This window comes from Drosophila obscura, unplaced genomic scaffold, assembly GCF_018151105.1.
Source record: "Drosophila obscura isolate BZ-5 IFL unplaced genomic scaffold, ASM1815110v1 contig_85, whole genome shotgun sequence".
In the NCBI taxonomy this organism is placed as follows: domain Eukaryota; kingdom Metazoa; phylum Arthropoda; class Insecta; order Diptera; family Drosophilidae; genus Drosophila; species Drosophila obscura.
Window position 1 is genome coordinate 543 of NW_024542878.1, and position 71,640 is coordinate 72,182.

Below are 71,640 nucleotides of genomic sequence, written 5' to 3' on the forward strand. Positions count from 1 at the left end.
CAGGAAAGGGTGACTTTCTGGCAAAGATAAGCATATTTAATGCATTCGAAGAGGTCATCAAAATGCGCACTGTGGTGAAGCACTTTGGCGATATATTCATGAGTTTGCTGGAACGGGCATCTTTCCCCGCCCACCTATGTGCGCGAGCTGAAAATCAACGAGTACAGCCGTAAGTAATGCCTCCAAAGTGGTCCCAATATTGTCATTTCTACCACCTGTTGATTGTTACAGTCATCCTCTCGTATGTTTGAGCTGAATGTGGACGAAGACCAGTTTCTGGTCAGAATATTGAAATGATTCACCAAGACGGTCAGTTTGGCCAGCGGGTTCAGCTGCACGTCGACCTGGTGGCTTTGCCAGAACTGAGCAGCTTTGCCCAAACGGCACAAAATGGAAGTCTTGTTCGGGCTGATTGACAAGAAGGAAACGACATTCAATGACGTCTGGTTTGCCATATACGCAGAGCTACTACAGCTGAGCAGTGTAATCCTGAATGTGGCCAACTACCAGCAGGCATTGAGCACTGCTCTGGGTGTCCTGCAAATGTATGGCAATGCCAGGAACCTGCAAAATGTGCGCTTATGCATTAGATGCCTGCTCGCCAAGGAGCGGCAGCTCTTGGAGTCGAAATCGATTCAGGAGAACTTTCTGGCTAATTTGTGGAGTCAAATGGGCAACCATTTGATAGCCGTGACCACCACAATCAGTGAGATCAAGGAGAAGCAACTAATGCTGAAGATGCTAATCAGACATGACAAACTGAATCAGAAAATGGCCTCCAGCCTGCTGCACAACATCACTCGAATGAGCTGCTGAAGCGCAATGAATGCATTGCCACTATACGCGAGATTTACATACGTGCAGTACAATGCGACCAGGATAAGGCTTCCGCCATGCTAGAGCCCATCATAAACTGGGCCTATGGCAGCGGTGAGAGGAGCAGCGTCACCCAGGTGATACACAATATAGCCAGCATTGATGCCAATCTCCTGGCAGACACGTTTACTATCAGCATCATCAACTTTCTGGACGAGCAGCAGCTGCAGCAGTTGTGCAATCCAGAACCAGGCCATGGCACACTCCCTGCCAATCTGAATCTCTTAGCCTATAGATACAACAAGCAACTGGTTTGCCTGGACAAGGAATATCTGGCGCCTGTTAAGACTGCCAACCAGTATATTTCTGCACAGCGAAACCAAGTCGCCTGCCAAGAATTGCCTTTACCAAAGCAATTACGAGTTCCTGATGCGCAGCCTCAATTTTCAGAATGCCAGCGATAGCCAAGCGTCTGCCATACTGAAGAATCTGAACAGACTGCAGAGGCTGGTCTGCACCGTGGAAAGACTGTTGTACTACAAGGTCTTTGATGCGATAATTTCACTGGCTGTCCGCTGATCAAAGAGAATTGGCTTTCTTAGCCACATAGAGGTGGGTATTAATAGACTTTTTTAGCTTCAAAAATAAACTGATTGATGTTCCTCTGCTGCCTTTTCAGTTCCAGTACAAAGCTAACTGCTCGGAGTTGATGGATGAGAGTGACCTGAGTGAGATTCTGCGGCAACAGATCGGTGTGCTTGAGGTTTTTCGATCTTTTGAATGAAATATAATATGAAATATCATATTTTTAGGCATGCGCAGGGAACGCTCTGATAATGCAGCTCATGCCACAACTACCTCTCATTGTTTGCACCTTTTGGGCGCTCTATGTGCACTCAGTTCGCATCGTGATGAATCCTTCGAACACATCTCAAAAATCACTATGCGTTGGAAGCCTCAAGATGTGCTCCTTGTGACCAAGGTGGGTCACAGTCCCACAACGAAATCTTAAGCAGAACTATATCTTTTCCGCCTCTTTAGATGCTGTGCAGCTGCGACAGCATGTCGGAGGGAGCCATCATATGGCTGGTGGAAAAACTGAACTGAAGCCATTGATGAAGTAGTGGAGCATATACCCAGTAAGTAGGATAACGACATACCTTAGACCAATCTAAGCTATTGTTTTCCCCCTGCCTTGCAGCGATTTTTCACTTTGTGCACCATCCGGAGCAGCAGCTGGGTGACATGTGGATGGCTTTAAGTTCGCTGCTAAAGATTGCCCTGAAGAAATCCTATACCTCACGCCTGACACCCAAAATTGTGCGATGCGTTGGCTCGATTGTCCTGCATTGTCCGGACAACTATCTGATGGAGAACTTTTTGGTGCTGTGCAAATCTACGGCCAAATTTATTACCATGCCCACGCTAGATGTGCGCTTGGCGACGGTCTCTTCCCTGGGCATTATACTCAACACAAACTGTGTGGCCAGCGATCCAATCAGTCAGGCGCTGCTTCACTGGGAATTCAGCAGGGAGCTCTATGAGAGCATTGAATTCAAAAAGCTGACGGTAAGTTAAACGTAACTAAAAGCGCGTGTATGGTGATCGAATGACAGTTCCTTACAGCTCGACGATGAAGATACCACACGGAATAGCAACTCGATGATAGTGCAAATGCTTCTGGCAATCTTTGTCCACAGCTCGTTTCATCAGGAGATTGCTCTCAAGCAGCTGCTTTATCACTGTGCCCTACGCAGGCTGGGAGAAGGTATGTCCTCGCAACACGCATCAAAGCCTCTTTCTAACTTATCTCCCATCTTTGTAGCTGAGTTTGTGGCACAGCAGAGTCAAGTTCCTGGCGCTAATCAAGCCATGCGAGAATGCATTCGACCCTATGCAGATATACTGCTGCACATGTGGAGCTCTCAACACTGGCCCATTTCCAAGTAAATAGAAATTCTGTATTCCTAAAACGCCCTACTTCAGGTTCCCCTATTTTCTGTGCTATGAATCAAACCAGGCTTTCCGAAAAGCCCATAGCAGTAGAATCATGGCCTATACATTCCTCTATAGCCAGCCCGAGGACATAGAACGCCAGAGAAAGTCCATCAGCATAGAGGTATGTCCACACAATTAATGTTTTATTCTGTATAAACACGTACATATGTTTCTTCAGGATGTCCTGCCCATGGTGGCTGTATTTTTGCTGCCACAGAGCAGCCTTTGTGCCGAAAGCGAAAGCAAGGACTTTCGGGAGCATCACCTGCTGCTGACAAAGAACGTGCAGCACTACAAACTGCAACCCAAGGAAGTGTCTCTCAATGTGGAGACGCTGTACATTGTGATTAGTTGGCACGATCCGCAGGAAATGGAGAGATTATTTGGTCCCTCAGTGCCCTGCAGCCAAATACGTTGCTGGTATAATCTGACAGGAGAATCGCTCTTCAAATGCCTTAACTGGTTTATTGTGATTATTCCCCAGAGAGTCCCTCTGCATCGTCTTTAATTGATTTGTTGCCCTTTCAGTGTTTATCCACGAAGGATGATCGCCTCCAAGCCATGTCCATGCTGCAGATCAAGCATCCACGCATCTTAATTGAACTTTTTGGACGCCTAAAGACCACTGCTGCACAGTGAGTGTCAGGCCAGAGCCAAGGCCAAGCCAAGCTAAGAAATCTATTAATCTCTAATACTTTTCCAGGCAAGTGCAGTCAGGTGCATCTGTGTGCTCTCTCCTTTCTGCAACTACTGCTGAAGAAGCCCGGCTTTGGCTTGCCCGACTTCTCGACTCACATGAGTGAGATAGCAAAGATATTGATCGGATTTCAGATGCATTGCAATGTGAAAGCCTTCAACGAGAAGGTCGTGAAGGTTGTAAATCATATTCTAAGTGCACACAGCGCGCAGATCAATATACAATCCTTGCTGGAGGAGACGACAGAGTGTCAGTTTCTTCAGAAACCCAATGCTGCAGTCCAAAAAATCGACAGGACTGATGTGGCTAGCTTTATGGGCTCATTTCTAAGGAATCCTACCGCAGAGCGCTTGCATGACCTCCGGGTTCTTGTGAGTGTGTAGAAAGCGTTTGCTTATCCTATCTAATGCACACTCCCCATGCCACATTAGAATGCCGAGCACAAGGACCAGCTGCAGTCGCAAGAAACTCTGCTCTTTGAGTTGATCAATCGTCTCATTTAAATGTCTCGCTGTGCGCAAAGCAAAGAGAGCAGCAATCTGAATGCCCTGAAGTGCCTGGCCCAAATAGGACCATTAAAGCTAAACAACATTTCATACTATTTTCAAACCGACTTTGATTCCTTTGAAGAGGAAAAAGCAAAGCTCTGTTTCGTCCATTTACTTACTTCTTCTTTTGCAGTCGGAACTAGAGCCCATGGATAAGTTCCTGGTCGTTATATGTGAACTGCTGGAGAAGTATCTCTTCCAGTTTGACCCCAAGACGCATGAACCGCTTGTGGCCGTTGCCATTCAGGTTATGCACAGCAAGCCCGCCGCTACGATCTTGCGTAAGTAAAAGATCCTTACTTTTGATGGGCTTTAATATTTGATTTGTTCTTAAATCTATTTCATAGATCGCTTCAAAAACTTGCAAATCTTTTTCGAAAACTCAAACGCATCGAGTTGCCTGAATGCATATCAACACATACCCCCCCTAGCCTGGCTGAATGCTCTCAAGTCCAGCCAGGGCTCGGACAATGAGCAATGGATGTGCGCCTTTGTTTCGCAGGTTTTTAGAGCTTGCGGCTGGAAGGCATTCGATGCTTTGGCTGCCACTTCCTTTCCGTTTGCCGAGACCTGCCTGCAGCCGTTTATAAAACTGTTGCTGGCCACCGAACAGCAGCCGCACTTGGAGAGTCTCTGCCAAATGTTGGATCACTTTTTTGAGGGATTCGCCAGCTATAAGGCAGCGCCCAACAACCCCGACATCTTCCACAACAAGCGGGCCATCAAGAAGTGTTTGCACATCTGCGAGTGCATACGGATTGTCAACAATTGGTAGGTGGTAGGCAGCTCTATTCTATAACAATAATCTTTAATTAATCCATGCAGGAGCATTCCCATCAAGCTGGGCAATGTGGTCAGGGCCAGTAATCACTGTCAGGCGTATTTTCTGAGCATTATGTATCTGGAGCTCTGGGCTTGCGGGACCGGCTAAGCACAAATGCCTGCACGATGAGTCCTTTCAGACCTCGGCCAAAAAGGTGCGCATAATTCTGCACAATGTTCGATATGCTAAACGTCTAATTTCATAGGCCTACGAATCCATTGGTTGTCTGGATGCCATTCCAGGCTTTGTCAATCCCATGCGGTCTCGGGTCGACTTCCTCGGACGCAACAACAACTTGTCTGCCATTCTGCTGGAATCGGATAAACTGGACAGCGCCAGTAGCCAGATGGCTGTGGATCTCATGAAGAGCAACGGCCTGTGGTCATTTGCCAAACTGCAGCAGCAGGAACTGGAGCCGGACTATGAAATATTCTGGCGACTCGGCCAGTGGGATACGCCAACCGATCAGTAGACACAACAATTGAAACCTAGCGCTGGGGCTACCATTAATCTGGAGCAAAAGTTCAAGTGGCATCATTTTGTGGCGCTCAAGAGCATTGGACAGCGCAAGGAGGAGAACACCCTGTCGGCCATTGAGAGTGGCTATCAGTGTGTGCGCAGGATACTACAGGACAACTGCATGGAGTGCCTGCAGAGTGTGTACAAGTACCTCACATGGCTGTGCACCCTGCAGCAGGCCGAGGACTTTTGTCAGGTCTCTTGCATGCAGTCTTCTAACCTATCTTTGAGCAATCATCAACGGAGTTTTTCCGCCCCGTAGCAGATCCAGTTTGGGGCACAGCTGGACCCGGGGCAGATGGCTCAAGTCTTTGGCAAATGGCAGACGGAATTGGAGCTCAATTACGGCAACTTTTCAGGCAAGGAGTACGTAATTGCGCATCAGATAGCACTCTTCAAAATGTCCGGTACACGAGCCAGCCGTCGCATGCAGGACTTTTACAATGACAACCCCTTGGACACGTATCTGCTGAAGGGGATTAGCGAGTGCAAGGCGGCGGGCAAGCTGAACATGGCCTCGAAATACATTGGCATGCTGCGAGAGCTGCCAAATATCTAGGCATCCACGATGGCAAAAGACGGGGGAAAGGGTTCGCGTTCATTGCTAATTGGATTTGCCATTACAGATCAGCGTTCTGCTGGAAGATGATGATGTGAATGTGAAAATGGGTAATCATCAGATAGCCAATAGCATCTTGGAGTATGTGGTCCCGAACGAGGAGTTCGTCTATTGCCTGCAGCGTGTGCCTGCCCTGCGCATGCAGGGAGAGTTCCTCATGGAGTGCAATGCCGACAGCCTCAGTTCAGTGCTGAAGAACAAGTTCGCCCACTCGATTCAGCTGATCGATGACTTTGTGCTGCACAAGGATAAACTGAGCGCAGCGAATCCGCAGTTCTTCAAGTGGCAGGAGCTTGAAGCGTTTGCCAGGCAGAATCGCACAGCGGGCTATGAGGCCATGGCCAAGTATGCCGATCGGGATTACCAACAGCTGCACGAGTATCGCCACTCGCAGGACTATCAGACGCTAAAGGACATCATTGAGCAGAATCGTCTGGTGGCGCAAACGGTAGCGAATCGCGAGAGCCAAGACAAGCGCATCATCTCCAATCAAATGAAGCGATACGCCCTACTGGACGAGATGGAGCTGCAGCGCATCGACAGAATCTAACGAAGCATTTGTCCACCGGACAGTGGCTTCTCTAGCGCAGCCATCTATCGCATCATCTCGGTGTGGTTCACCACTGCCCAGAACGTGCAGCTGCAGATGTGCATCAAGAAGGAGATCCTCACGGTGCCCCGCTACAAGTTCATTTGTGCCACCAACCAACTGTGTGAGCTGTTGGTACGCTGCGGCCGGGATCATCCACATCACACCTTTTACAAGCTGTATCCAATGGTATTTGCACGCCTGGACGGCGATGGCAGCAACACGGAACGAGCGGCCATTTCACGTAAAATTATAACCAAAATCTGTGAGAAGAATCCCAACGCAGACAAGTGCAGCAAGCAGCTGGAGGCAGTGCTGCCAGGTAGAAGGATTGATGGCCCATCTGTTGTGGTGTGTGTTTAGCTTTGCTCTCTTCTAGCTATCGTTACGTTTGCGAACGAGGGAAAATCGGAGAACAACCATCAGCCGGTGAACATTGGCTTGCGGCTGACACAGTTCGAGAAGGTGCGGCGTCATAGGAACCTCGATGCCGTGCAATGTCCCACCCTGGAACTGCCCATCCGGCCCGACAAGGAATATAACATTACTAGTAGGTTAATGTTCTTAACCAGGCGAACAATCAACAACCTGATCACCACTTTTTATGCATCTGCAAGTGGACGAATGAAGTTGCCAATTGCGGTGGCATTAATGCGCTCATCAGGGTGAAGTGTGTCTGCTCCGATGGCCAGACGCGTACACAGCTAATCAAGGGCAAGGATGATCTGCGTAAGGATGCCGTAAGGATGCAGCAGGTCTTTGGCATTGTCAATCAGCTGCTCAAACAGGACTCAGAGTTCATCGATCGCAAGCTTCAGCTGCGCACCTACACCATCACGCCTCTGTCTATGCGCAGCGGCATCTTGGAATGGTGCCCCAACTCCATGCCAGTAGCCATGTACCTGGTCGGACGGGACAGCAAGAGCGGCGCCCAGAACAATAAATATCGCACCTTGTTAGGGGTAAGAGCGGGCAAATGATTGGTTTTGCTTTTGTAAAACCTCAAAACGATTGTACATGTTGCAGAGCCATGCGAAGGCGTCCAAGGAGAAGCGATTAGAAGTCTTTCAGGATATATGCGGACACGTCACGCCCGTGTTTCACTTCTTTCTGCTGGAGAAGTTCCCCATACCGGGCGAGTGGTTTGAGCGGCGTTTGGCCTACACAAACAGCGTGGCCACCACCTTAATGAGGGGCTACGTTCTGGGACTGGGCGATTGGCATGTGCAGAATATACTGATTGACCAGCAGACAGCCGAAGTGATACACATTGATTTTGGTATGTTTTGGACTATAACCAACAAATGGATAAATTTATAGTATTATCCCATTGCGGGCATCGCTTTCGGTCAGGGAAAGATAAGTGCTACATCAGAGACGGTACTCTTTCGGCTTACACGTGACTTTGTTGCCCCCATGGGCATCTGTGGCACGAAGGGCGTGTTTACCAAGTCCTGCGAAGCCACCATACATATACTGAGGCGTTACAGGTCCGTCTTCACCACCATACTCGAGGTTCTGCTCTATGATCCACTCTTTATTTGGGGTGTACTCAAAAACAAGCAATCCAGCTCCCAGGAGTCCAGTAAATGTATGCCCATCAATCGGTCTATCTATAAGATAACTATCCGTATTGTTGAGAAATTAGTCGCTTAGTTTTAGGTCAATATTCATTCATATAATAGTTGCCCTAATCATATGCTCGCTATGGTTTTGCCCGCTGTTCTTATTGCTTATGTCCAAAAACTTAACTGTAAAGTTCTCACACGTATAGCCAAAACGCGCAGCTGCACACGAAGACATCGATGTGCACCGTCTTTGTATTGGAGTGTCGCATCGCGTGATCTTCTAATTCCCTTTTGGGCTCGACTTCATTTGTGGAGTTGAGTCAGTACAAAATGATATTTGAGAGTAACCGCACGCGTATTCAGTACCGCCCCGTTATTGTCGCCCCCGCTTTGTCTATAACCCGCTGTACAAATAACATTTAAACCACTAATATTACATATGAATAAAATCAAAACACATAAAGATAAATACAGTATACTCATTCGCAACCATAACAAATTTTGGTCCTTCGAGCCGGATCTCCGCGCCTAATTTTATTTGAAATATATTGAGTGATATTGCTGTTCGTCATTAAGACTCACGTACATCGCATAATTCAGCAGCGTGGTGCTTGCAAATCCCAACTAACTCGCGCATCTACAGAGGCTCAGGAGTTTGTACAGTCGTGTACGTCTGTGCAAACATTAGAACACAAGTTGGACCGATTGGCTGCAACTTTCAACCGCTTTATGGAGCTCTCTGAGGACCTAGTTCAATATAATGAGGAAGACGGATTTGTGGATCCGAATTTGGATATCGCCGAATATGAGGAAAAGTTTTATAGTGCCCATGCCGTTCTCACTGGAGCCATAAGTGTGCGGAGCAGTCACGATAGTGGACACGACTCTTCAAATCTACTGCTATCTAGTACTGTGGAACGCCTATTTGAGGGACAAACACAACTTTTGGAGAAGATTCGGGACTCAGCGCGATCCGCTGAGCTTCAGTTTGAGAAAATACGCCTTCCTACATTTTCTGGAAGATACGAAGATTGGTGTCAGTTTAGGGATCTGTTCTTAGGCTCAGTCGACAAGAAGAGTAGTCTTTCCAAATGTCAAAAGTTCCATTATTTAAAGTCGTATCTAGACGGTGAAGCTTTGTCTCTGATTAAACATATTCCCATTACTGACGATAGCTACCAGGACGCATGGGAGAGGCTAAAAAATCACTGATTGCGCGGTCGTTCATTCAAAACTTTCTTTCGCTGCCAACTGCAAAAAGTTCAAACATAATCGAGTTCCGTAACATAGTCGACACCGCGGACGAGAGTATACGTGGTCTACACGCGCTGAAATGCGACAGCCGCGATGTATGGCTTATCCATTGCTTATCCCAATCTTGCTCTCAAAACTAGACCCTGAATGCAAGGAAGCTTGGGCTACGTCCAGTGAATCGTGCAAGGAAAATGTGACCATAAATGACCTGTTCGCCTTTTTTTCGCCCGGTTTGATGCGCTTGAGTCCTGTCAAGATCTAACAGTAGTTCATGATTCTCCCAAACGTCGTGCAGTTTCTCATCATGTGGACGTGCCAACTACGTCTGTTCGTGGTTGCTTATATTGTCACGGGCCACACAGTCTTTATGTGTGCACTCAATTTAAAGCTATGAACGTTGTGGATCGTCGCACGTTTGCAATGGAGGGTAATTTGTGCTTCAACTGCCTAAGTCGATCTCATCAAGTAAAGGATTGCAATTCCACAAATACGTGCCATCTGTGCAAGTCGAGGCGCCACACTCTTGGTTATCCAGAAGAGATCCGCACCACCCCGAGTGTTGCTGTCAATACATCCACTGACCCAGCGCATGGGCGCTCGCCCATGCATGCTGTTGAGGCTGATCCTGCCGTGGTCAGCCATCATACATTGGAGAGAGGAGTATTGGCCACTAGTCAAGCTATATTGCCAACAATTTTAGCCACTTTAGTCGACTCCTGGGGCAACGAGACAACCTGCAGGATATTGATGGATACTGGTTCGACGATAACGATGGTCTCCGGGTCGTTTATTCAACGGACAGGGTTGTCGCGCAAGCATGCTCGTATACCAGTCGTTGGTCTAGGTGCAAGCCCGGCTGGGGGTCGAGGTCGCGCCACGTTCACGCTGCTCTCGCGCACAAGCACAGCATCAGTGGTGGTAACAGGTCTGATTATGAATACTTTAACATCCTCGATTCCAGCACAGAGGATTGAGTCGAACACCCCGATGTGGAAAAAGATTTGTGATCTACCCTTAGAAGACCCTACATTTGGGACACCAGGCGAAATCGACCTGACCTGATCAATTTAGGAGCATATACACTGGAGAACGCAAAGAGTTTGGTTTCGCATATCCTATTGCACTTCATACTAATTTAGGTTGGGTCATTACAGGCAGCTACGCACTAGCTTATCACGCTCACGGGGATCTGGATACCTTAGTCTGATCGTTCATGAACATGGACCAAGTGACTCTAGTGATCCCGCTGAACAACACTTCGTTCAAACGCATTCCCGCAGAGACGATGGAGTGTACGTCGTCCAATATCCCTTCAAGGATTCCGCTCCGCTGATGGGGTCCACATTGCCGCACGCCTTACGGCGCTTTTCTTCTCTCGAACGAAAATTTCGAAAGTTTCCGGCACTCAAACAACAATATGTCGACTTTATGGAGGATTACTTACAACGAGCACACATGGAGTCGATTCCTTCTACTACCATAGCCGAGGATCTCGCCAGTCACAATTATTTAGCACACCACGCAGTATATAAACCACATAGCACCCCTACAAGTCGAGTTGTGTTCCGAGTTGTGTTCGATGGCTCTGGGGAGGACTGCAAGGGACATTCACTCAATTCAAGACTACACATTGGACCACCTATTCAAAGGGATTTACCTGGAGTCTGTTTACGGTTCCGTCAGCATCGTTATGTGTTCTGTACGGACATTGAGAAAATGTTTAGAGGCATCCTAGTTTCAGAAGAACACACGCAGTACCAACGTATCGTCTGGCGAAAGGAGGAGACTGCTACACTTGATCACTTATGGTTTAGCTTCTTCACCGTTTTTGGCTGTTAGAGTTCTCAAGCAAATCGCTCAAGATTATGCCGAGTTGTATCCGAATGCTGCTGCGGTGCTGGTAAGGGACGCGTACGTGGATGATATTCCTACGGGCTGCGATAATATCAACGAACTCATTGCACTCAGGGATGAGTGCGAGCTCAATTTAAACTTCGAAAATGGAGCTCAAACTGTTGGCCACTACTACAATCGCTGCCAAAGGACATTTGTGAGTATCCCCTTGAAGCTCTAGAAGAAGAGAGCCCAGCTCAATATGTGAAGGTTCTTGGAATACGCTGGGACCCGGTTGCTGACAATCTTTCCTTCAAGCTGACCATTCCCGACGCCACAGCTGCTCTGACAAAACGGATTTTGCTGTCGGGGCTTGCCAAGATCTACGATCCCCTGGGTTTGCTTGCCCCCACCACTGTATTTCTAAAGGTTCTCTTTCAAGATAGTTGGCTGAGCTCGGTCGAATGGAACGAGCCACTACCGCCTCAGATATGCTTATGTTGTCGCATATCTCGCTACATATCCTCACCACTTCAAGCAAGGGAGCTGAATGGATTTGCCGATGCGTCGTCTCATGCATACGCCGCTGTTATTTACAGTCGCGTGAAACTCAATAAGGACTATGTTGTCAGAATGATCGCCGGAAAAACCCGTGTTGCGCCCATCAAACCTGTATTCATTCCGCGGCTCGAATTGAATGCAGCCCATATTCTTTCAAAATTGTTGTCTCTGGTTAAGCAAGCACTAACTGCATTGTACTGCATTGGTTCTCATCACTCCCTCGGACTTGGAACACTTTTGTTTGCAATCGGACTGCTGAGATTCTAGATGCTTGTCCACGTAGTTGCTGGCAACACATTCGCACTGGGGACAATCCCGCGACTGTGCATCACGCGGACTTTTACCGAGGGATCTTGTAGACCATCAACTATGGTGGAATGGACCACCGCGGTTTTCACAATCACGGCTCACTTGGCCACCTGCTAAGGCAAAGTTTGCCCTGTCGACTGAGGAGGCTGCGCACATGGAAGTTAAGGTCAAGCCTCAAGTTAATCTACACATTTCCGATGAAGGAAATGATCTTCAATGTATGATTAACAAGGCTTCCTCCTGGTCACATCTCTTGCGGACAATAAGCTACTGCTTTCGCTTTGTACACCGTCTTCGCTGCAAGGAACGCCTGTCTTCGTTTTTATCGTCATGGGAGCTTCAATATGCACGCTCTAGGATAATCAAACACGTTCAGATGGAGTTCTTCCAAGTGGAGTACAAGCAGCTAAGCACTGGTCGACCACTTTCTCAAAAATCCAAACTGATTCGCTACACTCCATTTATTGACGACCAAGGAATAATGCGCGTAGGTGGACGCATTGACAATTCAATGGCAACTTACGATGGAAAACATCCCATACTTCTTCCAAAGGAATCACCAGTCGCTGTTTTATTAGCTAGACACCAGCACGTCACATCGTTATACGCTGGAGTTGAATTTATGTTCCACACTTTGAGAGAGAATTCTCGGTGCCCGCAACATAGTCCGGAAAATCGCATTCAACTGCAAGATTTGTTTCCTCCAGCGCAAAAGTACGAGCACACAACTCATGGCTGATCTTCCCGCTTTTCGGGTTCAGCCCACCCGCTGTTTTCTCCATTCTGGATTGGATTAAGCTGGACCAGTTACTATCAAGACATCGGTAGGTCGGACACCGAAGTTTGGCAATGCTTGGTTTGCTATCTTTGTTTGTCTGTCCACCAAAGCAATTCATATCGAATTCGTCAGTGATTTGACGACTCCCGCGTTTATCGCAGCTTTCAAACGATTCTGGTCTCGACGTGGCCCTGTATCCGATTTATACTCAGACAATGGCACAACACTCCACGGAGCCAGACGGGAACTAACGGAAATGCAACGGATGGCTGTATCTCAAAGTCAAGACGAGGACATTGCAAGTTTTCTGACGAGTCAGGAAATCAACTGGCACTTCATTCCGCAGTCTGCCCCGCATTTTGGAGGTATTTGGGAGATTGGCGTACGATCAATTAAGCTTCACCTTCGCAGAGTAATTGGTAGCAGTGCATTAACTTTCGAAGAATATTCAACCGTTTTAACCTAGATTGAAGGTCTACTCAACTCTCGCAACATTGTGCGCTCCCAGCGATCACAGCTTAGATCCCCTTACCCCCGCTCATTTTCTTACAGGTCAACCTCATATGTCGGTGCCAGAGCCGTCGTTCTTGGACGTGAACATTAACAGACTGCAGCGTTGGAGACAACTGCAAGCCAAGGTTCAAGGGGTCTGGAAACGTTGGAATCTTGAATACCTTTCTTCCTTGCAGTCGCGCACCAAATGGCAGCAGGAGACTGAAGGAGCCGAATCAACCTCCTAGCAAGTGGCTGCTTGGCCGAATCACCGAAGTTCATCCTGGTCAAGACGAGAGAGTTCGAGTGGTCACCGTAAAAACTGCCCGAGGAGTGTACAAGAGACCTATCACCAAAATTGCTGTGCGCAATACGGGAAAAGAAAAGAAAAAGAAGTGGACAGAGGTGGCGTTTTCCATACTTAAAAATAAATCGCTCATTATTTTGATAATTTCTTTAAATTTCAATAAAAATGTTTTTGCTCTCTTCTTCTTGCTCACCGAGTTTGTTTATATTAGTAGTAGCAGTAACCATACATACTACTGTATGGTTAGTGGTAGTAGGCCGAACAGCTGACAGATGCTTCGGAAAAGATGCGGCTTTGGGGTAGAAGCCTAGGATCATTTTTCCGCACCTTCGACAATGAAATGATTATGTTTGATTGGGGGGGTCTTGGACAATGATTACGTTATCATTTTAAAGAGTTTTTTTATTGAAAGTATTTATTCAAAAATTTATTTCGCGCCGATTATTCCGCCAATAAATACCAAATGCAGCCCTATAATTAAGTCGATATACATATTCTACCATTTGTATATCGAAAATCAGCTGTTCGTTGTGAAAGTATGTGATTCACCGGAATCTATTTTAAAATTTCGGCTGTGACATGTGTGCTCTGGTGTTTCACAATGGAATCTGAAGTAAATGCACTCTTTCAAACGTTTTTCAAATCTTACAAACTGCGCTATCCAGACAAAGGACCGTCAGTTTGTCAAAAAGAAGCAACTGTAATATGGAAAACAGCAAAACAAAAACAAAAAGAGTTTCACAAATATATAAGTGATTTAATAAAAAGCTATGAAAAGCAGGTGCTACAAAAAAAAATCAAAACTATGTCCTTTTTTATGAATGCTTCAAAGGTATGTACGATATATTTAATCTATTCAATTTGTTTCGCCATGCATAGTGTTTGTGATATATTGTGACTCCAAACATATGCTTTGCATTCTGGTGGACATATTACTATACATTTTTTAACTATTTACAGAATATATATACTCCTTAAAACGATATCAACAATGTCTAGTGAAATCCAAAAGGAGCTTGCCAAAACTAGGCAAGAAATTGAAAATGAAACAAGAATCCTCAAGCGCCAGCAACAAATTGCAGAAGCTCAACATAAATATAGGCAGAATAAACAAAAAAAATTGAGCAGCCTTTTTGAAAAAATTACAGATGCTCGAAGTCTCTGGAACCAACGATCTACAGCCGGCAGACCCCCGATTGAAGACGATCAACCGTTTCTCCATAAAACTAATTTGGAGATAGCCATGTTTGGAAGTGGATGATGAAAGGAGGCGCACTAACCTCATCAGAAGTGTAAAAACCTTGTCTGATCTCCATGAAGAGCTTAATAAAGAAGGGTTTAATTTGTCCAGAAGCTCAACCTATATTAAACTATTGCCCAGAATCTCTTCCTCGATTAAAGTAAGACGCCATGTAAGAATGGTACCGGTAAAGCTTTGTCGAGCCCAGGCAGATTATCACAAGCAGCATGTAAATGGATATTTTGCTACAGCATCCATAAAATATCTTGAAAGCATAGCCTCTGTTATCGGCCCTGCTCAAGTTTTTTTTTTGTCACAAGACGACAAGGCTAGGGTGCCAATCGGTTTGACTGCTGCAAATAAGCAAGCACCTCTGCTCATGCATCTTGAATACAAGATCAAGCTGCCAGATCACGATTGGGTGGTTGCCCCAAGGCATAAGCTAATCCCATCAGTTTATGCTGGGGTAATTATAAGTCCTGAAAAAATGGGAGACACGAAAGCTGTCGGTTATTCTGGCCCCACATTTATCAGCATAAGGAGTGGGAAGCACTCGTCATCTACCGCAGAAACTCATGCCAAAGATTTCGACAGTATTATTAAGCTAGAGTCCTTTCAATCAATAGCAAAGACCGATAAAGGACGAGTCAAGCCTGTGGTTATAATAACATCCGATGGTGGCCCTGATGAAAATCCCATATATGGGAAGGTTATTTCCCATGCAGTACAACATTTTAAGGCATACAATTTGGATGCAATTTTTGTTACCACAAATGCTCCAGGTAACATGTTTATCTGTGTCTAAACTAAATTTTTTATAAATTCCATTTTTATTTCAGGAAGAAGTGCTTTTAACCGAGTAGAAAGGAGAATGGCCCCATTAAGCCGGGAGTTGTCTGGGTTGATTTTGCCGCATGATAAGTATGGAAGCCATTTGGATAACCAAGGCAAAACAACAGACTTCGACTTGGAGGAAAAAAATTTTGAATTCGTGTAGCGCTTGTAGGAGGAACGGAAGGAACGTGCGAGTCGCTTCTGGGGACACGACTCTACTTATACCCGTACTCTGTCAGCACATACATTTTTGAGCATATGATTTTTTAGAATTTTAGAATTACAAAAAACATTTTTTTTGCTACATCTGTTATCTACATCTACATATATTATGTATATTCTACATCTAACATGTAGATTAAACATGTACCATTTAGTTTCTACATCTCCTCCGCTAGGGCACTAACCATACAGTATATAGATGTGCCAGTTCATACAACGAAAGGGGCGCGGCTGAGTTTGCAGCGTACGTTCCCAGATCTTCGGCTTTGGGAATGGCCGCGTTGGGCTCATGACGTCACACGAGCCGACTGGCAGCAAGCATGCATGTGTTGTGTACGTGTACACTCCAAAATATATGATTGTATGCATAGAATAATTTTTAGCTGCCGAAACCGACTTTGTTCGAGATTTCAGTTCACGTAAACGTGTGTGTGCCATGTATTCACACATACTGTGCTTGTGTGTGGGCTCTACAATTGTTGGCCGCTTGAATTGGTTTTTCGTTTTGTTTTGAGGGCTGATGTGATGTAGCGACCTATTCAGGGCCGGATCTGTTTTCTGTTGACGAAGCCGAAAACAGAGGCAAAGGCTAGCCTAAAAGAGAACCGCGCGCCCGTCGCAACATCAGCTTTTCAAAACAAAACGAAAAAATATTTTATGAACCGCTTCGTCAATGCCTCAACCCGCGTCCAGTCGAGTATGGTTAGTGGCCCGATACTATTACGATAGTATCAATTTTTTTTCAAAACATTCTAAACAATCGAAAAAAATACCGTTTCAATATATACCGTAAATACCCACATTAACCCAGTGGAAACAAGGTAGGGTTGCCGAATATATAAAAAATATCATATCTAATTTGAAAAAATATCAAAATAATATAAAATATATCAACGAAAAAAAAATATCAATAAATTTTGCTGGCTTGGTGGAACACATAGTTTTGGCTCAAGTAGTGCCTCAGTTGTCCGACTAAAGGCCAGTAGACGTGTCTCTTTCTTCTCAGGAAAGTTAGCAAAGCAAAAATATCGAAAAATATCAATGTATTGATATTTTGGCAAAAAAAAAATATCACGATATAAATATATATTTTTTATTTTGGGAATTTATCGATATATTGATATTTTGATACAACCCTAGGCTGAAATAAATTAACGTTTCGTATAAAATCAATCAGCAGCAAAAGCCAAAGAAAACAAGAATATAGCCATATAATATAAAGCTAGGCATATAGAAGTGCATTTAGAGCAAGAGCATTAATCGCTTGTTACCTGCGTGCTGTGGGTGTGCGTGCGTGTGTGTGTGTTTTTTTGTAGGTGCGTGCGTTGTGAGCTGCGCCTGTGTTTGTGTGTGCTTTGTTCTATAAGAGCCGCTGGTGTGTGGAAATGGCGAAGAAAACCTACGATTTGCTTTTTAAACTGTTGCTAATTGGCGATTCGGGTGTTGGCAAGACCTGCATATTATTTCGCTTCTCCGATGATGCCTTCACCTCGACCTTCATATCGACCATAGGTGAGTGGCCATGGCCTGTCCAAAATCGGGCAATCGGGATATTTGTACAAACACTTGCCTACAAAAATGTACTTGCAAATGTACGTACATGTGTATGCACATGTGTAGAAGCCGAAGTTGTGTCAGCTGTGCCAGTGGGTAGGCGGCAACGACGACGGTGTCAAGGATATGCGTGTGTGTAATTGGGCGTGGCATTGTCTTATCTGTGGGATCACAAACGGGAATGTTTTATTGCAAAGGCATTTCCTGGACTTATGTACATACACACACATGTACATATGTATATGTTACTTGGTATGAATGCATTTTACTGTTTCTTGTTATGCATATGTATGTTAATAAATATGTGTGCATGTAGAGATCGTTGCAGCCTTTGGACTTGGCCTGTGGCGAACTTTGCATAGCTCTGTGCTGGTGCTGGTGATGAGGGGGTAACGGTAACCCTGCCCCTAGTTAGGCAATAAAACTAGATTAATACACGTAACCGATACACGATACGTGCAAACATTTATTTATCTATCTGTCTCACTTCCATGTCCGTGTCCGTCCCTTGGGCTGTGTGCGTGTGTGTGCTCTGGTGATTCATAATTTATGAGAGAGGACAACTTTTTGTTGTTTTTGATTTTGGATAGTCTGAATTCTAATTGTGTATTGTGACGTCACAGCTTATGATTCAATTCAATTTTATTATTTGTAGGAATTGATTTCAAAATCAAAACCGTGGAACTGAGGGGCAAAAAGATCAAACTGCAAATATGGGACACGGCCGGCCAGGAGAGATTCCACACAATAACCACATCGTATTATCGCGGTGCGATGGGCATCATGCTCGTCTATGACATAACGAACGAAAAGAGTTTCGAGAATATCGTCAAATGGCTACGGAACATAGATGAGGTGAGTGCAAGAGTCCCCGCCACCCGCCTTTCCGTTGATTGATTCATCATCATCATTCACTCTCACTCTTTCTTTCTCTCTCTCTCTCTCTCTCTTGTGCGGCGCTCTCTCTCTGCAGCATGCAAACGAGGATGTCGAGAAGATGATACTGGGCAACAAATGCGATATGACGGACAAGCGTGTGGTGAACAAAGAGCGCGGCGAGGCGGTAAGCAAAACTCAACCATTGTGGCTACAGCAGCGGTCAACAGACTAGTGCTGTAGGCTGTAGTTGCACAGCATCTGCCCACTCGCAGATTTAAACTTACTGATTCCTCTCTCCCGTTTAGATTGCCCGTGAGCATGGCATACGCTTCATGGAAACATCCGCCAAGTCGAACATCAACATTGAGCGTGCTTTTTGCGAGCTTGCCGAGGCCATATTGGATAAGACTGCTGGAAAGGAGGCGGCCGAGAATCCAGAGCGTGTCGTCATCGATCGCCGGAATAATGACAAGGCGCCGGGCTACAGCAAATGCTGTGCGTAAAACGGGGCAAAGCAGTGGCCCTGAGGCCCGTTGGTCAGGGCTCTCTCTGCCGTGGCCGTGGCGTGTGTTTAGCTGTGCGATGCGAGATGAGTTATGGTGGGGATCGGTTTTAGAAACTGCTCCACACACACACACACGCAAAATGAAGCAATAAAACACAGAGCGGGGCCAGATGGAGAGAGAGGAGAGAAATTACTTACTACAACAAAATATGCAGGAGGAACAACACAACAAGCGAACAAGCAACAGCAAACCGCAAACGGCAAACAGTAACAGAAACAGAAACAACCTACCTAAAGTTTAAACACAATTTGTAACAACGAACATTTGGAAGAAACTTTACAAAACCTTTATAAGGAAGATTCAGATACCGATACCCATACCGATACGTTAGTTAACGCACAACAAAACACACATTTTGAACCAAGAACCAACAACAAAAAGTATAAAAAAAACAAAAGAAAGCGATAGAAGCAGAGGAAGAATGAAAAAAAAACAGAACTGCATTTCATGTCTGTCTCAGGGGCACCCTCCAGGCAGGCGTCCATGTTTTCCCCCACTGAAATCGGACAACTCGAGCAATTTCTAGTTAGCTAACGTGGGACAGATGTTTTTTACAATACGTGAAATAGGAAGTTAAACATAGAAGAAAAAGCAAAAAAGAAAACACCATTTTCCATAGAAACGCAAAAAGAAAACAAACAAAAAAACGAAGCAATTTTTTTTATAATGGAAAACTTTTTGATATGCTATATACCATGATTCCTAGTACTACCTACTACTACTACAACTACAACTACACCAGCGCACCTTTACTGCTCCGCCATCAATTTAATTCATTCAATTGCATCTTCCAATTTTCACACAGCTCCACACACACCTCTGGCAATGTTTTTTCTACGTACTATTCGTGTTTTTTGCAGCCTAGATATATGTATGTATAATATATATACTCGTGTATATGCTATCCTAGTACTTATATAGCTTGATCTTTCTTGCTTACGTTTCGTTTTCGTTATTGTTTTGTTTGTAAGTTGTCGCAGAGTGGCGGGGAGTCGTGCGGTGCGGTGGGGTGGGGTGGCGTTCGGGTTTCGGAACTACTCATCATGCCAGAGGTTTTGCTGTGCCTGTTTCCACAATTGTTTTCTGATCAATGCATATATATACATATATATATATAGTATATAAATATAGTATAGGGGGCTGTAATGAGGAGGGGATATCGTTTTTATCGCGCCCAGCCTATAACCTAAATATTGATGATGATGATAATGATGATGTACGTTTTTCCTTGTAATTTTATTGTAAACCATCTTCTTTTTTTTTCCTTTGTGTAATACTTATTATTTGTAATTGTATATGGATTTAGTGTAGTTGTCCACACCAAATGATTTACCGATTAAAAAATATATAATGAACAATCCAAACAAAGAAAGCCCGATGGAGACTTATGAGTGGTTTTGGCATGCAAGCAGGGGGCGGGGCTAGGGGACATTTGGATCTGGAATTAAAGCGAATGGAAGCTAAAGCATAAATGCTGCAAAATGATGCAAGTTTTGTCTACCAGCACTTAATTAGAAATTGATCCTACAGCTCTAATTTTAGTCTCGAATTTTCCTCATTAGAACATAATTTAAAGACCTAAAATATTCAATCTAAAGTGTGCTTTATCGTCCCATGGCAGCGTCTCCATAGCTCCAATAAATGTCTGAATACAAAACTCTAACTAGCAGAATTTCTCACACAAATCAAATCGTTTCCAGTGCTGTTCCATTTCCGCATTGTTTTGAGCAATTTCATATGATAAAGCGGCAGCCCTATGACGGCATCAATTCTTTTGTTAGCGCGAACTTGCAGTTGGAATTACTCTGCATAATTACTATTAACAATTAACAATTGAAAAACATTTAATATAATGCTGATTTGAGGTGCCCTGTTTCTTCTTTTATCCTGTGAAAATAGCCGAGAAAGTTTCAACCTGCAAGGATTTGCGAGGGCATAAATCACAGCTTAAACGCTTCCATTGGAATGTAGAGATTTCACAGTTTAATCAGAGAATCATGCGTGCATTATAAATACATCCCAGTACCGTGTTGCCATATCCGTACATATATTTATGTACTACTTGACGCACTGATGCACACGGGCGCCCGCTATCCAGGTGGAGAGTACATGCAGCTCGTCATCCAGCAGAATGAAATCGGCATCCGAGTCAAAGTCCAGGGTGCCCTTCTGGTGTTCGATTTTGATGCAACGCGCCGGATGCAAGGTGGCCGCCTCAATGGCATACACAATGGAGCAATCTGTGGGAGCAGTGCAGACAGACGATTAGCGTGGATGCTCAGAGGTAGGGCGGCAATGATGCTCCGCTACTTACTTGTGGCCTTGTGGAAGATGCGCACGCACTCGTCCATGGGCGCAATGCTGCCGCAGAGAGTCTCGGTGCCGGCGATAAAGGCTTTGCCCTTTCGAACCTCCAGCGGCAGCTGACCAATGTGATGGATGCCATCTTCCAGGCCCAAGGCCGAAATGGCATCGGTCACCAGCACGAGTCCCTCGGGATGGGTGCGATAGGCGATCCTTAGCGCAGCGGGATGTGTGTGCACACCATCCGAAATGATGCCAAAGTAGACGGTCCGTCCCTGGGGCACGGCATCCGAGGAGAGCAGTCCCACCAGGCCGGGATCGCGATGGTGGAACGGCAGCATGGCATTGAACAGATGCGTGATCATGGTGGCGCCCTGCTGAACGGCACGCTCCCCGTCGCTCAGTGTAGCCACGGAATGGCCCAGGGACACGGTTATGCCCCTGGCCACCAGCTGTCCAATGACCTCCGGATCGCTGACCTTCTCCGGCGCCAATGTAATGATCTTGAGGCGCTCCAGCGAGCCATAAACGGTCTCCAGTGTCTCCAGTCCCTGGCGAGGAATTAAAGAGGAACTCCAAGTGGCAGAGACCTAACCGCTTACCTTGTCGATTGTCTGAATGCAGTCCTCCGGATGGGCGCCCTTCTTCTGGGGATTTATGAACGGCCCCTCGGCATGGATGCCCAGGATGCCGGCTCCGTTTGGCACAGTTTTGGGTATGCGCGGCAGTATCGCATGGTAGCTGGCGTTCGGTGAGGTCACCAGCGTCGGGCAGAAGGAGGTAACGCCACACCGCACCAGTCCCTGGGCTACCTTGGTGATGCCCGCCTCAATGGTGTCCTTGTCGTGCGAGAAATCCACACCATAGCCACCTGATCAGGGAGTACAGTGGGGCGATTCAGCAAGGAGAAGGCATTAATAGGGTCATTAAGCGACCCCAAAAACAATGGCAAAGCTTATCACACACACACAGAGCTGCGGCGACAGCGGTGCACCACTTGTGGCAACGGACCCGCCAAAAGCGGGGCGATAAGATTAACGAGCTGATTACGTGGACGGACGGCCATCCATCTGTCCAATCAGCAACCCCTCAATGTAAATGGAGTGGAGAAATGAACAGACCCAACCGACCGACCTTGACGCACCGATTGAATCAGCGCAGCGAAAGTGATATTTACAATGGGAATATTAGGGTCAGTAGGGTGGACGCGGACGGGTGGTGTTGGTTTACCATTAATCTGCAGGTCAATGTAGCCGGGCGCAATAATGGCACCCTGGCAATCGATGCGCTTGTGGGCTCTGGTCTGCTCGTCAAAGAACACGGGCTCCGGATTGACGATCCTGCCATCGCGCACCCACAAGTCGTCGCGGACCAACTGGTGGCCGCGCACCAGGCGGCAGTTGGTGAACTGCAGCAATCGCTGCTGGGGGCTATCACAGTCGCAGAGCCGCGGTGTGGCCATGGCGGTGGGCAGTCGTTAACTAACTTAAGCTTATTTTAAACAGAAAACAAAGTAAAAACCATTACAAAAACGTAAACAACGTAAACGAAAACGAAATTAACGATAAATAAATACAATCAACAATCAGTGTTGCATAGTGGCAGCCCGCCAGTGTTGGCTGGTGTGGATTATGGAAATACCCTAAATAACGTCAAAGATGGACAGTCCCAGGAGTATGCCATCAGTCAGCTTCAGGACGTGCACAGTTCTATCGATACTTATCGTTTGAGGCGGGAGATTTGAATCATGTAAATGCATTTTTACATGCATTTCTATTGTTGAACTAAATTTTTGATTGCAATTCTCAACTCCTGGGTTAAGTATGTGTACATACTCTCTGTGGGCACATATCCAATTTGTTTTTATGGCACCGAAAATGCTTTGGGGGAATTAGCCATTTGGCCACTTTGACACTCACATGGCAGTGCCAGTGCCAATACCCAGTGCCTCTGCTGATGTTATCGCTGGGCCATAGACGTCGTCGCACGCTGTGGACGCAGCATAAAATGCCAATATTTGCCAAACAACAGTGGCAAAGAAGGGCACAGGGCGCTCTGCTGTGCTGTGCTGGCTGAGCCACTGCCTGCCTGCCTGCCTGCCGAAAATGCAAATGCAAATGATAATGATGACACGGCAGCGCCAACAACAGCCCCAAAACAGAAACAAACAACAAAGCAGCGGCCAGCCGAAGCTTTTAATACCCTAGCAGATCTCCATAGAGATCTAAATATAAATAAATAAAATAAATAAAAATAGTCCGCGGAATTCCCCACCTATTTTTAGATTTGTTTATCTTTGGCATTTGTGGCAATAATTTTGCAGTAAGGCAGAAGTCAGCTTGCAGTTGTCTTACCTCTTTTTGTGAAGGGTATATAAACTATACCGTTAGCTCCAGGTGGAGCTGTCCACATACTCGTAGGCCTGCGACGGACGGTCGGACACAATGGTCGACATTTTACACAAATTGCAGCGCTCTTTGCCTCTCCCTCTCCCTCACACTCCTGCACTCCCCTCAAATGACTTGAAAGTGCTGGGCCAGAGGGGTAGGAGGGTGCACTCGAGGTGGGGATACATAGGTTCGCTCTTTTTTTCTCTATTGGCAACTGATTAGCATTTAAATTAAAATGTCGCAAAGTGGCCTTAACAAAATGTTCCACTCTTTGTGTGCACCTCGCCACGCCCCGCTCCCCCCTCTGGCAGGTCTGCACCATTGCAACGACTTGCGACACCCCACCCCCCCCACGATATATGCCATTGCAGTTTATTGTCTCTCCCTCTCTCTCGCTCTCTCTCCCTCTCTTGGTGTCACCTGTTTATGCCGAGATTGGCTCGCTCCTTTGTGCCGTGCACATTAGGCGGTGCCAGAGAGAGAGAGAGAGAGAGAGAGAGAGAGAGAGAAAGAGAGAGAGAGAGTGGGAGAGCGTAGGGGCGGAGGTGCAGTGGCGACATAATAGGAAAATATCGTTTAAGCGACTCTGGACTTTGGGGAAGGTGCTTTTGGGGGAAAATCATGTAGCTGGAACAGCCAGAGAGCAGTAAGAAGGCTTGAAGGCGGAACCAATGCTTCCCTTTATCATTTTCATTATGAGTAACCATTGAGGGGACTGTAGTCAATATTCCATATACGAGTGATAATGGTAAAGATGTGACGATCATTATGTTTATTTGCATTATTAAATGCAGGATCTGAAACGATCCTTTCAGATCCTGCATTTAATACTAAATTTAATACTCAAATTTTACCAAATTAATTGACATACTTAACATAATTTCAATATTGATTTATTATATTATTTATTATATTATAATATATTATATTATTATTTTTATCCATGAGGATATTCTGATGATTTTTCTTTCTCTTGCTATTCAAAGAAATAAAAATAAATAAAAAAAATGTGCTTATGTGCCGTAAGCGTTGCTGTTGATAATCATTTTCTTCATCTTTTCATCAGTATTGTGGTTGGGCATTCATCATTTAGTTGGCACTTCAAAGAGCGCATTGCATAAGACTTAATTATGGGAATTAATTGTCTTTGAATGAATAATGTTAATTGATTTGTTCGCGTTTATTTACACACATAAGTGTGCATACACACATATAGATAACTGTATGCATTTATATACATACACAAGAGTGCACATTGTTACAAACACACACACACACACACATCAAATTAAAGTAATCAATGCTCCTTGTGGGAGTCCTTCAGTTGTGCGTGTCTCTGACTGCCATTTACCAATTAATTAATCCAATGCCAATTCATTGTTGTTCATAATATCAAAAATGCCACAAACGCAATGGAAGAAGTGATAATGCAGCTGCGGCTGGCTCTAACAAGCCTGGGGATACCCTACAATTCGGGTAAATCTTTTGTTAGGCGCTAAAATTTGCAATTGATATTCGAATATTTAAATTGAAAAAGTTAAGTCACTGCTTCAACTATTTAGTGTATAAATAAAACTAGAAAAATCCACTAAATAAAGTTAAAGTTTCTAAAATAAGAGTTGTGCAGATTTAGCTGCGATCCTTACTGCACAAATATTGCAGAATATAATTATCTTGGTGCTGTGCTGTGGCTGGGCACACAGCTAAAAAAAAGGCATATACTCGTAGCTTCTTGGTTATTGCAGAAGAAATAATTTAACATGTCACGTACTTCATTTCGACAAGCAAGTTGTATTTTTCTGCAAAGTGCACATGGAGATGGTAGTAATGGAGATGATAATGGGATCCACCTATTGGTAGACTAATTGCAAACGCCTTGCCAGTGTCTCGCTATCATTTTCTTGGTTATGCATTGGAAGCTACATTTTTCATTTAAAAAATAAACATTCGCATACTCACACAACGCACTGAATATTTACAAAGATTTCCGCATAAATTCTTACAGTCAAAATTTGCAGAAATTTGTTCAGATATTATCATAAGAATTCTCAGTTAAATTCAATTAATTTTATTTTTTGATGAACTTGAAGAAGGTTATTTCATTTACCCATTTTTTGTTTGATTTAAAGACTACCTGTTTATGCATTAATTAATATTTTCGCGAGGTTACATGCCTGGTACACAATGCCCCTGCGCTGCAGAGTCCGTGCCCATGCAGAGTAATAATGATAAGTGTAATGTAATGAGTAATTTAATAATTATCCAAGGTGACACATTTTTGGTATGTTATGTGCAAGTATGTGAGCTTGACCGCACGATTATTTGTTAATTTAATTAATTAAAACGTTTTGTTGTGTCACAGAAATATGCGCATCATATCATCATGCTGCTGACACACAAATTCGGTTTAGCATTTATTTCGAATGGAAATACTTTAAGATTGAATAGGGTCTGATTTACGTCTGTTGCTGTTTTCAAAGATGTGTACTTCAAGCGTTTTTATTATTAAATATTTCACTGAGGGACAGTGTAATTGAACTTTGAAGCAAAGCAATATAAAATAAGCCTGATTGAGTAGTTACGCCAAAGCTTTTTTTTTAAATTCAAAAATTGCATTGCGCACATCTTTATAATTTTTCATTTGGCATCAAAAGCGCTGATATTCAAAACTGATGCTTTGAATTTTAAAATAAAAAAGCATGGAGCATTTGTTTAATTCATTATACCATTTATAGTATCATGCCAGAGTTCTCTAAAGCTTTTAATCTTTCTTTATGAATTTTCATTTAAAGCATATACATTTTTTTTATTGCAAATTCCATTTTTAAGACATTAAAAATTTACTAGCTTTAATTTGGAAATAAAAACCAGCTACTAAACATAAAAATTGTCCAATGAATGGAAAATTTCATATTACAAGATTTGTCCAAATTTTTGTTAATTTAAAGGCTCTTGGGGAAATTTTTGATGGAGTTTTTTGTTCTTGTTTTTTTCCACCCCCTGATGTCCTTTTTTTCATGGTCAGTAATTGTGTTTTGGGCCAAGCCTGCTGCCGTATGTTGCCCTTGCCCACAGGATTGCCGCTTTTGGCACCACCCCGTCCCGTCCCAGTGTACAGACCCTATGCATATATATGCGCTACTTATGACCGTGTCTGTGCGAGTGTGTGTGTGTGTGTGTGTGTGTGTGTGTCATCTATGCTCACGTATCAATAAGTGCTTGAGACGTGGACTGAATTTTTTATTACAGTTTGTATATGCACAATAGTGGATGCCCGTGCCTGCCCAGGAGCAGCAGGATGGCAGCAGGACTAAGACGGAGACCAGAACGGAGGCGAAGACGGGAGTCAAGAACCAAGATAAACAACGACAACGACGAGAACGAAGAAAGGAGTGTGTGAGGATGGGAAATTGCCTGTGAAATATTTTCTATATATACATTTAGACACATCACAACCGATTTGGATATATATATATATATATATATATATATATTTGGATATATACATATACATATATATGTACTCCATGGAGCGTTGGAGAATGAGAGGGAGTGGCAGTGGGAGTGGCAGTGGGAGTGGCAGTGGGTGTGGGTGTGGTTTGGTCCTTTTTTGTTGCCGCTCTCTTTGTGGCAGAACGTTTAGCTGCAGGCGTGGACAATTGGCCGAGATGAAATCAAATCAGTTGCAAACTTAACCAGCCATGGATAAGGATATGACCCATAAGTAGTGGGATGGCCAACCCCCAAGCCGCCTACCCCCAACTCACAGACAATTGCCTCTAATCTGGGGAGCAGCAATTCAAAACTAATCCAGCCAGGCAGCCAGCCAGCCAGTCAGCGAAGGAAGGCCCGGAAAGGGATTAGCTTTGAACTCCATTGCGTGGTAGGGGTTGAGCGGGGGTGGGGTAGCTGGGGGTGGGTGGGAGGTAAGTGTCTTCCCTTGCGGGAACCATAATGCGACACTTAAGTGCGGTAAAGTTTTCATTCAACGTCGCTACAGTATGCCCCGATATGACCGAAATCGCTTTCAGGTAATTTGTCTTGATGGCTACTTGAGCCTGGACTTTGGCTGGGGGGATCTATCTTTGCCCTCCCCGCCCCCGGAGTCCCTGCATTCTTCGTTAATTACGGACAAAGTGGAAGCCAGGGCTTTGGCTTTGGCTCTGGCTCTGGCCCCAATGGGAAACAATTGATTTATAAATCAATAAAAACATGTGCATAAATATTTGCCAAGACAATCTAAATAAATTACACTGTGGCACACCAGTGCAATGCTTTGTGTGTTTTTGCTACACTGTGAAAAATAAATACAACAAAAAAAACAAGGCAAATCTTTTACCAAGAATTCTCTAGCCTACGAAAATATTTAATTACGAGTTTGGGATGCGGAATATATATCATAAATATAATATATATTAATTTATTAATTTATTAAATTAATTAAAATTCAATTAAAATATTCAACACATTTTAATAACTAATTCAAATTTTAATACTGAAGAATTTTTGTCAAAAGTTGGCAGATGTGTGTACATATGTATGTTTTTTCGCTCAGTGTAGAGCCCTCAGTGGGCTTGCACAAAAATCTCATGCAAAATGCATGCGAAAGTCAAACGGAGCCACAGCCAGTCACTGGCTAGACAGAATGGACAGACTAACAAACGGACAGCACAGCAAGATGAATTCAGCAGCTTACTTATTAACTGGCCTTAGGACTCCAACCTGCCACCTTCCACCTCCCACCTCCAATCTCCTGGGCAGCTGCAGCTCCTGCTCCTGCTCCAACCACCATTTCCATCTTTACTTCTCTCTCTCTCTCTCTCTCTCTCTCTTTCTGGCGGTGTCTACTACTGTGCCTGGTTTTGTCTGTCCGATTTACTTTATTTTGGTCCATAATTTGATGTATTGTGCTCTATGGAACGCAATTTAAATATGTGCGCAATTACGTAAAATGTTTGCCAGTCTCCTCTCACACCAGCATACAGTATGTGCAGTATGTATAAGCACGGGCAGCACACAGCCCAGCCAGCTAGCCACATACCGACCAGAATCCAACATACGTCAGCTCTGGGATGGTTGACCAAAACGATTGCCAACCATTTGGACGTTGCTGACGACTGAGGCGAGGCAGGTGCCAACTAATCAAAAATGCTAGTAATTATAATTGATTAAAACGGCACGGCACGGCATGGCATGGCATGGCATAGCATGGCATGGATGATGACGACTACGACGACGATGGTGATGGTGATGATGGCTGCGCTCTGTTCGGACAACTGACAACGGACTGTGGGCCTTGGGCATTATGCAGGACGCAGGCTAGCGTGAGGCACATGGACTGTAATGGGAGGAAAAAGGCGGAGCACAAAGTTGCACGGCCCTAGGGGATTATATGGAATCAACGCTTTGGCTGGGAAACGGTTTTGCTTACAGATAATGCTAATGCCGCAAGCTATGAGCGGGGCAACATTTTGAGTGTTGAGCCCTATTGATCAACACATCCCCAGAATGACTATAATGGCAGCACACATGTTTCCATACTTATTAAATAATATATATTGCAAAATTAACAAAAAGTAATCCAGAAAATTGCTAAGAAAAATAATTGAGAGCATTTTCTTGGATTAGCAACGAAGGGCGAAACGTTTGTCTTACTTAGCGGAAGGATATTCAACTGCGCTCCTTTAAAACTAAGTTTTAATCACAGATTCCATTAAAGTTTTAGCGACCGTCCAACTACTAGTCTCCTTCCTGTGCCATACTCTGGGCCTGGTTCCTGTTCGCTTTTATCTTATGCTCATTCACGCTGCTCTCATTTTAAGCTGGTCCTTTATCTGAATTTTCCTTGTTTTATCTGCGCTTTGTACTGCCAATCTTTTGGTTCAGGTTCTCTCTGCTCATCCGATCCGATGCTCATACAAAGTGCATGCATCGCTCTGGCCGTGTCCGCAAAAATGTCGTGGAATCAATTTTGCAGTAAATGTTCAATATGCAGCGCACACACACACACACACACACACAACGGGCGGTCGGTATGTGCTCCTTCTGCCTACCCCGTGCCCTGCCCTGCCCTGCTCGTCACGCCTAGTATTTCCTGGCCGAGGTCCTGGTATGTGGCTGGTGGCTCGTGGCTGGTTTCTAAAGGACCAAACTCGGACCGCACACACGAAAACCCGAAAATGTAATTGAAAAATGATTTTGTTACACATGTCCTGGTGCATAGATAGGCATAGATGGGGCATGCACCCAAAGCCCTAAACCGAAGCCACACTAGAGCCACAGGGACAAGGCTCGTGTTTGGAGCTGCTGATGAGCATGAGGACCCGTATCCGGAATGCATTTTGGCTGCGTCCAAACGTGGCGGCGTTGCTTTTCGGTAATTTCGTGGCCAGGACGCAACAATTTTTTAATTAATTCGTCGAGAATTGGGTCTGCCAGACCATGGGGCACAAAAGCCTTCCTTGAGCTATCCTAATTAGCATATAAATGACATTGTCCTCTTTGTCTTAGAGCCAGTGATAAAAGATGAGGGGGTATAGGGGGTGGGCATAAGGATGGGGGCTTTGAAGCTCCTTTCAGACATGTTCTACTCGTATTTTGCTTATTGATTTAGCATTAATTGTTAATAACCGAAGAGCGGCCGCATCGAGCACCGCACAGTTTAACGCACCTGACAAACCGCAACAAGCCCGACACCATAGACACCAGAGAGTGACAGAGATAGAGAAAAGAAGGGGGCGAAGGGGGAAAATTGCCCACCTGGCGCCGTGGCGCCTCCACTCGATTATTGGCCATAAGGTTTTGGGGTTTTGTTGGGTTCGTTTTCGCCGCTGCCTAAACACGAAACTCAATTAACTTGTTAATTTATTTGCCATTTTCTTTGTTCGTGGCCGCCCAGTGACAACAACTCGACCGAGGACGATGGGTAAGGTAACCCAGGCAATGGTTGGCATCGGGCTTTAATTTTTTATTTATTTTTGGTATGGGAATGGGCATGAGTTTCTTCAGGCTGCCTCAGATGTTGTTGGATAGTTAATCACTCGCTGTTCTCCCTCTGCCTCTGTTTTTTTTTTTTTAATTCATCTTGGGTTGAGTTTTTGTTTGCTGACACTCAACATATATTTTTAGAGCAGTTCCCTTTTTGGGCATTCTACTACCTGCTCTGTCATCCCTTTTGATTTAAAGTTAATCTTATTTTTAATTGATTGCTGATCAGCCAAGCCATAATGATATTTTCTGTGAACTTTCTTATAAGAGTTTGCAGAGCTATAAGAGCTTTAAGAATATTTGTTGTAAGTATGAGAGTTACTATTACCATTACTTTTTTTTTTATATTTACGTTATTTTGTGACTGAATTTCATAATTTTGTTGGTACACTTTTCTTATATTTCGACTGTTGACTTTCTAATTGTTTCCAGTTTCTGTTACAATATTGCCATATTTTGTTTTTAGTTCATTCATCGTTTATTCCTCTTTGGTGGTAACATATTCTTTGATATTTTTAAGAATCAAATGTATTTTATTTTCGTTTTTTAAATATATGTAAAAGTTTCTGGTTCACTTGTTTTTCGATACACTACATATTGTCATCTTTGAATAAACTCCTTATCCTTTTCACTTTGAACCATTGACTCGCCCCACTTGGCTTTGGCCAATCTTTTTTCCCTTTGGGAATTGGATTGTCTTCCGTTGATGATAATTGGGAACGGAGGGGAGACGAACCCGTCTTGTACTTTTGAGCAACTGCCGTTCGCTTTGGGAGTCGGGGCAATGTGTATATTGAGGGCTAGGTTAGAAATCGTTTCACCGTTGCTCACTTTCAACTTTATTCTTGGCAGGGGTGGGGGGAGCTGGTTGGTGCCGGAAAACTTTTCCCTTTGTATAATTAAAACTAGAGGCAGGAAAACGAAACGAAACGGTGAAAGGCAGCAGCGATGAAGACAAACGAAATTGTTTACATGTGTCTTTGTTACAGTTATCCATTGGTGGGCGCTTTCCCTTCGGTGAGGGGCTCTAGGGGGTTGGTGTGGTGTGGTGTGGTGTGGGGCTGGGGCTGTGGGGCGCTAGTGTTGGTTTAGTGTTAGTGGGCCTACACCGCGGTTGCAGCTGCTTGGTTACTGCTGGCGGCATGTTTTCTCTTTCTCACTAGTCAGCAGTCAGCGCCGCCCGTCTGTCTGTCTGTCTGGCTGTCTCTTTCCCGTTTATTTGCCTCTACTCTTTGCCTTGTTGTTTCACCACCCCCATGAAGCCACTCATTGCATTGCATTACACTTGCATATGCAAGACTTCAGTTTAACATCTCGCCATCGTTATCGTCGTTGAGTGCCCTTCTCTTGTTCACGCCCATTTTATTTAGCATTTTGTTGTTTTTTCGGTTTCCTGCGGTTTTTAATTAAAATTAACTTTGTTTATTTTACGCTTCCCCTCACCACACCCCATCCCATACCAGCCAATACTCTGTCTTTCTCTCACGCCAGCACTCTCTTTAGCCGCCTCAGACACAGTAATGTTTACTCTGCCCCGCTCTCTTGCGCTGCTCGGCCAGCTCTCTGCTCTGCCCCGCTCACCGTCTTTCTTTGCTTACCCTTTGGCAGAAGGTAATATGATTTCTGTCAGATGTTTGCAGGCCTACATACATATGTACATAAATATATTTCCGATCAGCATGATGAATGCCGTCAAGATAGGATTAGTATATCACATATAAATGTGATATGTATGTACATGTATGTAGAACTAGATATGTATGCACAAAATATGTTCGATTTATTCCAATAATATTTGCCCATTAATGTTCATAGCTTTCGTTTATCTTGGAGGATATTAAACTTAAAATCAAATGATAAATATAAATTAAATAACAAACGATGAACCTGCAAGGGTATCAAAAGACTCGGACAATTCTTTATTTGTCCTCTCTCTCTCGCTCTCTCTCTCTCTCTGTTGCTGCTGCAGTTGTGTGCAGGCTGTTTGTTGTTGTTGTCTGAGTAGCTGCATGTAATTGCCGGCATTTGCGTTGTCATCGCCCGCCCGCCAGCCAGCCCGTTGCCCGTTCAGCTTTCCCTACCTGCTGGCAGACGGACAGACAAACAGACAGACAGAAGGACCGACAAGAGAGAAGAGTTCTACAATCATCGCCCAGCATCTAGAGCTACCTGCCGCTTGGCTTGTGTAACTTTTTGCAAGTTTGTTCACGTTTATGTGTTATGCCTGCTGGTACCCAAACCGCCACCGGCGCACCACTCATTATGATTAGTGCATTTTATTAGCATTTTGATGCAATTCGTTTATAGGAAAAATATACCTATAAAGAAAGTTAACGCCCACTGCAATGGGAATTCAGCAATTCAGCTGGAAAAAAACTCTGAACGGACTCGCATAGCAAAACCATATCAATTGCATTCAGACCAAAGTTCTTAAATAATTCCTAAACAAACAGCAAAGTTTTTTATTTTTTTTATTTTAAAAAGCTGTCGAAAGTCTCATATACAAAATTATTTATAATTGCGAAGTGGCTGTTGTGTGATTTATGTATGTATTGTAATGCAAACTTTTGTATACTCTATAGATTTACATTGGCGTCTCTGTTGTGGAACGGGTTTTCTCCTTTGGGTAAAGTTGGGTCCAATTCACAGACAAAGGCCATCTTCTTGTCGCAACTGTCCACGCCCATGACCAGTTCGGTGCCCGTAAACTCCGTGTAGACACAGTAGCCATCGCCGAAAGGCTTCTTTGGGGGCTCCTTCTTCTTGAAGTTGGTAAAGTTCATCGGCTTGGCGTCATTGTGCCAGTAGAAATCGTGCAGGGTCTTGTGATCAATATCTTCGGGATCGGACAGGCGTCCCCGATGGGCGCCCACCCAGAAAATCGAATGGGTTTCGACGTGCGCCTTGTACTTCAAGTAGTACGAAATTTGTCGCATTTCCTCGACCGAACGAATTGTCACCAGTCGGCATTTGTCATCGATGGCTTCACAGCCTAGGTAAGCATGAAGCCAGCCCATCTAAAAAATCGAAAATCAAATTGGAGTATTTTGGGGTGCATGTACATAGCCGGAGGGGTGGGGTGTGTGTAAATACTCACTATGACGGGTACGCTGAGAACTCGCGCTTTGTAGGTGACCTTGTAGTACTCATAAGTGGGCTAAAAGTGAGCAAAATATAAGAGAGAATACCTGGCATACGAATGACATACGAACGGCCTTGTTGGAGGAGAAGAATAGGCAACGTCCACCGACGTCCACGAAGGGCTTCGTGCAACGAGCTGCAAATCCACAAGAGCATAATAATAGCATTATAATGCCATAATAATATTTATATTTATAGCATAATAATATTTAATAATAATTAAGTAGGGCGAACACAAAACATACGTTGCCAGTAGTCCTGAAAGACAATTGTGCCAGTCAGGAGCATGACGAATGTTACAAAAACTATCGATTTTCCAAGAGATGTCATTTCGATCAGATATTAAGCTACAAACTGCGCCCCAACCAGAGCGTGCATGAGACTTTTATAGACAGAATATAGACCCCACCCCAGCTCAGCCCAACACACGCACAGCTGGCGGAGAGCCATTTGGAAAACGGCAAAAACAGAAAAAATAACAATAAAAAGTGGCGTACGATTATGTGCAATCGCAGCCCAGAAAAGGTATCGAATTTCGTTGAATTAATCGTAATTCCTAGGTAACACTTTTACCCATGCACAGCTCTTTCCGGAGAACCCTTTCCATGGCAGTTGTTGAAAAATGATTCTAGCTATTGGACTCCCTCTGGCAGCTCAGTTACCATTCCAAAAACAAAACGAAAAATCAAAGCTGAACATATGTATAGCTAAAATATAAACTCTGGCACAATATTAATACAATTATTAATTATTAATAAATATAAAGAATATTAAAGGCAAATAAGCGCCCAAAAGCTTTTTGCACCGATCAAATCCAATCAAATGAATGCTTGAAATAATCTTAAACTTGACTCTCCTCGCAGAAACGATCAATGCTGACAATCTCATTGTTGGAGCCCATCGTGTCCATGGTGGGCGCCATTAGTGTGAGTGTGGGCACAGACGGATCCCTCTGGGCATGGCTGGGGCTGGCCGCACCCATCGAACGATGCTGCTGCGGATTGTTGCTGTTGCTGTTGTTGAGCAGCGTGCAGTGGGCAGTGGTTGAATCCCTTTTGGATGCGGCTGCTTGCAACACTGCAGCACGATCCTCCATTTGTTCCGTGTATAGCTGTTCGATCAGTTCACGGAAGAGTGTGGGATTCACATTGATGCTGACGCCCATTAGGACGAACCAGTCGCCGTAGCCGGTGGTGGACAGAACCTCGCGAATATGCGACTTAGGCATGCCGCGCAGATGGGTGCGCAGCAGCTGGAGTCGCAGCTGGCAGCAGCAGACGAGTATGAGGCGATACAGCATGTTCAGGCCGGAGAGCAGGGCGATGAACAGGAACCACACATACAGCACGGCGAAGATCTTCTCGTTGAGTATGTTCAGCGGCAGGACACAGAGAATGTCGAGCACACTCGGACTGCCGCTGGGCCCGTACACAAACATCTCGCACTTGGCCACCTTGGGGAAGACGCGCGAGGTCATCATGTTCCACAGTTGCCAATCGTAAACGGGTATGGCGGCCAATGCGTGTATATACTTCTGCCAGAACCCATTGAACACCACATCCATGAGCCAAAAGTTTAGTATCTGGAAACAGTGGGAGAGCAGCGATGAGTAGTCCTGGCTCCCTGCAGTCTCTGACGGTTTACTCACGCTTATCAGCAGATTGAGCATCTCACAGAATGTATACTTGATGGCATAGCAGCAGTGGATGCTGGAAAATTTCGACCGAAAGTATTTAGTGAGCATCTGCAGCCGAGTGCGATAGGTGTCCTCCAGTATGATGGCGCCACCCACCTCACAGCACAGCTGCGTCATGCGATGCCCCTCCCACACCTTCCACAGATACGAGGGCAGGTAGAAGAGCAGCGACTGAAACAGCAGGATCATGAACACCCACTGATAGTAACGCAAATAGAGGCGCTTCGTGACGCCCCGCTTCTCGGGACCGACGCCCTCCGCTATCGCAATGATGCGTGCGAACATCTGCACATCTCTGGCCATCAGGCCGTGCAGACCGCTCCGATTGCGGTCCGTCGCCGCGGGCAGGCCGCCCAAGTAGAGGCCCGTGCTGATGTTCGTCTCGGTGGGCAGGATGTAGGTGCCCATGGTCCAGCAGTAGGACTGGATGTACTCCTTGTGGCTGCTGGTGCTGATGCACAGGATGGGCTCGCCGAAGTACTGCTTGGCCGACAGCAGGATCGTGCAGGTCAGCAGGATGACGATGGTGCACTTGGAGTGCAGTGTGAATATCGGGTCGTATATGCGCACCGTCTTCTGGCGCAGATACTTCGAAAGGGGCTTCACGGCCGCATACATGGCCAGATCTTAGGAATATTGAAGTTGCATTTGCCTCCAGGACTCCTGCTTGGGTCCACTTACCGTTTAACTGCCGTCACGTCACACTTTTTGTATACCTTCACAGACAGTTTTTCTTATTTATTTTATTTTGTTTTCAATCAAATCTGACAAGTGAATTTGACAGTTTGTCTCAAATTTTCCCTTGTCTATTGTTGGTGTAACGTTGCTGCAGTGTTGCCAGCCTTAAATGGCAGTGGGTAACTGAGTCTGCAAATTAATGAAGATTTTCGGAATGCATCGCTGCGATTTGTGGCCTATTTTAATTAACTAAATTAACTATTAAATAAATAAATATTCCTAACAATATATGTATATTCCCGAAGTGCCAACGAAATTCCTTTGCCACGGTACCGGTGCACACCGATCACCTTACCTGGGACATTGGACACTTGTTGGGAGGCGATTGCTTAGGTATCCCTCGGTTACCGGGCAAACCCCTCACATGCGCGAGCCAGTCAGCAGTCTCCGACTTTCCTCACCGGGAATATTGGACGCTGACTGCAGGGCTAATGATTAGGTAACCTTCTGTTACCGATCAGCCTGTCTGCACGCGCAGACTATAATTCGGCAATATATATTTATATAAGAACCCTTCCCACATTCTCAATTAGAAATAAGATATCTGTAAGACATTCATGGGAAAATCGAAGGCCGGCCGGATCTATAAAAGGCACTGCCTTGCATGAAGAAAAAGGCAGTCCACCAGCCATCGTAGGCAGGCAGTCAATCAGCCATCGCAGGCAAGCAGTCCATCCACCATCAACAGAAAAACAATCATACGCGTCGTAACACCAATAAAGATAACCTGAGGCATAACATAAGCGATAGCATAATAATACGAAAGAATAAAGATATCTTTAAAAAAGTCAAGGAACCAAGAGTGTTGTGATTTTGCTAACCCATTTTCAGTTGCTGGCAAAGTTCCTGGTTTTCCAAATAAAGTCCTGCGATTTATAAATAACTTGTAATTCAGGACCCTGGACAGACTGACGCCTATCCCAGCCTGAGATAGGACCTTACAAAGTACGACGCAGGAAAACCTGCAGATTACACTGAAGAAGTCACCAGGACTCTTCAACACAAACTGGCAGCAAGCCACATACTTAGGTAGAATCTCCTACCAATAAGTAGAACAATTTGGCAGATCTGTCACTTTCAGATCATCAGCCAACAAGATCAACGATTAATAAGATCAAGATCACAAGTGCGTTTCACCAGCACAAAACCTCCATCCAGTACGTCGTCTGTACTTTTACTTTGACCAACATCGGTTGCGAATAAGAGCGTATCCAGCTGCAATGCAAATTAAATACTTCCAACGAGCCAAAGTAATAAGTAAGAGGCGAAATGGATTCACACAAAGAGGAACACACTGCCGCCACAGAGGCATTAAATGAGCAGCAAGAAATTGGAGATGAAATTTCGAAGATAATTAGGAACTTCAAAAAAGACTCTCCAGAAAGGAAGCAAAATATAACGTACTTTCAAATAAAAATCGACACTAACGAAATCGACACCAAGATATCGAAATCATACAAAACCGATCATTACGTTAAATTTCGTGAGGACTTACGTAAAACACTAAAAACATACGTTGCGATCTTTACTGAAAGCATGGACAAGCTAAATCAGGCATCAAGTGCTCATGTGGGTCAAAATATCGATCCACAATCGAATGATCGGAGCCAGCAATTCACGGAGGCTTACAGCAAATTGCCTTCACTATGTCGCCGACAAAAGGCCAAAGTAGAGTCCATAAAACGCATTCTGAGACAATTCTCAGAGGCAGGAGGACGCACATTAAGTGATTTGATAAAATCCACGAGGAATATGATAACCCAGAAGAAGGAGGATACAACATGGAAGCCTACCTGACCCTGGAAAAAGAGGTACAAAGAGCATTGACAAAACCAGCCACATCAAACAATAATGACATGCAGCTTCCACGCATCAACATTCCCAAGTTCGATGGGGACATACTAAAATGGACCCAGTTCTATGACCTGTTCTCATGTATGATACATGAAACAAACATTCCCACAGTACGGAAGATGTGGTATATAAAAACAACCGTAACTGGAGAGGCAGAAAGATTGATCCGACATATCGATCTAAAGGAAGAACATTATGTGAGCGCCTGGGAAATTCTGATTGATACATACAACAATCCCAGAGACGTCGCTAGCACGGTATTGAAACGCTTCCTAAATTATAACACAGTTAATGACGACTCCAATTCATTAAAAGAGTTGTACGTTACAACTATCGAATCCCTGGCATCACTAAAGGGATTGGGCATCAATATATCCACCTAGGATCCAATATTGATTGCCGTCATCAAAAATAAGCTGGATGTCACTATAAGAGCCTTGTACGAGCAATCATTGGGAAGCTCAAAGGAAATACAACCCTTGGACACAATGCTTTAGTTCCTAGAACAAAGAGTTCGAGTTCTAGGAACAGCGAAAATGACACAAATGTCAAGGAAATAGCCAAAAGGCACAACATGTGCAACAGTAAACACTGGACAATCGAAGACGCCTCTCTGCTCATTCTGCAAGAAGGCAAGCCATTGGCTCTACGGATGCGATGAGTTTCGCTCCAAGTCACCAACAGAACGACTAAATTGGGTACAAAAGCAGAAATTGTGTGTCAACTGTTTTAAAACAAGCCACAAAACAAATGCATACCCAAAAACACAATACACTGCTGCACTTGGACATACCATCGGGCGCAAGTACAGAAGCAAGAGCACCGACGGTTGGCGCAGCAAGTAACAATAATTACAACCTTTTAGCGACAGCAAAAGTAGCAGTAGAAGCAAACAATGGACAGAGAGCCAATTTCCGAGCTTTGCTGGATTCAGGATCACAGATCAACCTGATCTCTGAACGAATGGCATCAATGTTGTCAGTAAAACTTAATGATACAACATTACGCATCGAAGGAATTGGAGGTCAGTCTAAGACCAGCAGAGCAAGAGTAAATGTTCTAATAAAATCCCTTCACGGCGGATTTACGCAAAGAATTGAAGCATTCGTACTACCTCAGATAATTGCTGATCAACCAGCGCAGGCACTCGATGAAAGGAACTTGAGCATACAAAACAATTGCCCACTGGCAGATCCGGATTTCTATAAACTGGGAAAAGTCGACATGCTCATCGGAACAGAGCACTATTAGTCGCTACTACTCCCAGATCAAAAACAGCCAAATTCAGGATGCCCGTTGCTGCAAAATACAAAATTGGGATGGATTGTGGCAGGAAAAATCAGGTCTGCACACAACTCCTCATCCATTTGTGCAATTGGACTCAACGAGCTAATGGAAAAATTCTGGACTCTGGACTCTGGACAACTTAGAGACGGAAGAACAACCACGCACGTCAATCGAAGCAGATTGCGAAGCTTACTTTATAGAGAACTTACAAACAGCATCGGATGGCAGGTTGATAGAAAAAGTCCCAGTTTCCGAACACTCTTCAGTTCTGGGGGTGTCTCTGCAACGAAATAATTCCTGGCATTAGAGCGACGGATTTCACCAGACACCTGGAAAGGCTATGTGGAATTCATGAATGAATATGAAGGATTTGGACACATGAAGATGGTCTCAGCAACACAAGTGCCGGAGAGACATTACTTCATACCACACCACTGTGTACTCAAACCTGAGAGCACCAGCACAAAGCTACGGGTCGTTTTTGATGCATCATGCAAATCAACAAGCGGAAAGTCTCTAAACGACATTCTGCATGCCGGACCCACAGTTCAGAGTGAACTTATGTCCATTCTACTACGTTTTCGTATACATAAGTACGTATTCACAGCGGACCTCGAGAAAATGTACCGACAAGTGTAGATAAAACCCGAGGATCAATTTCATCAGATGATAGTCTGGAGAAACAATTGTGAAGGGATGGCTTTTGAGTAGTATAGTAGTGTTTATTGGATATAATAAGTTGAACAATATATGTAGAATGAATTAATTGAAAAAAAGGTTTTCTTGAACGTGTGTTATCTTGTTCGCTTCGACTTCTTAAGTAAGTATCGCCTCTGTTGTTATCGATGGCTAGGGGCCTATCGTGCGTATAACAGCCCCCAATAGAGTGGACCGCTTCTGTTGACTAACAGCTCTTCACAGTCGGCCTTTCCTGAAAAATCGCAGCGTCCTCGCGAGATTCGTAGGGTGAGTCGCCTTTCATGTCGTCATCTTCATCTGGTTCATCGGGTGGGAGTTCGCACCAGCATTTCATTCTGTCAGAAGAAACACCGACTTATAGTGCCTTTGCTTTCGATGGGCATGAGGGATATCTTCTACTAGATATCGGTCGTTTGGCAGAACCTTGCTGATAATAAATGGACCTTTGTAGCGAGGTTCCAATTTGCGTGATGTTCCTGTGCTAAACGGCTCATTCTCGACTAACACAAGATCACCAAGGGTATATACGGTTGGCTTGGAATGTCTAGCATCGTAACGTTTCTTCGCAGCAGCCCTATGATCGTTGACTGTAGTCGCAGCATCTGCTCGTAGCTTTTCCAACTCGTCATCTGTCAGCATCTTCAGATCCGGGCCTTGAATCGCATTTGTCACAGTGTTCTTGAGGATATCTTGTGGCTCATAACCATACAATAGCTGAAATGGGGAACATTTAGTCGTACTATTTACCATGGTGTTGATGCTCCATTGAATTGAGCGTATCTGGTCGTCCCATCGTTTTTCATTTTCATTTGAAGGCAATAGCATTGACAAAATAATCCGGTTGGTTCGCTCTGCATGTCCGTTCGCTCTCGGTGTCTTTACAGCATTGAGTATGTGCTTTACATTATTCGACTTACAATACTTTTCAAAATCCTTTGCAGTAAAAGCTGTACCGCGATCGGTAATGATTCGATCTGGCATTCCTAAGTAGCTGGTTACCTCCTGCAGGATATCAATAACGTGTTTCGTGGCTGTACTTTTTACAGCTCGCACTATGGTAAAATTATTGAATGCGTCGACAATCACAAGAATGTGCTCATTCCGTTTGGAACTCTTTGGGAAGGGTCCCAGGTGATCCGTATGTACGGTCGAAAAAGGGATCGGATGGATGTCATCATAATGGTATTGTTCTTCCTGACGTCCACCTGGTATCTTATACAGCGCACAGCCCACACATGACTTTATGTAGCTTTTAACGTAGTTGCGCATTCGGGGAAACCAAAACAAATTTAGAATCCGATTAATGGTTTTCTGTGTGCCCATGTGTCCAGCCTTGTCGTGACATTCATGTAAAATATGGAATCTTAGCTGCTTCGGCACAAGCCATAGTAGCTTGCCGTCATATTTGCGAAACAGGCGATCTTGCTCGATCACATACTCGTCGGTCTCAGATTTCTTATCAATGTTCATCTCAGCGACAATCTTCTGGATTTTCTCATCTTGCAATTGTATGGCAAACAACCAATCAGCCTCGTCGATGATGGTCTTCGAAATTTGCAGGGATGCTGTGTCCATCTCATGTGCATCCCCAAATGGAGCTCGACTTAGCGCGTCAACATGATTCATCTGTGTTCCAGCTCGATGAACAATGTCTATGTCAAATTCTTGTATACGTAGCCACCATCTTGCAATTCGGGGTATAAGCTCTCGTTTCTCCATTGATGTTTTGAGGGCATTACAATCGGTAACGACTTTAATACGCTTACCATATATGTAATAGTTAAATCGCTCCAACGACTCGACGACGGCTAGAGCTTCTAGTTCGTAACTGTGGTAGTTCTTCTCTGGTTTGGACGTTGCTCGGCTATAGTAAGCAATTGACTTCATCTGATCCTCATCCTTCTGCAGTAATACTCCGGCTAAGCCAACGGCACTGGCATCCGTATGTAGCTCATGCTCAGCATCGAGTCGGTAACTGGTGACAACGGGCTTCGATATTAGGCGTCTCTTTAACTCGTCAAATGCATCCTGTTGTGGCTGTTCCCACTTGAACGTCTGGTCTTTGCGCAACAGGGCACGCAGGGGATCCGAAATAATGGCATATCCGGCAACAAATTTCCGGAAGTAACCGCTGAGACCCAAAAACTGCCGTACTTCAGTCACATTGATCGGCGTCGAGAACAATGCAATAGCGTTCGTCTTAACCTCTCCAGGACTAATGCCGGCTGCGTGTATCTGATGACCCAGGAATGTAATTGTTTGCTTGAACAATTCACATTTATCCAGATTTAGCGTTAGTCCGCACTCTTGCAATACTTGGAGGATTCGCTCAAGCTTCTCATACATCTCGTCAAACGTCTAACTACCAATTAAGATGTCGTCCATGTAATGTATCATGTCGCCTTTCTGCACTCGCTTCTGTAATTCTGCCATGAGTCGATTGAATACAGCAGGTGCAGTTTTTAGTCCAAAAGGAAGTCGCTTGAACTCATACAGTCCATCCGTAGTGATGAATGCAGTAAACTTTCTACTTTCCGGTGCTACTTCTTTCTGATAATAACCGCTGTTGAGGTTCAGAGAAGAAAAGTATTTAAATCGCTTCGCCTCCTGCAGACGCTCCTCGATGTTCGGTACAGGAAAATTTTCCTTCTTGATCAGTTTATTGAGACGGTGGTAATCAACACAGAGTCTATCACTACCGTTTAGCTTCTTGATGAGCACCACTGGGCTGGCGTACTCTGACGTGGATGGTATGATAATATCCTGCTCCAACAGCTCTTCGACCATTCTGCTTACAATTTCCTTCTTTGGCTCGGATACTCGGTATGGCGCTTGCGAAACCACTTGGCCACTCTCAACGCTAATGTTGGCTTGGACGATGTTGGTTTTGCCTATGCTTGCAGTCCTGTGGAGAAAACATGGTTGAACTTCTCCAGCAATCCGCCCATTTTACTTCTTTCCTGCTGGTTCTGTAGATTGACAAGAAGTTTTGTAGTTAGGTTGTCGCATACAAACGCTACCGGTTGATGAACTGCACGTTTCACTTCGGTGTCACCTGACTCAAACTTCAGCGATAGCTGACCGCTAATGATGACGTCTTGTCCTAACAGAAAGTCCTCTTGCAGCAGGTCGTCTGCTACGTATACTTTGGCCGTAATCATTTTTCCATCGATTTCCATATCCACAACCATTGCTTCAGTCAGGATACAGGAACCCCCACAAATGCCTCGAATCTTCATAGAGCACTTGTGGCGATCAGCGTTGATTTGTTTGGCAACTGATTGGCGCATGATACTAGCCTGACTTCCAGTATCAATTAAGGCGCTATAGATGTACGACTTTATGTAGATTTTCCTGGTGAATAGCTTGTCGAGATTCGCGGCACCCAAACGCATCATATCTGCCGGTTGGCATTTCTCATTGCGTGCATGAAACTTATTGCAGTTGGTACAACGCGACTTCTTTTTTTCTTGTTGGCATGAACTAGCGAAGTGCCCCAATTCTCCACAATTGTAGCACTTCTGAGCCTCCTTTGGCTTTGTTGGCTTTACGTCGTAATCCTGCTTTGTCTCAAAGTTGCTGCCTTTTGGTACGAACTCCTTTTTGTTTGCGATTGGTCGACCTCTATTTACAAAATACGATTCGGCTGCATCACGAAACTGCTTCATTGACGAAAACTGAATTGCGGCAATACTATTTTGCAATTCTCGATGCTGTATACCTGATCTAACATATCTTATAACAGCTGCTTCACTAAGCTTGTACCGCACGCCAAGGGCGGACATCCGGAAACAGTACTCCTTTATTGTCTCCTTTGATCGTCTAATTGGCCATATTGAAGTGAACTTCTGCCTCATCTGGGTTAGATCCAAACTCGTCTCTTATAGCTGCAGCGAAGTCACTCCATGTGGTGTGTAGAACCGGCGACGAGTCGAGCCACATCTTAGCGGGACCCTTAAGCCGCGTATAAATGGCGAGCAAAAGAAACTCCTCGTCCCATTGGTAAGCCTCAACTACCCTGTTGACACGATCGATGAACTGGTCTACGGAGATGGCGTTATCGTCGCTGGGGTCATAGTCCGGCAAGGTATTTGCTATTTCCTTGACCGACGCTTGCCTTACGTAATTGGTAGCCTGTCTACCTTCGGTATTTTCTCCTCTGATCTGCTGCTGGTTTGTTGTTGCTGCTGCCGCTTGTGCTGTTTCACCTGTTGCTGTTGCTTCCGCGTTTTGTCGTTGCATGATGACCAACTGAACCATCATATTCTTCAGCTCCGTCATTTCATTTTGCATGTGTGAAATTGCCGCCGCATGTGACGTCAGCGTCTCCTCCTCATGTTGACTTGTGTTTCCAGCTGCTTGTGGCAATTTTCCGCAATCCGCAATTTTGACCATTTTCGCTGATATAGTCGCCCCTCTTTTAACTTGCACGCACAATCAGTTTGGTAATCATGTGTGCAAGCGAGACAACTGATATGACTGTATTTCACAACGTTGGGCTTCCACTTGTGAATTTCACAACGACGCTACATACACACACAAGCCTTTTGTATGTATTAATGTATATTGAAAGGATCACACAGATTCCTAACACAATTTCTTGAGACTCTTTCTGTCCAAGTTCACTAAGATTCCTGATTGCTGAACGTTGAATCCGTCTGCCGCGTAGAAAAGGAACACCTCCGTAATTTGCAATTTTCTTTGTCACACAGACCTTAGGAACATATCCCATTGCAAACTTCCCACGCCGACGATTCTTGCCGCTTTTCTTGAGTTTCTCTTAAAACTTTTACGCTCTACACATAACAACTCTACTAATCCCACTTCTGAACTGTGAAGGGATGGCTTTTGAGTAGTATAGTAGTGTTTATTGGATATAATAAGTTGAACAATATATGTAGAATGAATTAATTGAAAAAAAGGTTTTCTTGAACGTGTGTTATCTTGTTACATCAGGTACTATCGCTTAAAAACAGTCACATATGGGACCACATCTGCTCCATTCCTGGCAACGAAATGTCTGGATCATTTGGCAACTCGGAGCCAAAACAGATTACCTATTGGATCTGCTGCATTGAAGAACGATTTCTATGTGGACGACTGTCTCACTGGCGCGGATACCATTCAGGAAGCGATACAAGTTCAACAAGAACTTAATAAAATATTGCTACCGTTCGGCCTTAAACTTCGCAAATGGTGCTCCAACAACAACCAGCTATTGCAAGGAATCTCTAAAGAGGACGTTGTCAACGACGTCAATGTAGGTGAAACATTAGATCAATACAGCGTGAAAACGCTGGGTCTCATTTGGATGCCAAAACAAGACCAACTGCGAGGACGAACCACAAAAAGGCAAGCAACACGCATCACCAAAAGGGTCGTTTGCTCAGAATTGGCCCAAATCTTTGACCCACTGGGTCTCTTTGCCCCAGTGATAGTCAAGGAAAAAATATTTACGCAACAGCTGTGGGAGATTAAACTCGATTGGGACGATGAACTGCCATTACAACTCCAAAACGAATGGAAGGAGTACCGGGAGGACCTACAATCATTAAACTCAATGGAGATTCCCCGGCACGTATATGATGCAAAAGTGCCAGTCACCCAGGATCTACATACCTTTGTAGACGCATCGAAACGAGCCTATGGCGTGGCAGCCACCTACAAAAACAATCAGGTCTCTGTACGACTATTATGCTCAAAGTCTCGAGTAGCACCCACCCCCAAACAATCCCACCACGTCTAGAACTGTGTAGTGGTCGGGTTTGGGCCATGAGTGAAAGTCAGAGTCTTTTTAGGCTCTGACCTAGCCATTGCCATGGATGGTATTTCTGACTTCATGGAAGCTAGGTTCGAAGGCGCGCATTCTTGCTGTGCTCGGGTCCAGCTCGTCGGATTGGTCGGGGTTCTTTCTACGCTAGCTACACAGTTTTACTGACACAATCAATATAATGCACTTCGAGAATCATACACGGAATCTATACGTTAATAACAACCAAAAAAAAAAAACTGATTACAAATCTGCGCCGATACGCATTTAGGAAGCTGGTATAAGAGATACACTTCTTCTTTCGTCTGATAAAAGAACAGTGGGGGTAATCGTCCCTAGTCTTTACCCTCCCGACCATGACCAACGCATATACCTTTGTGCGCTGTCCCAATTCAATGATTCTACATATTCTACTGCATCTTGCGAGGGATAAGCATAAGTACTCGACTGACGGAGATAATAATTAGCTTAGGCGGACATATTCATGAATAATAAGTCATAATTTTAATTCAGTAAGAGAAGAATAATAATAATAGAATATATAGGTACAGAGATTACATAGATAATACAATGCTTTGATTACATACAAACAAATAACAGCTTAATTTCTTCTTCAACATAATTACTTGAGCCTTAGAGGGGAATATACACTTCAAATCAGTATATATATATATATATATATATATATATTGTACCAGATCTACGCCTGCATTGGCATATCTACATTGTGGTTTCAGCCACTATTTGTACTCACAGTAGTTGTTAAATACTCATCGATGTATCGTTGGGCCCAAGATGACTTTGATGGCTTCAGGTATATACGCTGTGTAATTTAGAAGTTGACCAGGTTACATTCACATATATATAAAGAGAATTATATTATTCCAAACTCATATTGCTCAGTTTCCACAATCTTCAGTTACTTTACGAATGTGTCCATTAGAAGAAGTTATATAGTTAATGCAATAGCTAAGACAATAGTTAACGAGACAAGAATATGAAGGTATAAACAGCTGTGCCTTAGGGCAGAAACGAAAAGCTTTTTATATGATACTGATAAGAGTGAACTTGAACTTGAAATTTCACTAGAGAAGCATAGGAATCAAAACAAACAATATTTGCTGATGTAGGTATGTAAGAAACAGCGGTTCTGATGTAATGTGGTTTTGGCTAGCCCGATTACTTAATCTCTTGTCTATTTGGGGTATGTTCGGGATGATTAAGTCCTCCGGAACTCGGGATTCACAGGTTGGGACAGCCTTCTCTTAGTCGTGGCCATATCCAGAAAAGGTGTATCTGTAGCGTGGTCTTCGACAAAACTGGGAATGATTGCCGATATTGGGCTAGCCCAACGTCGGCGAGTCAGTTTTCGGTGCTATCGTAGTCTGGTGGCCGTACCGACTTGGGTGTATTGCGATTTCCCAGTACCCCCTTTTTCCTGGATAAAAAAATTTCGTAAGAACCCTATTTTTCCACAGTGGTATAACTTACCTCTAGCTTCTTTCACAAACTTCACTTTCTTTTCACTTTTCGTTTATGTTCTAATTGTTCCGCAAGTGTTTGTATTTAATAATATTACATTATTAAATTGTATAATTTGTGTGATTGGAGAACTTGAAAATTATGTAATTCCACGTGTCTTCACTTTTCACAGAGCTATGGCAGCAACACCCCCTCGGAGAACTACCATCTTGCCGCGATGAGGGGCCTTAGTAAGCGTAAGGAACCCAAGAGCTTTACCGGCGGTAGCGTAATGCTGCCAGAAGGGCCACCCAAGCCGGGCTGGTCATGGGGGAGCGCCGAAGCTAAAAGTAGTTCACCCTGGCGGTAGGGATAAAACGCATCCGTTATGGGGGAATGTCCGATAACGAAAAAACAGTTAAGGTGCAGGGAGTCGGAGACCCAGTACCGGCGGTGATTGGGGGTGCGAGCGCAGGCCCCCCGGCGTCGATATCCTGTGACTGCAGGAAACCCGAGATGGCGGTGGAGTGCTTGGCTGCCAAATCGCGTAATGCCACAAGCAACAGAAGGATCCGCAGACAGAAAGGGACGATAGAGGATCTGGAACCGGGAACCACAGACGGAAGCTTCGTCGTCACTGGTCCCTCAGTGTCGGAGGAAGAGTTGGCTACCGCCTTCTCTCGACTCGGATACAATGAGGAGCCGCAGAAGGCGGAGCCACAAGTCACGGCTTCCAACATCCAGGTCGACTCGGGTCCACTACCTGTGACGGATGAGAAGACGGAGGCTGAGACCCTACGCAAACGGCTGTCGGGATACAGGGCATCGGCAAAATACCTCCGTGGTATTAGCCAAAGACCCCCCGATACGCTGACGGCGAGGGAAAGGAGCCTCAAGAAGAAGCACGAGCAAAACGTGCGGAGATACGAGCGGCTGAACGGAGTCGCTCCTACCAACGGAGACAAAGCCCCCCAAGCGCACACGCGGCGGTGACTGAGGACCCCAAACCGTCGACTTCAGCGTCAGCATCAGCTGGCACGAAGACGAAGGTGGACCAACCCTCAAAGTCATCGTCTGCGAACGCGCGAGGGAGAAAGGGGAAAAAAGTTGTCCGGGAAGCAGAGGGGGAAGACCACACCTCTGACGCAGAACACGGCGAGTGCCAAGGCACCACCAACGCCCTCTGTACAGAAGTAACCGGTGGAACCGACTGGTCGAGAGCCAAGGTTCAAGCGACAGAGAACGGACGACTCCACAAAAGCTTCCGAGTCGAAGAAGGCGAAACCAGATGACATTCTGGCCAGCCTAGGATCGCCGGCCGAGCTGCAGGTAGCCATCATCGACCAAAGTCACCCAGAGGGGAAGATATCGGACGTCAATTGGCTGAAGGCAGAATCGGAGATCCTGACCGCCATGGAAGGATGCCATTGTGCGCGCAGATAACCCGTTTGTCTGCGAGTTCAAGGGTATCAAGTGGTATAAGGGAGCCAAAGCAGTGGCCTGTGGCAATGCAGAAACTCTTGAGTTTCTCAAAACCACGGTCCAAGGTTTTGGTGAACTTTGGCCAGGAGCGGCACTCCGCGTGGTCCCGACGGATCAGATTCCCAGGAGAACGATCATGAAGGTATGGATTCCTCCCCCGATTAAGGCGGATGAGGACACACTCGTTCTGATCAAGGCACATAACCGGATCCTGGAGACATCTGACTGGACCATCACAAGAGCGATAGCGCGAGACAAGGGAACGGCAAGGAACTCTGGATCAGCATTGGTCAAGAAAGCCTGGCCAAACTCCTTGCAACGGACTGCCGCATATCCTTTGGTATGGGCACCCTGGCGGTAGCAGTACCGCGACACCCCAGGTCCGCTGAATAGCATGAAGATGGTGCAGATTAATCTGCATCACTCAAGTGTACCATCGGCGGACCTGCTGCGGTTTATGGAGGAGAAGGCGGTGGACGTGGCCCTCATCCAAGAGCCCTGGATCGTAAGTGAAAGGGTTCGGGGACTGAACGGTCGCGGATACCGCCTTCTCACGCCACACCCCGCGGGTAAGCCAAGAACCTGTATCGTGGTAAGGAACGAGCTTAATGTTCTGTTTTCTTCCAGGTACAGCACTCCGGACCTAACGGTGGCACTATGTGAGAGGGAGGACGGGAAAAACCTATACCTAGCCTCTGCATACCTGCCGTACGAAGAGGAAGACCCACCCTCGGAGGATGTCAGGGCCCTGATCCACCAAGCGCGGAGGGAGGGACTTGATATTGTCTTAGGCTGTGACGCGAATGTCCATCACTCTCTCTGGGGAAGTACGGGCACAAATTTTAGAGGAGAGTCGCTGTTCGAGTACATTCTGTCCACAAATCTTGTTGTGTGCAACCGGGGAGACCACCCCACCTTCCGCAACAGGAACCGTGCAGAGGTTATAGATATAACACTGGCCTCGAATAGCGACTCCCTTACCATCGATGACTGGCACGTGTCTAGTGAGTGTTCCTTTTCGGACCACTACAGGATAGTGTACAGCATCAAATGGAACAAGGAGAGGCCCAAGGCCTACCGCAATCCCAAGCGGACAGACTGGAACCGCTTCTCCGCAACCGTACAGAAGGTGCTGCCTAACCCACCGGAAGGGGACATAATTCAAACGGAAGCACTAGAAAAAGCTACGCAGACCGTCACTAATGCTCTACAGATGGCGTTTCTCAAATCCTGCCCGATCAGCCGACCCCCAAAGTCCAATTACAACCCGTGGTGGACACGGGAGTTGAGCGAAGTCAGAAAGGAATCGAGGAAACTCTTCAATAAAGCAAAAGTGACAAATACACAGGAAAGTTGGGACGAGTATCGCCGCAGCTTCAATACCTACAAAAACCAGGGACTGCAAAAATGATTATTTGTTTTTTATTATTACAAAAAATCATTCACTTAAAAACACTTTAAGACAGCGAGAAATATACCAATATTCATCTTAAATGATAATCTATGCATTTCCACCATGATTTGATAACACTACTCGACAAAATCGAACTTTTTTTTCCTCAAGGATCCAAACCGACTTTTTCTGATAGATATGGGGATTTAAAATTTTTTAAAGAATTATGGTTTTTTTTCTATGGCAGAACTTTTTTTTGAAGAATTTTTGAAGTCTGGTATTTTTTTTTTTTAGCTTTTTTCAGAGGTAGCGATAGTTTTTTTCACATAACTTTAGTATCTTACGTCTGGTTGTAAAGAACTTTGCTATTTTGAAAAGATAATTAAAACAGCTAGAAGTTAAGCCCAAACACTTTGTGATTACAGCTTACCGTCTGGGAAATATAAAGCATTGAAATGCAAAAATGATGATTTTTGTGCGGTATTTTTTACGAAATTTTGACTTTGAAAACTCAGGAAAAGTCGAAAAAAAATTATATCTTGTGTCCTCTATTTTTTTGTGTATAGGTGCGTTAATTTGGCGTCGTTTAAGGTATCGCTCATTAAAATCTATGGAGAGACTTTGGAGCTAAAATTCGTTAACCAAACCTAAAATATGGAAAAAAATGCACAAAAAATACCTTTTTGAAGGCGGCGGGCCCAACTGCCAATTGGGAACAAAGCAAACGAAAAAGGGTTGTACATTTGGTACCTGTTCGCGTTCCTTTGGATGAAAGTTGTTGACAGTTACTTTTTCGTTATCAGAGGTAGGATACCTATTCAGGTCAAATATTTCCTTTATATTCTCACAAGTGCAGGTCCACAAAAATTGGATCTTTCTTTCGTTGTGCCCAATCTGAGGTATGGGTACCTGTTAGGTCAAATGTTGACCTTTATTTTTACACAAATTAGACGTTTGTCGCTTCTACCTATTCATATTTCAATGAAACCAAAGTAGAAATACCTGAGATATAGAATTTCATTCCCTAACCCATACAACAATCAGTAATTTTCAAACAATGGCTAAGTTGTTTGTAAACATAAAATATAAAGAACACCAGTGGAAGGTCGCGTGTGACTTGAAGGTTGTAGCCATGTTAACGGGATTGCAAGGTGGTTACACAAAACACTGCTGCTTCCTGTGCCTATGGGATAGTAGAGCTAGAGAACAGCATTATTCAACAAAACTCTGGCCAAAACGGGAGGAACATACTTTGGAAAATTACAATGTAAAGAATGCAGCTCTCGTGAAGTTTGAAGACGTTATTTTACCACCATTACACATTAAGCTGGGACTAATGAAAAATTTTGTTAAAGCACTGGATAAGGAAGGTGAATCGACGAGTTACCTAAATCCAATCACCAATTACCAATCATTCCGACAAACCTAGGGGACGTTAGTGATGAACACGGAGAGAGATTTCACCAACAATTAAAGGCTATGGAACAACGTTATCAAGGTGTTTGGAATGAAAACATGATGGGCGACTATGTGTGGACTCTCATAAGGGAATCTGATTGGAGTGACAAAGGAAGACAGCCAGAAAACTTAAATTATTTTATGAACAGTAACAAGCAGTAAAAAATAAAAAGTTTGTATATCCTTAGAATTGACTAAAAAGTCTAAAAATTACTGATTGTTGTATGGGTTAGGGAATGAAATTCTATATCTCAGGTATTTCTACTTTGGTTTCATTGAAATATGAATAGGTAGAAGCGACAAACGTCTAATTTGTGTAAAAATAAAGGTCAACATTTGACCTGAACAGGTACCCATACCTCAGATTGGGCACAACGAAAGAAAGATCCAATTTTTGTGGACCTGCACCTGTGAGAATATAAAGGAAATATTTGACCTGAATAGGTATCCTACCTCTGATAACGAAAAAAGTAACTGTCAACAAATTTTCATACCAAAGGAACGCGAACAGGTACCAAATGTACAACCCTTTTTCGTTTGCTTTGTTCCCAATTGGCAGTTGGGCCCGCCGCCTTCAAAAAGGTATTTTTTGTGCATTTTTTCCATATTTTAGGTTTGGTTAACGAATTTTAGCTTCAAAGTCTCTCCATAGATTTTAATGAGCGATACCTTAAACGACGCCAAATTAACGCACCTATACACAAAAAAAATAGAGGACACAAGATATAATTTTTTTTCGACTTTTCCTGAGTTTTTTATACCCGTACTCAAAAAAGAGTTAAGGGGTATATTAGATTTGTGGTAAAAGTGGATGTGTATAACGCAGAGAAGGAAACGTTTCCGACCCCATAAAGTATATATATTCTTGATCAGCATCAATAGCCGAGTCGATATAGCCATGTCTGTCTGTCCGTCTGTCTGTCTGTCTGTCTGTCTGTCTGTCTGTCTGATGAGCGCCTAGATCTCAGAGACTATTATAGCTAGAGCAACCAAATTTGGTTTCCAGACTCATGTGATATCCCACTGCTACAAGTGTATTTCAAAATTTCGCCCCGCCCCCTTCCGCCTCCACAAAGGACGAAAATCTGTGGCAGGCACATTTTAAAGATACGATAAAACTAAAAACGCAGTGTCGTAGAGAATGCCCATATCACCAGACTGCCGAATCTGAATCAGATCGGATCATAATTATAGCCAGAATGAAGAAATTAATTTTCAGTTGCTTCCACTTCCCCCTCCTGACGCAATCAAGCAACTCATTTTCCTTCTCGCTCGCACACTCTGCCGCGTTCAGTGCGCGGAGCAACCCCTAGCGGAGGAGATGTAGAATCTAATTGGAACATGTACAATCTACATGTTAGATGTGGAATATACATTGTAGATGTAGATGTAGATAACAGATGTAGCAAAAAAATGTTAAATGTCAAATTTTTTTTTTAATTCTAAAATTCTCAAAAATCACATGCTTAAAAATGTTTATGCTGACTGAGTACGGGTATAAGTAGAGTCGCGTCCCCAGAAGCGACTCGCACGTTCCTTCTCGTTTTTTTATAAATTTTTATTGAAAATTGAAAAAATTTTGGTTTAAAATACACTTTTCCTGAAGAATTTTTTTATAAAAAAAAATTGTTTGCTATGTTTTGTCTTTTCTTACTGAGTGTGAATAAATATAATATTTTTATTTATTCCCTAAGAAAAGTCGAAATTACAATTGAGTTTTATTTTTGAGCAAAAAATAAAACTCAAAGTATAATGATTATTTTTTGAGTTATAAAGTATAACTTAAAATTAATCATTATGTTCTGAGTGAGTCAATAAAACTTGAAAATTAATCATTATTGTATAATTGTTTGAATAAAACTTATAATGATTACAGTCCCTGACAAAAACACCTGTAGGAGGGCGAAAAGGGAATCATGGGCAGCCTTCTGCGATGCCATAGATGGTAACACTGAGGCCTCAAGGCTTCGACGCGTACTGTCGAAGGCACCCACCACACCAGGCCTGCTCCGCAGCCAGGACGGTACCTTCGCAGAGAGCAGCCAAGAATCCCTGGAGCTCCTCATGAGTACTCACTTCCCGGGGTTGCTCAGATGTCACCGGTGACGAATCCAACGCCACCAACGACACTGAGGATCATCCAGGAGAGGAAATCGAGGATCTCATACGAAATATAATGGCACCAGACAAGATTATCTGGGCCATTAAATCATTCAGTCCCTACAAGTCACCGGGACCGGATGATATCCGACCAGCCATGCTGCAAGCAACTTGCCTGCACCTACTACCATGGCTGAAGAAAATATTTGAAGGATGCCTCCTAACTGGGTACGTCCCCCATGGGTGGAGGGGAGGTGAGAGTGGTCTTCATCCCCAAGGCCGGGAAGATAAACCACATCTCCCCAAAGCACTACAGACCCATCAGTCTGTCGTCATTTTTGCTTAAAACGATGGAGCGACTAATGGATCTCTATATAAGAACCAAGCTAGACAAACAAGTGTTCAGTGGAGCTCAGCACGCCTACCTCAAAGGTAGATCAGTTGAGACCGCACTACACGAAGTTGTTGGGCATATCGAAAAGAATCTAAGCTATAAGGAATATGCCTTGGCGGCCTTTCTAGATATAGAAGGGGCCTTCAACAACGTCTAGGATCGAGTCAATAACGGCCGCACTGGCCAAGATTGGTACACATCCGACGGTAACCGGATGGCTAGACAGCGTTCTCAGGAGCAGAACGATAAGCGCCAATCTAGGCTGCTCTCGTCAAGAAAGACGGTCACACGAGGTACTCTGCAAGGGGGAGTTATATCCCCTCTCCTGTGGAACCTGGTCCTCAACGACCTCCTTCTTAAGCTGGGGAGGAGCGGATATAAGGTTACGGCCTATGCAGACGATCTAGTAATACTGGTAACGGGTAAATTTCTGCCCACAATCAGTGACCTTCTAGAATCTGCACTGGGCACTACCGCCAGCTGGGCACGCCAGAACGGTTTGGGGGTCAATCCTCAAAAAACAGAACTGGTGCTGTTCTCACGAAGATATAAGATACCAAGTTTCAAACTACCAGCAATCGGTGGAACGACACTCGAGCTATCGAGCGAAGCCAAGTATCTTGGTGTCATCCTTGACTCCAAACTCTCCTGGAAGAGAAACACGGAGGAAAGGAAGAAAAAGGCAATGGCAGCTTTCTACACCTGTAGGAAGACTTTTGGACGAACATGGGGCTTACAGCCGCTCATCATCCATTGGATGTATACCGCGGTAATAAGACCCAACCTGACATACGGAGGCATGGTATGGTGGGAAGCGGTTAACACCAAATCCCACCTGGAGAACCTCTGTAGAGTCCAACGGACAGCATGCCTTGGGGTCACCGGATCTCTCAAATCCACCCCACAGGCAGCTCTGGACACCATGTTAGGCCTGGAACCGATAGACCTTCATCTTAAGTGCAAGGCTGAGACAAGTGCCGCTAGGCTATTAGCCGCGCAGTTCTTCAAGCCTTCGCCTTATGGCCACGCCACTGTACTCCGTATGGAAGATAGTGGGACGGCCAGGTGGAGTGACTACTGTGTCTCAGAGTTCTCATGGAAAAGAAACTTTAAAGGACACATACCGGATAGGGAGAAATGGAAGAGTAACACTGTCCTGGGGCAGAACGAGCTCTCCATTTTCACCGAGGGGTCAAAGACGGCCGAAGGGACAGGAGCTGGAATCTTCTCCGAAGAACTAGCAACCAACATATCCCTAAGACTACCAGACTGGTGCAGTGTATTCCAGGCGGAGATATATGCAGTATGGCAAGCGGCAAAGTTGGTATACACCTTGGAGATACCTCCGAGGAACATAGCAATCTGCGTTGACAGTCAAGCTGCCATCAAAGCCCTGGTATCCTGCAAGACCACAAGCAGACTCGTACGTGATACGGTGGACGCACTAAACCAGATCAGCGCGCACTCAATCACACTCACGTGGGTTCCGGGTCACACCGACATAGCGGGCAACGAGAGTGCGGACGAGTGTGCCAGAACTGGATCGGCCAAGCCAATGGCGGACGCAGTCAGCGACATAAGGAGACCACTACGAGACATCATCTCGCAGATGATGGGCCGAGCCAGAACGAGATCGGACAGGAGGTGGAACACCACACCCAACTGTGAGATCTATCGCTCGCTCTGGCCCCACTATGACCTTAAACGCACCAAGACTCTCCTAAGCTTCAGGAAGAGTCGGGTGCGAACACTGACGGGAGTTATAACGAGGCACTGTGTCATCGGCCGCATGGCCACAAGGTACAGACTGCCCCACCATGACTTCTGCCGCAGCTGCAGGGACGAGGAGGAAATAGAGAGCATCCAGCACCTTCTCTGCAACTGTCCTGCACTCATGGGGAGGCGTCACCGAATACTCGGTGGCGCCTTCTACGAAGATCTGGACAGCCTGGCAAATATGCCTCTAGAGAAACTGGTGCTCTTTATAGAGGCCTCGGGATGGTTCGCGAAACCTCCCTAGGCACCGGACAATATCCCGTGACGAGTGTGGGCATCACAATGGGCAGACTTGCCTCCGAGTGACCTCGACTTCAGACGAGCAGCCCTATAAACCTAACCTAACCATGGCAGCAACAAGAAACATATATATACGTGTGCATTGATTAATTCCAAGCAGAGGAATGATTCCGCATGGAAAAATTCTAATCGCCTGTACCCCTTGCACTGTGAAGCTGAGCTTTAAGCTTTATCATAGCTGTATAACCGGATGATCTTCTTGGCCTCCCGCATTCCGCCAATCTCTTCGAGATATGCTATGTATTTCCCTACCAAATGTATCTAAATTGTTCGATGTTTATTTGATTCACTTAACTGAAAGGGTATAAGGGGTAGTGTCCCACTACAACTGTGCGCTGCAGTTTTAGGTGCCGAACTCACCAATCGAGTTAGAAGGGATCTCCATATGAACCTTGACACAGTATCAGGAAGCTTCTGGACTGATTCCACCGTTGTACTGTCCTGGATTAACGCATCGGCGTCCACATACCACACCTTCGTGGCAAATCGAATCGCCAAAATCCAGGCATTGACTAACCAATTACAATGGCGTCATGTTTCATCAGCCAACAACGCAGCAGATGTCCTTTCAAGAGGAATCCTAGCAAGCAAGCTAAGGGATCATAGTCTATTGCTATACGGACCATTATGCTTGCACGGATCAGGAGATAAATGGACAAAACCACCCATCATTGAGTTCAGCTATCTCGAGAGAAAGGCTAAGCATGTCAGCTTGCCAATCGCATCTAGCTCTCTCGGAGAAGAGTTATACACATGCAGACATAGCAACTCGCTCAATAAACTACAACGTATTGTAGCGTACACGTTTCGCTTCTGCTACAAAACTAATAGAGCACCTAAAAATTCCGTTCAACGCAAAACATCCAATCCTCATCCAAGTTCTCCTGCCAATCCTGCGAGAACTTCATGAGGAAAATCTGCATTGCGGTGCCCAAGCATTAAGGGCAATTGCAAGACAACAATATTGGATTATCAACGACAAGACGACATCATACAGTACATCTGGAGTTAGTAGTAACCACAGATGCATTCTTGGCAGCACTCCGGCGATTCCTTAGCAGACGTGGGAAGTGTCAGACTATTCATTGCGACAGCGCAACAAATTTCGTCGGGGCAAATAACAAGCTAAAGGAATTGAAAGAAGCAATATTTAGCGAAAAGGCACATGCTCTGATCACAAATCACTGCAACAAAAAAACAAGTGGATTTTAAATTCATTCCTCCTTCGGGCCCCATCGTTTGGCGGCCTCTGGAAAGCTGCGGTGAAATCAGCGAAAAGGCTGCTAATTACAACCACAGAAACAGCATCCTTGACGTTCGAGGAGCTGAACACAGTCATAATCGAAATTGAAGAAATTCTAAACTCCCGACCCATAACTCCAATGTCAAATGATCCAACGGATACAAGTGCGCTTACTCCAGGGCATTTCCTGATCGGTGAACCTTTGACCGCAGCACCTGACGTCAACACTGATCGTCAAGAAAAAACTCTGGTTAAGCGCTGGGAATTGGTGTCACGCTTAAACATGCTGTTCGGTCAAACTTAATGTCACAATATAATATAATAATCACTTAAATGACCCTCGCATTGTAGTATCTTACGCTCATTCTCACTCTCTTTGTTACGCTCTTGCATTAAATTTGTAATTGAATTCACCACATTAGAAGCCCGCTTATGCTCAGTGCTCAGTGCTCATGCACTTAGAAACCGAATAAATAGTTATTGGCTAGCTATTGGCTCAACTGAACCCCCTCGACTTTCGGATTATTCTTGGATTACAGCAAATTTCTTCGCATCGAGTATAATTAGCTTACTGGAGATTGACACACCCCCATCCTTGAACAACTATATTGAGGAAAACGCTCCTCGATCAAACATTTTGGCCCCCAACGTGGGGCACGTGTGTTAATTCTGTGAACAATTAAATTACTCGCATTTATGTATATTCCATCAAACAGTTTCGTCGGAACATAATTTGCAAGTGCAACAACTACACTTTCGTTTCGTCTCGCAGTTGCCATCGAAATTGCTGAAAATCATATCAGAAGCTAGCTGATCGATCGCGGGTTCATTAACCTCTCGCTGTGCTCTCCCCATTATCGCTTAATTCTATCATTCGCTTATCGCCCCACGTTGGGCGCCAAAATGTTTGATCGAGGAGAGTTTTCCTTTATGGATAGCTTTATTGCTATGTACGTATCTTCCAAGTCCGCACGTCCTTCATCGTTCGGACTAAGATCCTCGATGTCAGATTGAACGTTTAGAATTTTCTTGAAATACGTTTCCAAGATGCTCAAGCGATAGCGAAGCTCATCATTACAAATTGGGTTTTCCGATTTGCCTTCCACCACAGATTTGATACGAGAAATTTTGCGCTTTATATTGCTCCGTTGGCGTTTCAAATCTTCGAGCGTCGTCATTTTGTTGTGTAGTGTAGATTACACGAACACAAAAAAAAAAAAACAAAGGAGGAAAAACTAGGAGGAGATCTGAACGCTAGCATATTGACGCCGGATCACCACCCGCCGCCAGTGCGGTCATCGTTGCCGAGGTTGTCGCTGCCTACGTTTGACGGCACTTATGCGAATTATAAGAATTTCATAAATTCGTTCGATCAACTTATTGTGCGTGAGTCTGGACTGTCTAACATAGAAAGGTTTAACTATTTGCTGACCTGCCTAAAGGGGCCGGCGTTAGACACAGTTCAGGCATTCCAGGTTACCAGCGAAAACTTCTACTCTTATTTTTCTAGAAGGAATCGAGTCATTGTTTGCATTACAACCTGTGAAAAGGGCTCACAGTCAGCAGCTTCGCAGTTTAGTGGATAAAGCCTCCGCTATCTTCAGCTCTTTGGAATCCATTGGCAAACCTGAGAATATTGCTCAAGCTATGCTCATATATATCGTTATGGAGAAGTGTGATCAGCCAACTCGGATTAAGTGGAAGGAATCGCTGGACTACAAGACTATGCCGACCTGGCTAAAATGCACACAGCTGTTGGAACGCCACTGTCAGTTTCTCCATTCATCTGGAACCTCGGCTGGTGCTTCGTCGCAACGAAAGGCTGAAACCAATAAGTCTAATCGTCATTCAAATCACCATACAACCTCATCGTTTGCCATTACTAATTCGTCTTGTACCCTTTGTTCTAGTTCTGGTCATAAAATTACGAACTGTTCGCAGTTCAAGGCTATGAACAGCAATCAACGGTTCGATAATGTAAAACGCCTCGGTCTCTGCATCAATTGTCTTGGAAACGGCCATAGAGTGGCACAATGCTCATCGACTCATCGTTGCCGTACCTGTTATCGGACTCATCATTCAACCTTACATCACTCTCATCCGCAACACCACAATCGTCAGAAGGACAAACATCAACTCCATCTCAAGAAACACAATCATCGCTACCCTCCTGGCCACCTACTGCTAGTCAGTCTCATCAAGCAGCGTCTCATTCGCACATGGAAGTAGCAGCAGAGGATCAGATACTGCTAGCGACAGCGATGGTATTGGTCAAGGATGCCTCAGGTGAATAAAAACTTGGTAGAGCATTGCTTGATTCGTGTTCTCAGGTTAATTTTGTAACCGAGAACTTCGCTCAAAAACTTCGCCTTCGTCGTGAAAAACACCACATCGGAATCCGCAGTATCGGAGAGTTCCTTATTAACCTTAACCTATTAAGTCGCGCACATCTGGCTATCAGCTAACTCTCCAGTTCGGAATAACCTCTCACATTGCCTACCAGCCAGATAGTGAGATCGACATATCAAATTGGAACCTACCTGCCAATACTCCACTGGCAGATGAATCGTTCTTTAGGTCTAAGCGCATTGATTTGTTATTGGGAACCGAAGCCTTCTATGGAGCTCTTGCTGTTGGCCAGATTCGCATTGGTCCCAATCTTCCCACGTTGCAGAAGACTCTGTTCGGTTGGTTTGTTGCTGGGAGGTACCAGCGCCAATAGAATATACAGCCATCGTTGTGCTTGGTGACTGTAGAAGAGTCGATCGACAAAAACTTACAGAAGTTATGGAAGGTTGACTCAATCGGCGATTCAAGAGCTAAAATTCTCCCAACTCATCGTCGCTGTGAGGAACTCTATAGGGATACAACACAGAAGGATGCCAGTGGGCGAATTGTCGTGCGCTTGCCATTCCAAGAAGACCCAAACTGTCTTGGAAATTCAGTCGATACAGCTCGTAATCGATTTTTTGCCATTGAGAGAAGTCTTGCTCGTTTACCGTCTTCTATCTATCGTTTATGCAGGAATATGAAAGTCTTGGTCACATGTCCATAGTACCGAAGCCAAACTTGGAGGACCCACATTATTATATTCCTCACCATTTCGTTCTCAAGCCAAGTAGCACCTCGACGAAGCTCAGAGTCGCATTTGACGCTTCTTGCCGTACAACATCGCAGAAGTCACTTAACGATCTTCTTTTAATCGGTCCGACCATTCAGGATGAGTTGTACCTGCAATTGCTACGATTCCGCATGCATAGGTTCGGCATTACTGCTGACGTCACTAAGATGTATAGACAGGTGCTTGTGGTGGAGAAGGATAGAAAATTCCAGTATATTTTGTGGCGAACGTCCCCAAATGCCGAGCTTCAAACCTATCAACTCAATACCGTAACATATGGGACCGCGTCCGCCCCATACCTCGCAACTCGTAGTTTGCATCACTTGGCGGATGATTGTAAGGTTAAGTGGCCCTTAGGAGCTGCGGCTGTCAAAAAGGCTTTTTATGTTGATGATCGGCTGGGAGGGGCTGATTAAATAGAAACTCTTCTCAAACTCAAAACAGAAATCACAGCTACCCTCGCTTATGGTCAGTTTCCCTTATGCAAATGGCATTCCAATCATCCAGGCGTGATGGAAGATGAGTCTAGTAAAGAACTAAACACATCAGAGAATGAGAGTAGTAGCACACTCGGCGTAAAGTGTCATCAACAAATTGATGTATTTAGCTTTACCTTCACTCCCAAGGAAATCTTTGTCACCACCACAAAACGAACAATTCTATCCACTGCATCATCGTTATTCGATCCAATAGGTCTGCTGTCGCCTCTAGTCATCGTCGCTAAGATTATTCTTCAGGAGTTGTGGCTGTTAAAGCTGGATTGGGACGAGTCTATTCCGCAAATTCTAAGCAATGCATGGAGCAACTGTTTGGAGTCATTGAATTCACTCTCGTCACTATCGGTACCGCGGTTTTGTTTGCAGCCCGACGCCAGGACTATTCAACTGCATGGATTTTTCGACGCCTCGATTCGGGCATACGGCTGCTGTATTTATGTGCGTACTGAGAATTCGCTAGGACAGGTTGCAGTGAAATTGTTCACGTCTAAGTCGAGAGTAGCACCAGTGAAGAAACAGTCTCTTCCGAAGCTTGAACTGTGCGGCGCACATTTGCTGTCTCAGCTTTTCTTCAAAATCAAGGATATATTCTCTGAACACAACATCACGTCATATTTTTGGAGCGACTCACAGCTCGTATTGCATTGGCTGCAACAACACTCAATCACTTTATCGACCTTTGTTGGGAATAGGGTTTCGGACATTCAGGAGATGACGTCTGGTGGGAAGTGGCGCTACGTACCAACATATCAAAATCCAGCTGATCTTCTGTCGCGAGGCTGCAACATTAGCGAGCTTATCAAATCGACATGGTTTTCTGGTCCCTTATTTCTGCTGGAAGATTCGTTGAAATGGCCCACCAGCAGTAAACAGCTTGTCATTGACATGGACGTGGTCAACTCGGAGATGCGGAAAAGTATGTTCACCGCGGTACAGGAGAAAAATCATATCCTCGAGATAGTCGATAATGTCAGTCATAGTCTCAGTCTCGTACAGTCATAGTCTTTGTCTCATTGCCTGGATGGTAAGTTTCATAAGGAGATGTCGGAAGCAATCGACGCCTACCACATCCTCACCGACACCAGATGAGCTTCGTTTTGCTTCGCACTGCCTTATTTGGAACATTCAACAAACTCATTTCATAGAAGATATTCGTTTACTTCAGAAGCAAAAACCATTGAAGAGTAGCTTGAAGTTTCTTACTCCCTTGTTAGAACTCGTTAATGGATTCGAGCTCGTCAAGGTTGGTGGACGATTGGAATATTCAGACCTACCAGACGGTCAAAAACAGTCGTTGCTGCTGCCTAGCCAGTCTAAACTTGTTTGGAATTATATTCGTCACTTGCATATTCGCAACAATCATGCTGGACCTAAGGCCTTAGTCGCTCTCATTCGTTTGGAATACTGGATCGTTAACGCCAGAGACTTGGCACGTCGAATTGTCCGCTCCTGTGTACACTGTGTTCGCTACAGACCAAAGCTGCTACACCAACTTATGGGCTCATTACCACCGTCTCGACTCTCTCCTGCCCGACCGTTTGAATGCTGTGGAGTGGATTTTTGTGGACCCATTAATACCTATCTACGGATTCGAGGAAAGGGGCCTACAAAATCGTACTTGGCCGTGTTCGTTTGCCTTCTCACCAAGGCCGTTCACATTGAAGTAGTTTCGGACTTATCAACGAAGGCGTTCTTGAATGCATTGAAGCGGATGGGAGGTCGTCGCAAGTTTCCGGCAGACATTTTCTGCGATAATGCCACTAATTTGTTGGGCATCAAATCAACTGCTTGAACTTAAAAGGTTTATGTTCAAAAAGGAGACCCAAGATGAAATTTATAAATTTTGCGCCACAGATTTTTATTAATTTCCACTTAATTCCTTCCAGGGCACCTCACTTCGGAGGCCTTTGGGAAGCGGCAGTCAAGAGTGCGAAGGGACTCTTGAATCGAACATTGGCAAACACAAGGTTTACGTTTGAAGAACTGAGCACCGTCGTAGTGGAGATAGAAGCGATCCTTAACTCGCACCCGATATGGCCACTCTCGTCAGACCCTAACGACTTCAACGCTCTTACGGCTGGTCACCTCTTGGTTGGCGAATCATTGCGTTCGTTGCCTGAGAGGTCCCTCGAAAACGTCAAGTTGTCAAATTTTAACCGTTACGACATGATCACCGCCGTCAAGCAACGGTTTTGGCAGCAGTGGTCTATGGATTACATCAACGAATTGCGATCTCGCACGAAATGGACAGCACCCTCAACGAATCTTACTGAGGGCACATGGTCATCATTCATGAGGACAACCTGCCCTCACCACGCTGGAAACTGGGCCGAGTGCAGTCTACAGTGCTCGGAAGGGATGGTCGTGTACGCGTGGTGCACCTCCGCACCGCGAATGGAACATGCTGCAGGCCAGTACACAAGGTGGCAATTCTTCCTGTAGTTTGAAAGCAATCTTTTCAACGGAGCCGGGATGTTGGTTCAAACTCTTAATGTCACAATATAATACATATAATAATCATTTAAATGACCCTCGCATTGTAGTTTCTTACGCTCATTCTTACTCTCTTTGTTACGCTCTTGCATTCAATGTGTAATTGAATTCACCACATTAGAAGCCCGCTTATGCTCAGTACTCAACTGAGCCCCTTCGACTGTCGCATTATTCTTGGATTACAGCAATTTTCTTCGCATCGAGTAAAATTAGCTCACTGGAGATTGACACACCCCCATCCTTAAACAACTATAATGAGGAAAACGCTCCTCGATCAAACACATGCATTTTGGAAACAATGGTCTACGGAATACCTCCACGAACTACAATCTCGGCATAAATGGAAAACCACCGCTCCAAACGTGACCGAAGGATTATTAGTTTTGGTGAAGGAAGACAACCTTCCAGTAATGAAGTGGCCAATGGGTCGCATCATCAAAACTTATCCTGGGCAAGACAACCATGTACAAGTGGTTGATGTCAAAACATCGTCCGGTGTATAAGTAATAGCATGTGTTCCTGTGGTGGCTTGGAGATAAGACCACGACGATTTATGCCATAAGGTATTCGCCGATAGGCGAAGTAGGAGAGACGTAATAAGGCGAGCTTTCCAGTGTTTAGTTGTTGTTGGCCGATCAGCTCAACAGTAAAACAACAGTTATTTACGGCTACGGCCGGAGCTTATTTATTCGACGTTGATTCGATAGCCGATCTGTTAAGACTAAACTACTTAATATCAGAAAGATTAAGCTAAGCCCTAAAGCTTCCTATTCAGCGGCAGCGGCGCGATCGTCCCTCGGTGGCAACGAAGTTAGTGGATTTAGTCAGCTGAATAAGTTCTTGCCTGATTGCAAGAACCCAGTGCCCAATGGCACGTCTCCGCTGCCGAGTGTTAACTGCTCTTCCCTTCAAGTTAAGGCCGTCCTCGGTCTTGGATGCTTTGAACTTTTTAGTGGTTACATAGTAGTACGCCAAGACCTTTTGCCATTGGCATTGTCGAGGATCAGCGCTGAGGCAATAGCACACACTCCATTTGGTACACCGCTCCGGTTAGCAGACTTGAAAACATTGATTAGGCGGTACTCTTGAAGATAACGCAATCTGACTGTGCAATGCTGTCGTTGATGACCAACCGTCTTCAGGTAGCTGGGCTGGGACTCGCAAAATCTTACAAAAAGCAGTATATTCGCCTGCAGCTCATTGGAAGAACATATTTGCGGTTGCAGTGCTGCCTGCGCTCGTCATTTGGCAACACTTCCGTGTCGCATTCAGCAGTAAGGCGGTTTTCTATGTGGCTGGTGACGCCGTTGCGAGAGATTAAAGATAACACAACTCGACAAAACCGAACTTTTTTTTTCCTCAAGGATCCAAACCGACTTTTTCTGATAGATATGGGGCTTTAAAATTTTTTAAAGAATTATGGTTTTTTTTCTATGGCAGAACTTTTTTTTGAAGAATTTTTGAAGTCTGGTATTTTTTTTTTAAGCTTTTTTCAGAGGTAGCGATAGTTTTTTTCACATAACTTTAATATCTTACGTCTGGTTGTACAGAACTTTGCTATTTTGAAAAGGTAATTAAAACAGCTAGAAGTTGAGCCCAAATACTTTGTGATTTCAGCTTACCGTCTGGGAAATAAAAAGCATTGAAATGCAAAAATGATGATTTTTGTGCGTATTTTTAACGAAATTTTGACTTTAAAAACTCAGGAAAAGTCGAAAAAAAATTATATCTTGTGTCCTCAATTTTTTTGTGTATAGGTGCGTTTATTTGGCGTCGTTTAAGGTATCGCTCATTAAAATCTATGGAGAGACTTTGGAGCTAAAATTCGTTAACCAAACCTAAAAAATGGAAAAAATGAACAAAAAATACCTTTTTGAAGGCGGCGGGCCCAACTGCCAATTGGGAACAAAGCAAACGAGCAAGGGTTGTACATTTGGTACCTGATCGCCAGTTTTCAAAAATTCTTTAAAAAAAAGTTCTGCCATAGAAAAAAAAAAATATCATCAAACCATTTCTAAGCCCCAAATCTTTAAGAAAAAGTTCTTTTTGTTCCTTGAGGAAAAAATCGTGTTGACTAGTGTAATTTGATCTAACATTTCTTAATTTTAAATTGAACAATATTATTTTCTAGGAATATTTACACGTTTGCCGCTTCTATTCATTAACGTTGCGATTTCAAAGCTCAAAACTATACTTAAAAATGTGGAATATAATATGGTATTGAATTTATGGTAGTAATAATTTTTCCAAAATGATAGATAAAGACAACGATTCCCTTACAACCTATATGCTCACCTGTAACTAATATAGCTAACTAACTAATATAACTAACTGTAACTAATTGAGTGAAACTAATACAAAACTGAAAACATGGACAACGCTACGTATCTACCTTATGTTGTCCTTGTGAACAACCCTCCCATTAATAAGAACTGTTGTTCCTAGGTCCGCTTCTACTCTCTTTTCTGCGCATAAGGGTGTCAGTTTGTTGCCTAGTCTTCTATTGCTTTTGACTAAGATTTTTTCTCCTACTTCGAAAACTCTATTCTGCCTTTCAGGGTTATTCCTTGCAAGCTGCACCTGCTGAGCTTTTTCGATTCTATTCTTTATTTCCTCCCTAAACTGTTGCTTGTAATATTATCTCTATCTCTATAATTGTGCTGTGGAAACGCTCTACTTGTCTATTTGACACGCTATGCAAGGGTGGCGCGTTTACCACGTCCACGCCAAACTGATTTTTTAAAAGTGAAGTTATTGTCTCTGAATTAAAGGATGCTTCGTTGTCACAATAGATAATTTTGGTCCTTGGAAAAATATTCATTAACTGAAGGATGGGTGCCTTTATGTCTATAATGGTTCTGGATGGTATCGGCTGAACTACCGCAAACTTCGAAAATTTATCAACGCAAGTCAAAAAATATTTCCTGTCCGTAGAGAAGATGTCTATGTGTAACATCTCGCCCACATAAGATGGTGTCGGATTTTCACCCAGTTCCTGCTTCCTTGGGTGCCGATCATACTTCCCTTTGGTGCAAATCCTGCAGTTGGACACGATTTCATTGGCTAGTTTTGCCATCTTAGGGAAATAATATTCAGACAAGATTTGCTTAATGTTTTCTTGTGCTGCTCTATGGGCACGACCGTGCTCTGTGATGACGATTTCTCTTTGCTCACTTGGGTTTGAAATGTCAGTTATCATCCTTTTGCAATGTCTAAATTTAGTCGAGGGGAAACATCGTACCAATTCATGCTGAATACTAGCTAATGTGGGGTAATCACAATATATTGCGTTTACGACGTTAGGGTTTATCACCTCTTTTACATCGTCAATAAGAGATAGTCTGTCTGGGAAGTGAATTGTATGGCGCGATCTGTTACCAAATACAATTGACATTCTTTTTAGAGAAAATTTAGCTTCCTCCAAAACTATTTGGTTTCGGAAGCAATTGACTGGGGTGTCAACCGTTTCGATCGTATAAGTCAAGGATTGCTCGCTATGAATAGTAGCTACGTCGGATTCTGGTACATCTAGTAGTGCGTGCACGTTTTGTCGCGAAAGCGCATCTGCAACAAGGTTTTCTTTACCGGGCTTACAGTGGATTTTGGCGTTATGCTCATCGATAAACGCTTTCCAGCGTTTGATTTTTGCGTTTGGATTCCTGTCGGATGCCGCAAAAGTCAGAGGCGGGTGATCGGTGAACATTTTAATGTCTTTAGTGCCGTACAAATATTGCCAAAGCTTGCCTAAGGCCCATACTATGGCTAACAGCTCCCTTTCGTTAGTGGCTAAGTTTTTTTCATTGTCCTTCAATGTCCTTGAAATCATTGTTATAGGCCTACCAGCTTGGGATAGTACCGCACCAATTCCATATGCAGAAGCATCTGTCCTTAGATCAAACGGCTTCTTAAAATCGGGATACATAAGCATGAAATCTTCGGATGCCAAAACGTTTCTCATTTTTTCAAACGTGTCGCGCTGTTTGGTGCTAAAATGAATGGGAACTTTTTTTGACATATGTTTGCTAACTGAGCCGTTCTCGCCCTTTAGGATTTCCGTAAGTGGCTTCGCTATAGAGGCGAAATCTTTTACGAAGCACCTATAATAGCTAGCCAACCCTAAAAAAGATCTAAGAGCAAACAAACTTGTTGGCTCAACATATTCTTGAATGGCTTTGACTTTTTCGGGGTCTGTTTTCGCTCCACCTCTGGTGACTATAAAGCCCAGATACTCTCTAGACACCTTCATGTTGGCTTCAATTAAACTTTTTAGTACCCAATCTATGTGGCTAACATGGTCTGTTTCACTATCGGAGAAAATTATTACGTCGTCGACGTAAACATAACAAGTCTTGCCTATTTGCTCGCGCAAAACGTCATCAATCGTTCTTTGGAATATGCTCCCGGCGTTTTTTAAGCCAAATGGTAACCGACAGAACTCATATTTTCCGCCATTACTGAAAATGACGTTTTTTCACGATCTCGTTCTGCCAGGACTATCTGGTGGTACCCTGACTTGAGATCTAAAGTCGTAAAATACCTGGCGTTTCCCAAGCTCGACAAAATCATGGAAATGTTGGGTATCGGGTATCTATCGGCTACAGTTTTTTCGTTTAACTTTCTAAAATCAATAACCAGACGTTTGTTTTTTATTACCGAATTCATCGCGGCCTTTTTTATCTACGACCCAGGTCGGATTGTTATAAGGCGATCTTGAAGGCCTTATAATTTTGTTATTAAGCAACGATTTTATTTCGTTACTGACAAACTCTGCTACTTCCAAGGGATGCGGATATAGCTTAGAGTAGATGGGCTCGTTGTTCTCGGTGCGGATAGTTGCCACGACCGTAGTGTTAAACGGTAGCAGTTCGTTTGTGCCTGTGAAAGCATTGGTTCTGTTGAGAATCATCTTTTTAAAAGATGCTTTTACGGCATTGGGTACCTGTATGTCGTTGACGTTTGTAAAGTTAACATCTTCGCAGGTGTGGTACGTCAGGCTTTCCGACGTTGTACCATAGTTTATCTTGTTCATTTGTAACTTTGCACCAACCTGCGTTAGCAAATCAAAGCCTATGATACCGTCAAACAGCGTCAGCGTATTCAACAAGAAAAATGGGGACGTTTTCCCGAAAATATTGATCAGACATTTCTGTTTAATTTCGTTTGAACCGTGTACTGAGCTCACAGTGAAAGGGGATTCGACTGGTACCACGCCCTGTAACTCCTTTACGGGTTTGACGTAGTTTTTAGCCGCTCCTGTGTCAACCAAGAATCTTAGTGTTCGCCCAGCCAGCTTCCGCTCGACAAACGGTAGCCGGGAGCGCTCTCTAAAAAATTCACCAACTCGCTTTCGTAGCCGCAGCTTCCTTCTGCGTCGATTTCTGCGACGGCCTCTTAAGCTACGGCATTGTAGGCTGCCGGATCTGTGCCACGGCTTTCATGGGTTACATTATTAACCCTCTGACGCCTCTGTCCGGATACACGCTCGGAGTTGTTTTGTCGGAACAGGGCACTTTGATTTTTCTGGTAACTAGTAGGCTGTCGAAGTTTCGATGAAGATGGATCTACATCCATCGGTTCGCCTTGGTTTCGCTGAGGCTGGTTTCCCTGATTTTGGATAGACTGACGATGATCATCAACTTGTCTGGAGAAAAAAGGGGCCTTTTCCTGATTACCATGATGACTATTCTGCTTGGGCCTGTTAGCCTGAACCCTTTGCTCGTTTCTGACTGCCTTCTCCTCAATGCTCTTTGCATAGTTAGCCGCAAAGGCGTAGCGCTCATGGTTTGATTCCACTTCCTGAGCCAACGCCAGCGCAGATGGCAAATCAGGCGGATGAGCTGCAAACAGAACGTCTGTGAGGTTCCTTCTCAGGCCTGAGATAAAGACGCGAAGTGCATCGCTGCGGTATTTTTCATTCATACATTTGGCCATAGTTTTGTCGTACGTCATGACCGTTTTATTTTGTAAGTAGAGTTAGTTTTTTTTCTACCTCATCGTAATATTGGAGTATTGTCATGTTGCCTGACGCAGGCATGACAGCTCCTGCTCTATCAAATGCAGCGGGCGTTTGTCCGCATATGTGAAGTCCAATCTGCTAATAATTGCTTCAAAGTTAAGAACCGTATTAAATGATGCCAGGACAGAGTCCGCCGTTCCTGTAATTTTGTTCCTGATTATAGTAACAGCCTGGTAGTGTCTAGAGCTGCCTGGATATTGTTTATAAATCTGATATGCGGCCTCTGCCGCTTTTCGCCAAGAGACATACTTTTCCGGTGCTCCGTTAAATTGAGGTAGTGATTTAACAGCATCGAGTGGCTCATTGCAGTCTGAACTTGTAATTTGAATATCCTGAAATACTTCTACTTTGGGAACGTCCCCTGATATATTTTCTACTTACAGTTGCAACCGCTAAATCGATTTGCTGTTTAATTTGCACGTCCCGCGCGTCTAAGGCGGCCTGTAACTCTAATTTGATTCTGCTCAGTTCAGTGCTCTGTGCCGTTAAAGCTGTGGCGACAGCCCTTTCTACAATGCTCTGAACGTCAGCGTGATCCATTTTTATGCTTCGCTTTGGTCTACCATGTATTTCGTGTCTAGCTAATAACTCTTCCAACTCACTGTCAATGTCACTGTCTCGTGTTGTCATTAATGTGCGGTACGGAACCGAGAAAAATAACCGGATTAATATAAAATTTATATTTGGCCGAAAAAGGTCGTGGTGGGCTTCGCTGTTTCACTTGGAAAAATTACTTTCAAAAGATGCGATTTAATTCTTTGCACTTATTACAACCATAACTAATGGCGCAATTTGTTGACTTATTCCACCTTAAAATACTATTGTTATGAGCCTTGATATCACTTACATGAATAACCGGGGTGCTTATCTGGATTCGGTGTTAAACTATACAGTGTTTTTGGTTTGTTTTTCTTCTTTATAAATTTAATATTGTTTCGCGGGTTCGCGATTCTGTTGGGCGCCAGTAATAGCATGTGTTCCTGTGGTGGCTTGGAGATAAGACCACGACGATTTATGCCATAAGGTATTCGCCGATAGGCGAAGTAGGAGAGACGTAATATGGCGAGCTTTCCAGTGTTTAGTTGTTGTTGGCCGATCAGCTCAACAGTAAAACAACAGTTATTTACGGCTACGGCCGGATCTTATTTATTCGACGTTGATTCGATAGCCGATCTCTTAAGACTAAACTACTTTATATCAGAAAGATTAAGCTAAGCCCTAAAGCTTCCTATTCAGCGGCAGCGGCGCGATCGTCCCTCGGTGGCAACGAAGTTAGTGGATTTAGTCAGCTGAATAAGTTCTTGCCTAATTGCAAGAACCCAGTGCCCAATTGCACGTCTCCGCTGCCGAGTGTTAACTTATATATCAGAAATTTGGCGTTCTGCTGCTTTCTATTTGAAAGAAAATACAAAACATTCTCCCAACTGACAAAAATCAATAGATTTTGCATGTGTTTTCCTTTCATGGAAAATTATTTCATCTAGTTAGCATTTACTTTTCCGTTCGTATCGTTTGATTTGAGGCTGGGCAATATTTCATTCTAACACTGATTTTGGACCGGCACGGCCACAAATCGTGAACATGGGCACACATTGCAACCGAATGGAGATGAAATATCCACCAACTGGTGAGTAGCTAGCGGCCGGACGCTGCCAAGTTGCCAATTTTTTTGTTTTTTTTTTGTGTATCCTTCGGTCAGCTCAAATCGAGGGACGTTCTTCCCGGCAGTCGGTAGGCTGCCATCGGAACAATACTACCAGTGGCCAGGGCCATTGCCATGGTCATGGCAATGCCAATTACACTTCCCATCCACGTTCGGACGGGGTCACGCAACTGGGGACAGCTCTGACCATGGTAGCAGCCCGATCTGCTGCGGCTGCGCCCTATCCGGCACCTGCTTCACATCCACCCGCTGGCCAGCCAATGAGAAATTTTCTGCCTCGCGTCGCAGGACTCAGCCGCCGAGGTCAGGCCCCCCCACCAAAGGTGAAAAAATTGAAGACGCCACTGGCTCGGCCAGTGCCCAACAAGAAG

General features: G+C 44.5%; 4 protein-coding genes and 1 pseudogene across 4 annotated transcripts; 2 read left to right on the forward strand and 3 right to left on the reverse strand.

Annotated features, from left to right (window-relative positions):
• LOC111069066 overlaps positions 1-8,640 on the forward strand; it is a 9,074-nt pseudogene extending 434 nt beyond the window's left edge.
• An 8,502-nt stretch (positions 8,641-17,142) lies between these two features.
• LOC111069006 (ras-related protein Rab-10) lies at positions 17,143-19,203 on the forward strand. The gene is made up of 4 exons (XM_022358884.2): positions 17,143-17,519; positions 18,217-18,416; positions 18,535-18,624; positions 18,746-19,203. Exons 1-4 carry the CDS (start codon positions 17,393-17,395, stop codon positions 18,941-18,943), a joined length of 615 nt encoding a protein of 204 aa, XP_022214576.1. The 5' UTR covers positions 17,143-17,392; the 3' UTR covers positions 18,944-19,203.
• Positions 19,204-20,961: 1,758 nt separating this feature from the next.
• Positions 20,962-22,794, reverse strand: LOC111069005 (N-acetylglucosamine-6-phosphate deacetylase). Its single transcript, XM_022358883.2, has 4 exons — positions 22,541-22,794; positions 21,913-22,181; positions 21,321-21,861; positions 20,962-21,246 (listed from the first exon to the last, which is right to left on the reverse strand). The coding sequence occupies exons 1-4, from the start codon at positions 22,770-22,772 to the stop codon at positions 21,065-21,067; spliced, it is 1,224 nt and encodes a 407-aa protein (XP_022214575.1). The 5' UTR covers positions 22,773-22,794; the 3' UTR covers positions 20,962-21,064.
• A 10,467-nt stretch (positions 22,795-33,261) lies between these two features.
• LOC111069020 lies at positions 33,262-34,183 on the reverse strand. The gene is made up of 4 exons (XM_022358898.1): positions 34,074-34,183; positions 33,900-33,964; positions 33,785-33,844; positions 33,262-33,704 (listed from the first exon to the last, which is right to left on the reverse strand). The coding sequence occupies exons 1-4, from the start codon at positions 34,156-34,158 to the stop codon at positions 33,264-33,266; spliced, it is 651 nt and encodes a 216-aa protein (XP_022214590.1). The 5' UTR covers positions 34,159-34,183; the 3' UTR covers positions 33,262-33,263.
• A 363-nt stretch (positions 34,184-34,546) lies between these two features.
• LOC111069011 (innexin inx6) lies at positions 34,547-36,316 on the reverse strand. The gene is made up of 3 exons (XM_022358889.2): positions 36,206-36,316; positions 35,477-36,150; positions 34,547-35,410 (listed from the first exon to the last, which is right to left on the reverse strand). Exons 2-3 carry the CDS (start codon positions 36,140-36,142, stop codon positions 34,670-34,672), a joined length of 1,407 nt encoding a protein of 468 aa, XP_022214581.2. The 5' UTR covers positions 36,143-36,150; positions 36,206-36,316; the 3' UTR covers positions 34,547-34,669.
• Between the last annotated feature and the right edge of the window lie 35,324 nt (positions 36,317-71,640).

Excerpts from the sequence above, each read along its gene's own strand:
- LOC111069006 (XM_022358884.2), top strand. The coding sequence starts at position 17,393 with ATGGCGAAGAAAACCTACGATTTGCTTTTTAAACTGTTGCTAATTGGC. Across the intron at positions 18,417-18,534 it reads GGCTACGGAACATAGATGAG|CATGCAAACGAGGATGTCGA; the intron begins GTGAGTGCAAGA and ends CTCTCTCTGCAG. Across the intron at positions 18,625-18,745 it reads ACAAAGAGCGCGGCGAGGCG|ATTGCCCGTGAGCATGGCAT; the intron begins GTAAGCAAAACT and ends TCTCCCGTTTAG.
- LOC111069005 (XM_022358883.2), bottom strand. The coding sequence starts at position 22,772 with ATGGCCACACCGCGGCTCTGCGACTGTGATAGCCCCCAGCAGCGATTG. Across the intron at positions 21,862-21,912 it reads GCATTCAGACAATCGACAAG|GGACTGGAGACACTGGAGAC; the intron begins GTAAGCGGTTAG and ends ATTCCTCGCCAG. Across the intron at positions 21,247-21,320 it reads CATCTTCCACAAGGCCACAA|ATTGCTCCATTGTGTATGCC; the intron begins GTAAGTAGCGGA and ends CTGCTCCCACAG.
- LOC111069020 (XM_022358898.1), bottom strand. The coding sequence starts at position 34,158 with ATGACATCTCTTGGAAAATCGATAGTTTTTGTAACATTCGTCATGCTC. Across the intron at positions 33,965-34,073 it reads CTTTCAGGACTACTGGCAAC|CTCGTTGCACGAAGCCCTTC; the intron begins GTATGTTTTGTG and ends GTGGATTTGCAG. Across the intron at positions 33,705-33,784 it reads TTCTCAGCGTACCCGTCATA|ATGGGCTGGCTTCATGCTTA; the intron begins GTGAGTATTTAC and ends TCGATTTTTTAG.
- LOC111069011 (XM_022358889.2), bottom strand. The coding sequence starts at position 36,142 with ATGTATGCGGCCGTGAAGCCCCTTTCGAAGTATCTGCGCCAGAAGACG. Across the intron at positions 35,411-35,476 it reads TGCTCAATCTGCTGATAAGC|ATACTAAACTTTTGGCTCAT; the intron begins GTGAGTAAACCG and ends CACTGTTTCCAG.